Source organism: Alosa pseudoharengus, unplaced genomic scaffold, assembly GCF_046254945.1.
Source record: "Alosa pseudoharengus isolate Yale_2024_CS ecotype anadromous, Long Island Sound unplaced genomic scaffold, YU_APseudo_1.1 YU_APseudo_1.1_scf_1, whole genome shotgun sequence".
NCBI classification, from domain to species: domain Eukaryota; kingdom Metazoa; phylum Chordata; class Actinopteri; order Clupeiformes; family Clupeidae; genus Alosa; species Alosa pseudoharengus.
Genome location: NW_027468564.1, coordinates 33219332 through 33291420, shown reverse-complemented (window position 1 = coordinate 33291420; position 72089 = coordinate 33219332). Strand labels below are relative to the sequence as shown.

The 72089-nt window shown below is 42.3% G+C and overlaps 2 protein-coding genes and 1 long non-coding RNA gene across 3 annotated transcripts; 1 reads left to right on the top strand and 2 right to left on the bottom strand.

The window, feature by feature from the left end:
• The first annotated feature begins 1738 nt into the window (after nt 1-1738).
• Nucleotides 1739-6253, top strand: LOC143118412 (uncharacterized). The gene is made up of 10 exons (XM_076279473.1): nt 1739-2039; nt 2608-2832; nt 3585-3650; nt 3775-4387; nt 4482-4558; nt 4690-4876; nt 4967-5088; nt 5240-5468; nt 5683-5829; nt 5997-6253. Exons 1-10 carry the CDS (start codon nt 1968-1970, stop codon nt 6251-6253), a joined length of 1995 nt encoding a protein of 664 aa, XP_076135588.1. The 5' UTR covers nt 1739-1967.
• A 178-nt stretch (nt 6254-6431) lies between these two features.
• LOC143133915 (uncharacterized) lies at nt 6432-7830 on the bottom strand. The gene is made up of 2 exons (XR_012988569.1): nt 6923-7830; nt 6432-6722 (listed from the first exon to the last, which is right to left on the bottom strand). It is a non-coding gene; the product is annotated as an uncharacterized LOC143133915 (long non-coding RNA).
• Nucleotides 7831-41468: 33638 nt separating this feature from the next.
• LOC143125797 (microfibril-associated glycoprotein 4-like) lies at nt 41469-69780 on the bottom strand. The gene is made up of 6 exons (XM_076287547.1): nt 69650-69780; nt 69310-69372; nt 66407-66625; nt 58089-58185; nt 43801-43968; nt 41469-42245 (listed from the first exon to the last, which is right to left on the bottom strand). Exons 2-6 carry the CDS (start codon nt 69313-69315, stop codon nt 41995-41997), a joined length of 741 nt encoding a protein of 246 aa, XP_076143662.1. The 5' UTR covers nt 69316-69372; nt 69650-69780; the 3' UTR covers nt 41469-41994.
• Between the last annotated feature and the right edge of the window lie 2309 nt (nt 69781-72089).

The following is a 72089-nucleotide window of genomic DNA, read 5'->3' as shown; positions in this document are numbered from 1 at the left end:
CATTGATGGATTCGACCAGGAAAGGACGAGGGAGGTCTAACACATCACGACTGGACCAGAGCGAGGACTCTGATGATGAAATTACTACCGGAGAAGACGACGACGAAGTTTCCACCTGGTATGGAACAGCATTGGACAGGGGTCTAGCTGAGACATGAGGTCTTTGATGGGGTCTGAGTCTGACTGTTACATGCTATAATAATGTAATAATGTATTGTAATGTCTGCCTCTGCTGAAGTAAAAGAAATCTCAAACACCCAGCTCCCTGCCTAGCACCCACACACAGCATTGTACTGTACCCAGGAAAGGGTCACCCTACACCGGCCACAAGCTTGCAATGGCCTGGGCAAACACCCACACACAGCATTGTACTGTACCCAGGAAAGGGTCACCCTACACTGGCCACAAGCTTGCAATGGCCTGGGCAAACACCCACATACTAGAGATGCGCGGTTCGCGGTTACAGCCACGCACTCCGCGGTTAAACCGCTGATCGGGCGGATGACGTGAAGAAATATAATATTTTAATTAAATTCGGGCGGATGGCGGTTGAACCAATCAAATGAAAAAAAACGATGACTGATGATTCATCTCCCATGTCGCGTCTTGTTGCAGAGCCTTGGTAGTCCACTAAGCAAATCTGCAACCTATGAGCCCAGCTGACAGTATTGGAGGAGGCCTAAACATCTCGTAGATGAGACTGCCTGCTATGGGCGTGTCACTGACGTATGACTGACGTTTGAACGCCTCGGTGCATCAGTGCATATAGCAACTAAGGATGAGGTGATTTCATTGGCTGTCTACTATGGATACAGTAGTGAAGGCAGGTAGAGGTCTTGAGGTCAACTAGCAGACACATCAGTGCTTACTCCCCACCCCTTTTGAGCACATAATTACAGTAAAACACATGACATAACTTCTCACAGAAAATACCTATTGAAAAAGTAGCCTAACATTCAACTGTGTAAATATATTTTTATCCCTGAAATACTCTGAACACCTGCTACTTCCACTTGTATACAAACAAAGAAATTAAAGGAGAATTCCGGTGTGATTTTGACCTAAAGTGTTCTGAAACATGATACCGAGTGTGAACGTATGTCATATAGCTCATCTCGGCTTGTCCCCTGCACTCCGAAATCTGGCGCTAGTTAGCCAATGCTACCAAGAGGCGGTCAATGTTGGTGGCTCGGGCATCGGCATAGCCATGCAAATAAATCACTGTTTTACACCATTTACAAGGCTCAACGTATCTCCACACTTCATTGGTATACTTCCCAAGGCCCTGACATTTGAAACGAGACATTGAGAACTTTGAAAAAGCACTGGTAGTTTACTTACAAGACGATTTATACAGACAGTATCTTCAGGAAGTTTAGAGCTTGCAGCCATCTTGAATTTAGTCACGATAAGTCGAGCGACGAGCACGAATGAACAGGATATGGATCAGATTGCAAAAATAATTCCGTGGAAATGCATGGATTCCAGTTGCTGCTTAAAATATGTATTGACGATGTACATGACAACGAAGAGCACCTTACAACAAATGGCATAAACTTAGCTCAAAATGTTTTACTACTCAGTGACGTGAATCTTGCATAATGTTGTTGACGGAAGACGTGCTGTAGGCTACACGTGAAGAAGGAGGAGTGGCCGGCCGGCATGTGTGCATACTACATAGCCTACTGACTGCAGCTTCAGCTGGCATTACGAAGGATAAGAGAAAAGCAACAGAAGACAGAATGGTTCGCGCTTGTGCTTTTCCAGGTTGCGGCAAGGAGATGCTATGTTCCAGAAAGTTTTCACAGGCTACCTCTACACGAGTCAACTTGGAAGCAGTGGCTTGTTGTTTTGCAAGTCGATGTCGAGACACCTATCCATATACTGAAACAGAAGGATTACCGTGTTTGTAGTGCACATTTTGATCCAGACGACTTCATTACAACAGGCTCGACCCTCGACAACGAATGCGTCTGAAGAAATGTGCCATCCCGAAAGCGACACAACCTTCTCCGAAAGCGACACAACTTTCTCCGGAGGTATGAATTTATTTGGTTATTAGACTGTAAATTGTGTGAACCATGTTAGCATGTATAAATCGTGTGCAGCACTGAACATTGTGTTTGCAAACAATTCACGTAGCAGCTAGTTTTGTATTCCGGAAAGAGAAATGAGGCAGATTATGCTACATAATTTATTATTTAGCCCACCATCATAAATGTTGCTGGAGAGGGACGGAGGGGTGTGGTTTGTTCTGATATTTTTGATAAATACAATATAGAACTTGCCATGTAAGCTAACCTGGCTGACCGTGATTGGGGTCCGCTAAGGTGTTTGGGGGATGGGTTTGCTATGCTGCATTCAGTTGCATTGTTAGGCGTAATGGTGTAAAGTATTAGCGGGGGGTGTTGGGGAGTACATTCCTCACAGTTCGAAGTGTTAGAACTTTCCAGGTAGTTAGAGTACCTAAAAGTAGCAAGTGATGGTCAATGAACAGAGTGGGGCCACTTTGGATTGATTGCAAAACAGATGTGCTGCTGTGTGCATCTAAGTGTCCTATAAACCAATGAATAAATAAACTTATTTTGTGTGTATGTATTTTCTTAGACCAGTACCTCTGAGGACCCGGCAATGTATCCCTCTGAAATGGCTGCTGCCCCCCAGTCCACGCCTAAAAAACCCCATAGACAACTGCAACACAGGAGGTCTGATTGGTCCACTGGCCTCAGTTTTACCATTTCAAGCCCCAAACAGCCATCAGTAAGGCCACGAACTAGGCCATCAGCATCTGGACAATACACTGCACGACCTGCATCATGGCAATACCCACAGGTAAGTCACGTATTGTGTTGACAGTCAGTGTTCACATTTCACTGTAATGTCTGTAACACCTTGGTCACCATTGAAGTATCAATGTGTAATTTTTTTTATCAATTTGAAGCAAAGGACTGAAACACCCCCATCATTGTTGAGTCCCTCGAGGGAAGCCAGTGGTGTGACACAACAGCCCTCAGTAAGGCCACGAACTACTAGGCCATCATCATCTGGACAATACACTCCACGACCCGCATCATGGCAATACCCACAGGTAAGCCATGTATTGTGTTGACAGTCAGCCGCAGTTCACATGGACCATAGAATAGTCTAGAGTAGTATCTACTTTTTGGCTCCCCTTATCCAGCACTGGCCTTGGCCAAGTCCGCTGCTGGAATAATAACTCCCCCAGAAGATAACTGCAATGAGACATTCTTTGTATCCCTTCACCCCACCTGCAAACAGACTATGAACTCTATACACATACATACACACACACACACACACACACCCATGCCTTCGCCGCTTCTTACTCCTAGTCTGACAAGCGGGTCTGGAACAGCGCTGACCATGGCTGCAGGAAAGGATGGCTGATTGACTACTGGGCCACCTCCACCCCCCCTGTTGTCTTCCATGTGTTTATGTGCCTATGTTGCTGAGGCTCCCCATAGGAGCATAGTATGGGGGTGCTACTACTACTACTACTTTACACTGTAATGTCTGCAACACCTTGGTCACCACTGAATGTCATTTTTTTTATAAATTTGAAGGAAAGGACTGAAACACCCCCCTCATTGTGGAGTCCCTCGAGGGAAGCCAGTGGTGTGACACAATCAGTGAGTTGAATTTTTAATTTCATATATGGTTCTGGTGATAATGTGCTACACTGATGCTCCATTTAGAAGTAAATGTGTAATCTTTTCCAACAATGACATTATTCATCTGTCCTTTGATCAACAGGAAGATGTAGAGGAAGGAGCTGCAGGTGCTTCAGACACATCTGTGCAAGATATGAGCATTAGTTTTGGGGAAATGGATTTGGACCCTAAAGACACCAGTTTTGTGCCCCTGAGTGACACCACCTCATCCAGCCCAAGCTCTGACTCTGTCTCCAGCTCTGGCAGCACAAATGGATGGGCAGGAAGAAAGTGGCTAGTCGATGAGGCCAAGCTGATGGAGCTTTTTAGAACATGCGCTCAGTGTGGTGTGGCCATTGAGGAAAAACGAGTAGCCACACGTGCCAGCCAGATCCGAATACACTGGACGTGTTTGAAGGGACACACCGGGGAATGGGCATCATGCACTGACCAAAGGAATATGGGCCGCAACAACCTCTTGGCATGTGCTGCAACATTTTTCACCGGAGCCACCTACTCGGACATCAAAGATTGGGCAGACCTGATCAACCTGCAGCTACCAGGCAAGACTCAGTTTTACGCCATTCAATCGAAATACCTCATAATCAATCATGCATACAAGGGACAACAACAAAAAATTCTGGAGAGGATTTCTCAACTTTCTGCTTCGGGGGAAAAACTGGAAATGTGTGGTGATGCGAGGTGTGATAGCCCTGGTAAGCATTGTTATTCATCAGATTTTGGTTGACTTTCAAATATACACAATTCCTTTTTTTTTCAAAATCACAGACATGTTTGTTTTTCCAAAAGGCTACAGCTGCAAGTACAGCACCTATTCATTTCAAGATGATGCAACAAAAGAAATTCTTCATTTTGAACTTGTACAGGTAAACAAGCATAGATGCCTGTTGTTGTTATGTGAAATAAGCATACAGTTGCTGTCAAGGCAATGAGTTGGGACTATGTACATGCACATGCCCTGTGAAATAACAAACTGGTATTTTTACTATGTTATTAGGTTACAGAAGCATCGAGTTCGGTGGCAATGGAGGCAATGGGCTTTCAGAGAGGCCTAAATCACCTCCTCGATCTCGGGCTGGACATTGGGGTGATGGCGACCGACAGATCGCCATCAATAAGGAAACTAATGAGGGAAAGCTATGGCAACATTCGTCACGAATATGACCCTTGGCATGTGAACAAGAGTATGCATCATATTTACTAGATATCCACATGTGTTTGACTGGTTGTTGCTGGTGAAATGGAAGCTCATATTGTTTTTGAACTCTCCATAGGTCTCAAGAAGAAACTGGTGTCTGTCTCTAATAAAAAAAATTACAGAGAGCTTCGACCATGGCTGAGGTCTATCAGCAATCACCTATACTGGGCATGCAATTCCAGCCATGGTGATGAACAGGTAACCATGAAATTATGAATCATTATTTTATGACCCACATTAGGAAAAATATTTTAGTTAAAACATGTATAACCCAAGACCGTGTTGACACATGAACTCACAAAAGTATTCTCCATAATTTCTAAGGGTTGTATTTTATGTGGTTTTTCAGGAGTGTGTGCGACGGTGGACATCTGTTCTTCACCATATTCGTGGCATCCACAGATGGGAAGAGAATGGGCGGGAGTACCAATGTGCTCATCCACCTCTCTCAGAGGAGGATCAGGAGAAGAAAAAGTGGCTGGAACATGACTCCCCAGCTTTCCGTGCTCTCACAGAGTTGGTTGAGGAAAAAAACCTCCTGCGTGACCTGAGACAGATGGCTCTGTTCAAGCACACTGGTATGCCTTCACAGTCATTGAAATGAGTTTCTTAGAATTGCATTATCTTTGTTATTAAAAAGAGGAAGTGAACAGCTGTTTATTATCTAGTCACACTGTTATCCTTTGTAACCTCAGTCAGCATTCCTTATACATCTTAACTTTTCAACACCAGCTATTATCACTTTACATGACTGATATTGATTGATATATTTCAATTGGACATATTTTGCAGGATCTCTTGAAGTCTTTCACAACGTCACCCTGAAGTACGCACCAAAGCGGCTTCACTTTACATACGACTCGATGAGAGCCCGCACAGAATTGGCCATCATAGATCACAATATCAATATTGGAAGGGAACAAAAAACAACGATTGAGGGTAAGGAAGCGGCTTTGTCTCCAAATTTTGTGTGTTCTGAACAGTACAGTAATTAGTAGAATAAATAACTTGATTTCGGACTTATTTTACCATGGCACACATAGCTAAACAGTGTTATAGTAGCCTACATAATCAACAACTTATTTTTACTTTTGTCTGTGGGATAGGAAAACCGCAGTACAAGTACATGTACACAAAGACGACACAGCAGTGGGTGGCTAAGCCAGTGTATGAGCCCACCTCTCAGGACTTTCGAAAAGACCTGATGAAGGACGTCTTGAAGTTGAGGGAGGAGAAAAGCCTGGAACCTTGGCCCCGTCCTCCTCCTCGCCCAAGAAGGTTGTTGCAAAACATAGCACCAGTGCCGAGGCCAGACCCGTCTGAGTTGGTGGCCCAAAGGCTGTCGCGGTTCAAGCAACTCTGACTTGTAGTGACATTTCTTTTGTTCTTTTAGAGTATCGTTTTCTTTGCATTTTTTATTTATAATGTACATAGTTTATTTTTCCTTTTGTGTTTATTTCATGTTCTATGATGCTGTCTACATCTTTGTTGTTTGTCTATAAATAAATATTGTAGTTTGGAATGAAAACAAACAAAATGTGTTGATTTTATATTGTTGTTATTTCAAATGAGTATGAACAATATTATTACCCCCTCACATTGCAATACAAATAATATCAACAAAGTAACACATTTTAGTAATTGGTAACTAGATGATCCTGGAAGCGTCTTCTGCCTCCTGGAATCCATGGTATACTCCACTGGTAGAGGGGTATTTTTTTCTTATTGCTGTAACCACACAGCTTGGCAGAACTTGTCTTTCCCCTCGTCCCAGTTTCTCTCCTTGAAGCACCCACTCAAGGAAAACCCGGTAAGCCACAAGTCTGCACTGTCTGGGAGGTAGGGGGAGGGGGGAGGGTCGAGGCGATGATGGGGGAGGGAGAGGCAAGGAAAGGTGAATACACTTCGGTCAATATCATTGTCATCATATCATTATCATAATCAAGTAACTTTAGCTGCCAATTAAAACTACAAATACAGTAACTATTGGATTGATCAAAAGCAATAAAACCCAAGTGTGTAGAGTACTTACTCAGTAGATAAATGTCCATCTTGCCCCTCCGGCGTGGGTCTTCGTGTCCAGTTTAATTTTGGGACATGGAAAAAGGCTTCCAATACCCACAAGTCCAGAAGGGAAGAAAAGCCTTGCGCTAATGTCACGCAGCGTGCGTCTTGAGTGCGATGGTGCAAAAGGTCCCACTCTTTGCAACAAAAACACTCCATATCGGTAGGCATTATCTCACAGCACCGGCAGGAACACCACCATTTCCCCGTGATACGAGGCTGTGTTGTGGCTGTGCTTGCAGCTGCTTGCTCCGCACGCTGTCTCTCAATCTCTCTCCTTTCACGGCGCTCACGCAGCTCTTCCTCCGTATATTCAGGCTCAAATAAATAAGGACGCCCATCAAACTCAAATGTTTCCTCCTCGTCTTCAAAGTCTTCATAAAACTCCGTAGCTTCATCATCCGACATCCTTGCAATAGCCTAGCTAGCCCACTAACTCCAGTCAACAACTAAAGCGAGTATTCACGTGACTTATCAGCTGTAGTTTCGCTCCTGCTCGTCACTCGACTTATCGTGACTAAATTCAAGATGGCTGCAAGCTCTAAACTTCCTGAAGATACTGTCTGTATAAATCGTCTTGTAAGTAAACTACCAGTGCTTTTTCAAAGTTCTCAATGTCTCGTTTCAAATGTCAGGGCCTTGGGAAGTATACCAATGAAGTGTGGAGATACGTTGAGCCTTGTAAATGGTGTAAAACAGTGATTTATTTGCATGGCTATGCCGATGCCCGAGCCACCAACATTGACCGCCTCTTGGTAGCATTGGCTAACTAGCGCCAGATTTCGGAGTGCAGGGGACAAGCCGAGATGAGCTATATGACATACGTTCACACTCGGTATCATGTTTCAGAACACTTTAGGTCAAAATCACACCGGAATTCTCCTTTAAAGGCCTTTTAGGTTTATGAAATGGCTATTATCAATTTGGTATCATAATGTGATTTGGAGACTGGATTGACATTTCAGCAATCAGCTGTTGTAGCCAATTTCAGAGGGTTAAAAGTTCACAAATTCCAAACCCCTGTCTGGAGGTAATGAACTTCAGCCCAACCTCTTTTTGCCAACCTAACCTACAGCCAATCAGTGCATATAGCAACTGATGAGGTGATTTCATTGGCTGTCCAATCATTGGCTGTCTACTATGGATACAGTAGTGAAAGCAGGTAGAGGTCTTGAGGTCATGAGGTCAACTAGCAGACAGACACTGGTGCCTTAAACCCCACCCCTTTTGGACACAAAAAACTCACAATAGAACACATTTGTCAGTAGCAAGATGTCATCTCGGAAGAGAAGCAACATTTGGGAGCATTTTGATAAAGCAGGACATCACAAGGCAAAGTGTAGAATATGCAAAAGTATAGTGTCAGGTCATGGAGGTTCAACATCTAACTACAGAAGACATCTGCAGACCCAACATCCAACTGCTTTGCTTCAGCAAAAGCAGGATGATCAGCCTGCAGGTGAGGCTGCTCCTGCTCCAGCGGCTCCTACCTCTGGCCCAGACATAGGCCTACAGAATGCACCAGCTCGGCGACCCCAGCAGCAGTCCATCGGGGCCTATGCCCGTCGGGCATTGAGGCCAAATAGGCAGAAAAAACTGGATGAGGAGCTGTTGAAAATGATTGTCCTTGATTATCAACCATTTTCTGTAGTTGAGGACAAAGGCTTCTGAGGCTTTACTAAGGCTCTGGACTAGAGACCGACCGACCGATCGATCGGCCAGCCGATTTCGGCCGATTTTTGCTATTTTTTAATCAATCGGCATCGGCCGATTTTCTTATTTGGCCGCGCCGATTTTAAGTCAGGCACATCTGCGGGCAGCTACTTGGAACACAGCGCGAGGTTTTAAAAGAGACGGTCTATTTAGAACTAAGAAAATCTTTTCAAGAAGGAGCAAGACTGTTACAGGTAAGGCATCAATTTTTACATTCCAGTGTTCCAAAGTCGTATATTTTCTCTTATGATTTCTCTTATGGTTGTAATCTGTGATGTTGCTTCATTTACCGAAAGTGCGTTGGGAATGCGCCGGCAAGCCCCCTCAATGCTGGACCCCGTTTCTCGAAAGCATTGTTGCTAACCAGTTAGCAACTTAGTAGGTTGCCTATGGGAAATTGCATTGCAACAAAGTAAGTTGCTAACTTAGTTAGCAACGACACTGTCGAGAAACACACCCCTGGTGACCAGCGTGATGTTTCGATCTAAACTATAGTAACGGACAATCTAAGTGAAAATTTAACAAAAAGAGAACGCAAATCTAACATGTGAACGCTTTATAACACTGTCATCCCATGTCCATTCGTTTTCAACTGCATCGGAGTTGAAGAAGAAATGAAAGTTACTTAGCGTTGTGGCTACGAGTGCGTTGGGAATGCGCCGACTATGCAAGCCCCCGCCCTCAACGCTGGTGACTGCTATGTTACGATCTAAACTTAAGTAACGGACAATCTAAGTGAAATGTTAGCAAAAAGAGGACGCACAAATAACAAGTGAACGTTTTAAAACATTGTCATCCTGTGTCAATTTGTTTTCACTATGTATACGTTTGATTTGATTGCGAATTTGAGAAGTATCAAACGGATGTTCTCTAGTTCCTATTTCCGGTTTCCTGCACAGCATGCTGGGAGACGGAGTTTAATATTGTTGAAACCTAGGTCTGTGGTAAGGCACGGAAGTTCCACAGTGAAACTGTATAACCTGAACATGTATTTTGCCGTTTTGAAGTTACTATCTGAAGTTGTCACATCATGGAAGTCTTCTTGCACTCTGTTAAACATATTAAAATGAATAATTAATAGACTAACAGACTGCAAGAAGTCATACATTTGTTAATTCTTATTGTTATGAATCAATGAGTAGGCCCCTACAGTCATTTTTATAGAATAGCCTACATAATATTTCTACTATATACATAAATATATAGTGTATATATAGAACATATGTTATTTATAATGAATAAAATAAATATGTTATGGATGATAAAATCTAAATAAAATTAATATTTTTTTTCATTAACATATAGTGATATAATAACATTGAAGGCACTATTAAATGCTAACCTCGAATGTTTGTTCTGTTTGCTGTCTGATGACAGAAGGAAAACCAGCCTAGTATGGCTGAAAAGAAAAATCCAGTATGGCAGCATTTTACGGACACAGTGCCAGCTACAAATAAGGTGATCTGTGAGCTCTGTAAGGTACATGTGAGCTTGGGATCTGCAAAGGGCAAACATAAAAACACCACAAACCTCTGGAATCACCTGAGAGTACATCATCTTCAGGCTTACAATGATGCTCAGCAACAAAAAGCAGCTGCAGTGTCTACATCCACTTCCCAACCTCATCAGCCAACCGTAACAGATATGTTTGATGCCCATCGGAAATGGCAAAATTCAGACACCAGATCAAAAAAAATAGACACATTAATAACAGAAATGATTGCCACAGACAATCTGCCATTCGCTTGTGTCTCAGGTGTTGGATTCCAGAGGCTGGTGGCTGCACTGGAGCCCAGGTACAAATTAAAATCGGAGAAGGACTACCGCACAGACATGCTTGAGGGCATAGTTGAAAAAGTGGAGAAAAAAATCAAAGCAGTAATTTCAAAGGAGGCTGGCCCTTTTTTGTCCTTCACTACAGACTGTTGGTCTGGGGACACTGAGGCACTCATGAGTCTCACATGCCATTTCATTGACCCCAACTGGGACAGGAAGCAAGTCCTCTCAAATGCGAAAACAATGTCAGGCTCCCACACAGGGGAGTATATTGGTGACATGTTCATCAGTCTGCTGGAGTACTGGGACATCAGCCATGACAGGGTTGTACTTGTTCTCCGTGACAGTGGGGCAAACATGGTAAAAGGTCTCAGACTGGCGGAAATACCTGATCTCAGCTGCAGCGCACACACCCTACAGCTTGTGGTGAATGATGGCATCAACAGTCAGCGAGTAGTGCTGGACATTAATGCCAAGTTAAAGAACATCGCCAAACATTTCAACCACTCTGTTCTTGCAAATGTAACAGGGTGATACTTAAGAAAGGGCCAAGGGGCCAATCACAGTAGCCTGACTACGCCACCCTGAGGCCTAATGCATCAGGGAATCTTTAAGAGATCGTACCTCTAAACCGAGACAGCTCTTTCAGGTTCGTAATTACACCATGGAGACATGATTCCAGGAAAACAAAGGATTTATTAATACACAAACGGTTGGGCAGTGGGGATCTGAGGGTGGCAACTATGGACGTCCACACAAATATTTTACATGCAAGCATAAAGAAAAGCTCACCTGTTACACAGCAAAGGCACACCGCAAAGCGATAAGCAATACACAAAACCACACCACACGTATGCTTAGACTAGCCCCCCTCAGAGCCACCTCCCTACTAAATAAACATAAAAGTTACACAAACAGAAGGACAAGACAGGCAACACAAAAACCAAACATAAAATAACCAAAGCAAAGACAAGACAAGACAGCAGCACGACCCATGTTACCCCACCAGCATGACTGCTGCCTGACGATAGAACAGACAGGGGCTATACCAGTGGAGCCTACATTGCTACTGGCTGCTGCCCCTCTTAAGTAGCGCTCCACTGGTGCCAGATTGCTTAATTGCCTATGCCCCACCCCCTTCATTAGCACTGGAAGGTGCTATGGGGAAATAGCAGGCAGAGAAGGTCTACCTGCTACACAAAGCATAAGCTTAACAAAATTCAACAAGAACTTGGCCTACCAGAGCACAGCATCCTCCAGTCTGAACCCACTCGCTGGAACTCCACGCTTCATATGATGCAGAGAATGGTGGAGCAGAAGAGAGCTCTGAACATCTACGCTCGAGAGTATGGGAAAATTACCACTCTATCCCCTGATCAATGGGACATAGTTTCCTATTTAATTGATACATTGGAGCCTATGGAGGAAGTCACCCTTGAGGTGAGCAAGTCAGAGGCTTCCATCTCCTGCATCATTCCAAGCATTGCAGTGCTGAAGATGATTCTTCAGACAGAGGGGCCAAACACAATTGGGATCAAAACTTTGCGAGAGTCAATGCTGCAAAGCTTACAGAGAAGATTCCAAAAGATGGAGGACACACAATGTCTAGTGCTCGCAACACTCCTGGACCCTCGCTATAAGGGCCATGTCTTTTCAGAGGGCACACTTGACAAAGCAAAAAGGTGGATAAAGAAGGAGCATGCTGTTGTGTCTGAACAGCTGAAGATGGCCACGAGTGCATAAGAAAGACCACACTCGAAACAGAGAAGGGTGGAAGTTGAGGAAGTACCTGGTCCCTCCAGTGTCATTGACCAAATGTATGCTAACATCTTGGGACCTCATGGATCTCCTACTCAGGAGAGTGATGAAGACTGCCTTCTATCTGACTAGCTGCAGCACTACCTCCGGGAGCCAGTGATAAATAGGCAGACTGGTAAACCGCTAGAATGGTGGAAGCAAAATTCATCCCATCTACACCTTCTTGCACAACTAGCAAGAAAATTCCTTTGTCCACCACCTTCCTCAGTTCCCAGCGAGGGTGTTTAGTGAGATTGGGAAAATTTATGACAAGAAGAGGAGCAACCTCAAGGCCGAACAGTTGTGTTTCCTGCGTGACAACCTTCGTTTCTTGAACTGGCAGTATTGAGAAGCATAAAACATGCCTGTGAAACTGTGAAATAATTAAGCTTGAAACTTGTTTACATTATTGTTTATGTTGCTAGTATCCCCTTTGTTACTAGTGTGTTTGCAGCACTAAAATATTTTTATTTCGTATTTAATTTTATGTAGATTATATATTGAATATTTAAGACTCAGAGTTGGTATTTATTTATTTTATATTTAATTCATATGTTGATTTTTGAATGTTAAATTTTCAATAAATCGTGTGAAGTTTACAAGTGTTGTGCCTCTTACTAGTATGATTTTTAGCATGCCAATTAAGGATAATACGATAGCATGTCGGCCCAAAAAATCGGCAGGTCACATCGGCCATCGGCTGACTCAAACCGCTAAAAATCGGTATCGGCATCGGCTTTAGAAAAACCCAAATCGGTCGGTCTCTACTCTGGACCCAACTTACAACCTGCCAAACAGAAAGGCCCTATCCGGGACACAAATGCCACAGCGGTTCCAAAAGTTAAGAGGTGAGGTAGCGGCCAAAATATCTAATGTGTCAGCTGTGTGTCTGACAACAGACTGTTGGACTTCTAGGAATACAACAAGTTTCATGGCTGTCACCTGCCACTACATTGCCACCACAGTTGGACTTAGTCTCTGAGCTACAGAGAGACGCAGCGAGCCACACCACCACCCATGGTGGAGCGGTGGGAGTATTCCCCTTAAAGGGGTGGTTCAGGATTTTGGACATAAGACCTCATTTCCAAGTAAGCAAGTGTGATATTTATCAGTGGAGACCGTTTTCAACACGTTTCATCCAGTCCTTCTAATTGCAGAGTTCGCAGGTGCTAGGCTAGCGCAAGTCAACGGTATGTGCTAGCCTGCCACTAAAGACAGTCTTACCCACTCCAAAGTACACCTGAGGCAAATTCCAGACAATCGATGTAAATGTCTGTGTTGGTAGAATAGTGTGAGAAATACAACTACCCTCGCATCGCGTTGCAATAGTTATACTTTGGTCCCTGAAGTTGGTAGTAGTCATTTTGCATCTCAGCGGCGGACTGATATTACCAAGGCTACTACTAGGTATCCCCATTGGAGTGCGCTTTACTGTTTACTTTTCGGCGCAGTACTACTAACCGGAGCAAGTATAATTCCGCCGCTGCTAAGAAACTAATCCCTCAAAATGTAATGTGATCGTTGAAATGCAAGGATAGAATAACGTTAGAAATAACACTACCAAAACAGACATTTACATCGATAGTCTGGCGTTATAATTTATTTGCCTCGGGTGTACTTTGGAGTGGGTAAGACTGTTTTTAGTGGCAGGCTAGCACATACCGTTGACTTGCGCTAGCCTAGCACCTGCGAACTCTGCAATTAGAAGGACTGGATGAAAAGCTGCCGTCGGGGGCTGCATGCAGTCGACTCAACCTCTCCACGGACAGTTTTTAATGTTTATCAGAAAATAACTACTCAGTATTCTGATTGAGTATAATTTTCGGGACAATTAGGGCGGGATTCGGGACAACTGCTTGGATATCGGGACTGTCCCGAATTTTTCAGGACGTCTGGTCACCCTACGCCCAACGGCAGAGTGTGGGCATGACGGGCAGCAGAACGGGGTTGCCAGAGCTCACGCCACTTGGCCAGAATAAAGGCTCATCAAATACACATCCTTTAAGAAATTGACTGTGGCGTGTTTTCTTGATTGTGATTGTCTTTATTACATTTTAATTTTCAAAAAGACAGCGCATCATCCAGCGGAGCATCCAGTGCCATGCGCTCCACTCCATACACTGAAACTGAACAGCCAGGCGTCTGCTGGCATTTCCTGTGCTCCCACTGCCTACAGTTCTGAGTCTGTACTGTAGTTTTGGAGTCACGGCAAGAATAAGATAAATTAATAATAACCTCAAAACAAATTACTGAAGCACTCATATTTGCCTGACGGTAGATCTTTGGTCAAACTGAACAGTCAGCGTTTTAAAGGGAGGCACACAGCTGAAAACATTTGTAGAATTTATGAGAATGCTCTTGAAATATCACAATATTCAGAGCAAAGTCTCATGCATTGTGACTGATAATGCCTCCAACATGGTAAAGGCATTCACCCTCTTCCCACACTACAGTTTAGAGGACCAGGATGAGACATCTGATGTTGAAGTGGTGAACGTTGAAGAGGAGATGGTCTACGTCCCACCAAAGAGAAGCTCATGCTTTGTCCACACTCTTCAGATTGTGGTTCGTGATAACCATGGATGAGGCTGGCTCCATAAAAAAACTTACTGGCCAAGGTCCAAAAACTTGTTTCTTTTTTCCATGACGGCAGTGTCACTGGATCTAAACTAACTTTCGAAGTGGCTTCAATTCCATTGAATGTAGACATGTTGCATCATTTCTAGCTAAAGCCCTCCTTACACTGAAAGACTTTGCAAAGATTTGGAAAAGATTTTTGAAAGACTACAGTCTCAGACCCTCTCACATCTAAAGACAAGTGATAGAGTTGTTGAGTCACAGACTAGTCACAGGCTATGATTTTGCAACAACTAGGGATCATGCAGGGTCACTATTTACAAGACTGCTACTAGATTCCTTTAAATTATTTCCATCGTGCACTACATATCAACAGGAACTAATATGATAGCCTACTCATATCAAAGTAATTTTTTCGTGTTTCTGCAGCATTGTTTCATGTGTGACATCCCTAACAGATATAGAGTTGTTCTGTCACGTGGATTAGCCGACTAATAATTTATAAGAAATTAAATAACAAATAATCATATAGGCTACAGCTGTCGCCTACTTTGCCCCTTCCTGTTTGATGTTGGAGAGAGGTCACTATTGGTTTTTATATTGTTCACGTCACTATTTGCATGAGCCACGACTAAAAAGACTGCTAAAAACATATTTGATATTGTCGTAACGGCAAAATTAAAAAAGATTGACTCCGACTGACTTCAAACCGCTAAACATTCTAGTTGACAGGAGCGCGCCACGATTCTAGTACAGCTCCCGTGATTTATGTCCGACTTTGGAAATTTAGTCGCCGACTGTGAAAACAGACCAAAATCGTACAATGTAAGGACGCCAGAATACATTTTCTAAATGTAGGGGGAGCGTACCTATGTTCCCCGCTTTGTATGTGACTGGGGAACATGGAACCCTTTTTCCAGAAAATAATTATTAAAATTATTGCAACCGGGGAACATAGGACCCTTTTGGGGAAAAACGGGGAACATAGGACCTGGGGAACATAGGGATGACCCCAATGTAGGCTAAACGTGTTTTATCTGCTTCACAGATCCCTGGCAGCAGTGGCGGCCGCTGGTCTTTCAAAGAGGGAAGCTCATTTTTGGCCATTTATTTTTATGTTCTGACATTATTTTTCAATCGTTCCGCTCCGAACGGAACCGGTATATTTAACGTTTTCGTTCTTGCGTTCCACCACCAACATGTCATTCCTGAACCGGTTTGGAACGTACAATAACGTTAGTTCTTAACGTTCCGGCAGTGTTATTGGGCCTATCAAGTCTATTTGTGTGGTTGATACCTTACAATAGACCTACTTATTGGTATACCTACTTATTGGTACCCTTAATTTACACAGTAGTCTAAATGCGAAAAAATCATAAATCACAGGCAGCATCCAAAAATATTTGCGATATCCATCTCACATACCATACCAGACTGCTGCTGACTGTAGCCTATATTCTGTGATAAATATAATTTCGTATCAAAATCATTTCTGGATAAGTGGGCTAGAAACACTTTGCCTGGTTGTAAGTTTTATCCATATTCCATGGAGATCTTCAGATATAGAGGCTCGCTCAATAATATCTAACCCCGCCATAAGCGAATGTTGTATTGTCTATGTTGCTGACAAATACCCAAGTGTCTCCAACTTCCAATTCAACTCTACATTTCATTGTGCAAACATTTAAAATCCCGACTTTGAAACGACATAAGATCTGGGCACAGGCACAATTATCTTCACAGGCCTACATTACAAACATAATTTCCAAATCAATTTCACTGCGCAAGCAGCCCTAGGCCTATTTGAGATCCCAACTGAAATGGCATACGGCCTAGGCTATATTACAACAGCAAGACAAAATATACACATTTGGACCCAAGGTCCATTTATTCGTTTTTTCAGCCACAATCAAATTATTATTACAATCAAATTATGACTAGAACATATTGGTAGGCCTATCTGAAACTCAGCGCTCTGTTCAGTCACATTTTCAAAGCACAACAGTGGAACAAACTCTGCCCCACAGCCCTCGACTTGGCAGGTAGATTTGTTGAACGTTGCATTAAAACAACATGTAAAAGCCAAATTAAATTACAGTATTCAATCCGTAACAACCAAACGACATAGCCAGCTAACATTAACTGTAATCCTAGTCGGCTAGCTAATGTTGGCTAGTTAGCTAACGTCAGCTGTTAACGTTAGCTAGTGTTGAGGCTAACATTTGTTTTTCGTAGCTAGAAAATGTCTAATAGCGAGCTATATAGTGCAAATATCTGTAACCTTGTAGTGAGTTGCTAAGCTAACGTTATTATAGTGGACTCGGTTAATTTAGCTCATGTTACCTTTGTTCAATTTTGATAGAGCTCAGTGCTACTGGTTGCTTCCAAATCGCCTCTCGCCAGGGTGGTGATGGGAATTTGTTTATGAAGGGGGTGAATTTACTCATCTAATTTGCATATTATGACGTCACTGGATGGTAACCACCGTGAATTACGCACATTTCAGTAAATACTAGATGTTGAACATATTTGAGCAGTTTTACTTTCTTTTTTTGTCATTTCACCGACATAACAAATGAACAGGAATACAGTCACATGTAAACCAACAATAGTAAACTTTTACTATTACCACAAACCTTATTCTACTATACAATAAAGTAGCCTGGTCAAATCAGTTCCTATCGCGGGTGACTTTGTAGTTCTTCAGAGCCCTATTTTTACTACCCCTGCTGTCTTTACTACGTCCATTACGGACACTATCATCACCTTTACTACTGGCACCTTCAGCTACGTTGGGCAGAGGGTCGACATAAGCGTGGTATGCTTAGTGAACACTGTCGGAAAGACGCAAATGACGCACCTCCATTCACAGAGGCAGCGTGACTAGATGATCGCTCATATTCTCCAAAAGGCAGATATTCTCCTTCAGAATCAGACTAGGTAAATAACAGACCCAAGACTTCATCACATGTTAACTTTTTCTTCAACATTTGGTGTATTTCTGCTTCAATTTGTGCAAAACTATGGCCTGCATTGCTTCCGTGTTATGGAGGAAATGCACGTCTTCTTATGTGTTTCTCGTGTGTAATCGCGTGTAATACCACGTCCATTACGGACACTATCATCACTATTACCACTGGCACCTACAGCTATGTTGGGCAGAGGGTCGAAATATGCATTGTATGCTTAGTGAACACTGTCGGAAAGACGCAAATGACGCACCTCCATTCACAGACGCTCCGTGACTATCACTGCCAATAGACGATCGATCATATCCTCCAAAATGCAGATTTTATCCTTTAGAATCAGAATAGATGAATAAAAGACCCGAGACTTCATCACACGTGAATTATTTTTTCAACATTTGGTGTATTTCTGCTTCAATTTGTGCAAAACTATGGCCCGCATCGCTTCCGCGTTATGGAGGAAATGCACGTCTTCTTCGTGTGTTTCTCGCGTGTTTTTCACATGCTTCCTGAAAACTTTGAAAAAAAAGGTTGAGCTTGAATCGAAGCTCTGGGTGTCTGCCAACAAGTGGTCAAGAGTACAAATGAGATGTTACACTGTACTCGCGTCTATCGTCTGTTTTATTCAGTAATGACGCTTGTCGCAATATTGCGACATGGGCGGTTAGAGGGTTAAAGGAGAAGTTCAGTGTGATATTGACCTAAAGTGTGTTGAAACATGATACCGAGTGTGAACTTTTGTCTCATAGCTCATCTTGACTTGTCCCTTGCACTCCGAAATCTGGCGCTAGTTAGCCGATGCTACCAACAGGTTTTCGATGGGGGTGCCTCTGGCATTGTCATTTTGCATCATCTGAGGTTTTGTTGGCCAGAGGCTGTACATTCAGCACGTTTTCATGCCGGGAATAAACCATTTTGAATCAGTTTATTGCCCAAATTCCGAATATGTCAATATTCCGTTTAACCTGTTTACAAGCAAGTAGACATATTGAGCATATTCCTGTTTACGTAGCAATCAACTTTAGTCAGTGACGCAGCCTACAAATAGGCTCCCAATGTCATGACGTAAATCTCCGATGGTGGAATTCCCTGTTTTGGCTGAATAATTCAATGTCTTCAGGGTCTTCCACCTGTATTTCACTTGTTCAGGCATATGTCGATAGCCAGCCTCATTAAGGTTTTTACAAATCTTTTCAAAACGTTGCTACCATGACATTTTCTTCCGTCGATGATTGCAAGACATAAGTTTGTCTCCTCGTCTTTCCAAAAGTGTGCACGTTGTTTTGCCATGATTAGGAAAGTGTGTGGGAGACAGTTGGTTCATTTTATCCTAATTTTGTGTTAATTGGCATATGCTAGGGTGTGCAAACGGTTTACAGGTGCTGGACATATAATTAGAATATCAAAAGTTGATTTATTTACAACTAATGAAAACCCCAAATTCAGTATATCAGAAAATTTGAATATTGTGAAAAGGATCAATATTGAAGACACCTGGTGCCACACTTTAATCAACTAATTAGGTCAAAAGACCTGCAAAGACCTTTAAATGGTCTCTCAGTCTAGTTCTGTAGGCTTCACAATCATGGGGCAGACTGCTGACTTGACAGTTGTCCAAAAGACGACCATTGACACCTTGCCCAAGGAGGGCAAGACACAGAAGGTCATTGCTAAAGAGGCTGGCCGTTCACAGAGCTCTGTGTCTAAGCACATTAATAGAGAGGCAAAGGGAAGGAAAACATGTAGAAAAAAAGTGGTCCAAAGTTATGTTCTCTGATGAAAGTACATTTTGCATTTCCTTTGGAAATCAAGGTCCCAGAGTCTGGAGGAAGAGAGGAGCGGCACAGAATCCAAGTTGCTTGAAGTCCAGTGTAAAGTTTCCACAGTCAGTGATGGTTTGGGGTAACCTGACTCTCGCCAGATGAATTTTGTTCCGCCTAGCTCCACTCACATCCATCTGGGATCGGTTCCATTGAGAGTGATTTCAGCACGAGATTGTATGGTAGAGCCAATCAGGACACAGGGCGGGAGTTTCATAGATGCGACGTAGCGTAGAAGCGACTGTTCTCAGCGTCACGGGTTGGCTTCGATGTGAGTGGTTGAAGTAGCACGTCAATAGATGACGGACAAGTGGCTTATCCAATCTTATGCAAGGATTTTTTAATAAGGTCCAGCCTTCTGAAGCACCACTCCAATGGATCGATCCCAGATGGATGAGTGGAGCTAGGCGGCACGAAATTCATCTGGCGAGAGTCAGGTTAGGTTTGGGGTGCCATGTCATCTGCTGGTGTTGGTCCACTGTGTTTTCTGAGGTCCAGGGTCAACGCAGCCGACTACCAGGAAGTGGTGCTGTTTTCAACCCGCCCATGTGACCAGTCTATGGCTGGGACCTCACTCCCAGAATTTAGTAATAGTGTCCGACATCTTTCTTCTTAAAGGAACACGCCACCCAATGTCAGTAGTAATATATGTTCTTACCTTAACTTTCACGAGTTGAGTCATACCTCTCCCGTGTCCGTACGTGCACTCAAACGCTCTGGTGCGCGGCTGGACTGTGTTAGCATGTTGCTATGCTAGCGGGCTTTGACGGCAACTAAGCGTAGAAGTAATCAAAAACATCCACGTTTTACCGACTTAAATACAGTTGCACGAGTAGTTGATAGAAATGCTACGGCCACGCAACATGAAACGTGGCGATTTTCCAAGCGAATAAACCGGAGAACTACAATGTGTGGCGCAATAGCACTTGGGAGTACTTCGACCTAGCGTAGTAGTATTGTTAACACCTAATTGTAGATCCTATCCACCACAGAGTTTAGAATCCATGCTGGATCGACCCTCAGCCTCTCCCTCCCCTCTGAGCGAGAGAGAGGCACACACACTAGAGATGCGCTGATGGGCTATTATTTCAACCATAACTGCATAGCAAAACTTATCATCCATCAGCCATCCATCAACACCAAAGTTTTTTGACCAATCTTCGAAACGGCACCCGCCCACCATCCGCTGGTTGTTTTAATGTAGGGGGTGATGCAGCGCTGCTGACGTGAGGCTAGAAAGCCCTTGCCTGTTCTAGGAAGACTGATCCAATGCAGCAAATATATTAAAAGGCTAAAGTCGTACATTGGCTATGTTGTAGCCTATCCCCAGAATATCAGCAGCAAACTCAGTCTCTGTCTCGCAAAACAGTCTCCAAATAAAACGCACATCGGCATGTTGCCTATATGCCAGCTTGTGACAATATATCGTCCAAAATGCTTGATTGCATTGCATTCTCCACATTTTTAGCTACATTTTCATGTACCACATCAGCATTTTTGTTCAGTAAATCTTTTGTAAAAAGACAGAGACTGAGTTTGCTGCTGATATTCTGGGGATAGACTACAACATAGCAGCGCTGCATCACCCATATAGCCTATATATATAGGGGAGAACCGGCACAATTGTAACACTTTTTTATTTTTCCAATTCAAACTCGATTTACACAAAGACGATAGACTTGAGAGTTGTGAAATTTGACCAGAACAGAGTCGTACATGTCTACTCCATGAAAGTTGAAACAGAATTTAAAAAAGATGTTATAGTTTGTCAATAATTTAACTTAACAGCCATAAAAAAGTGCGGTACAGTTGTAACAGTAGCGTCATGAATGTAACAGTGCTAAAATCGTGAATCCTATAACATATTTTAACACAAAACAGTGCTGGGTTAAACAAAGAGCATCTGTTTTCATATAAAATCAAGAAAAAAAGTCCAAATGTATGACTGTTAAAGCTAATTTATTGCATTATTGATTAGCCATTGCAGACCATATTACGGTGTTATAGCTCACAATAACCTTTAAATATGCTTATTTTGGCCATATCCACTTGATAAAACCAGTAAATATAGTTGATAAAAACTGCTTATTTCTTACATGTCTGAAGCATTTGGTCCAACAGTGATATTTCAAGTTGCTGTGTTAACTTTAATTGGGTGATGGCGGCACAAAAATCATAATCCATAACTCGCAATGAGAATGTTCGTGCATTCGCGATAAAATCAGTTCATTTTGCCATAGAGACTGGTGTTACAACTGACCCGCACAGGTCATGTTTTTATTTTCATTTAATTGCATGTGCTGTGACTACATAAATCAAATTGGACTCATGTTAACTTGAAACAGAGGGACTGAAGATATGAATGACATGTGATTGAAGTCCACACGCTCAAATTTCACAAAGCAAACTTAAACAAACAGTTGCGGTTAAAAATAAATAAAAAATCGCGATGCTTGAATTTTGCACCTTTTTGCTTATAGTACGGTGTCTTGTGTAATTCCGCTGGATTTTCTTGTAAAAATTGATTTTTTTGCATATTTTGCTAGTATAGAGTCTAAGGAACAAGATTTTTTTTGTCTTCAAATTTTCACGATCCATTTTCACACTTAGATGACATCATCATTTATATAATGCATAATTAAGACTGGGACTACTATCACTTGGGGGTCAAATGTGAGAAAACACTGGCAAAGAGGGTATTCTGCCTAATTTTTGGGTGCTGATTCTGAATATCATATTTACTTAGCTGATTTTTTAGTTTTAAACCTGCTAATTAGCATTTGCGGCCTAAAACTGGCCTCCATAGGCAACATAGAATGGGTGAATAGGGTAAAAAATGTAACTCTTTGATATTCTTATGAAACTTTACTAGTTGATTATTTATGTAGAGACAATATTTTTTTGCATTACAAGTTTTCTGAAAATATATGTTTATGCATGTAATTTAACAATATATCATTAATTATGCGCTAATTTGCATACATTTCAATTACAGACATCTGAATATTGGATAGTTAACATTGAATGAAGTGACGTTCAGGTTTGCCTTCAGAACTTTTTCTGGATTCAGAGCCTGAAAAGAATGGCTTGTTCAGTCCTAGGTTATGCCGATTTCAGTCGTCCCTTTATCTTAGAGACGGATGCATGGATTGGAGGCAGTTCTGTCACAGGAGAAGGATGGGTTACAGCGACCAATAGCCTTTGCTAGCCGGGGCTTGCGGCCAAGTGAGAGGAACATGTCAAATTATAGTGCCATGAAACTCAAACTCCTTGCAGTCAAGTGGGCAATCACAGAAAAAAATGGCAAGTATCTCCTGGGCAACACGTTCACCATGTACACTGACAACAATCCCCTCCAATACCTGCAGTCAGCGAAACTGGGCACTCTGGATTATTGCTGGGTTTCTCAGCTTGCCCTCTTTATTTCATCAAATATCATCCTGGGACAGCTAATTGCAATGGCGATACCCTTTCTAGGTTTCCCAGAAGCCCCACTAACACTTTGCGATCTGTGTCACACGGCCTGGACGTTCCCCTGCCGCTTGCCATAGCCAACATGCAAGCCTCGAGTGCACCTATCCAAGACTCTTGGATGACAGAATCTTGTATGGTGGACACCATCCCTGGTCGAACCAAAAGAGACCTGAAAGTCCTACAAGGGACTGATCCCTGTATTTCCAGATACCTGTGGTTTTGGTGACCGGGACGACCACATACCCGTTAAGACAAGTGGAGTGAACCAAGGGAAGTCCGCAGTTGATAAAGCAGTGGTCCCAGATACAGGAAGTGGGTGGGACCTTGTACCGAGCGATCTAGGCTCCTCCTTCTAGGGATCCAGTGCTGCAGCTTTTACTGCCAAAGGTGTTGCGAGTCGAAGTGCTCACTAGCCTACACAACAACCACGGCCATCTGGGGGTGGACAGGACCACAGATTTGATATGACAGAGGTGCTACTGGCCCCAGATGTGGCATGAGGTGCAAAAGTGGTGTTCTGAGTGTGAGCACTGTGCTTGCTAAAGCAAGACAACCCATTTCTTGGGAAATATGTTAGCCACTAAGCCTTTGTAGATAATCTCCATTGACTTTACTCTCTTGGATTGAGCATAGGACAAGAGAATGTTCTGGTTATCACAAATGTTTTCTCAAAGCTTACCCAGGCCTTTCCCACCCCTGATCAGAGAGCTTCCACCGTATCTAAGATTCTAACTGAGAGATGGTTCTATGTGTATGGCGTGCCAAGGAGAATCCACTCTGATCAGGGGCGCAGCTTTGAGGGGGAGCTGTTGAAGCACCTGTGTGACACCTACATCATAACAAAGACTAGAACCGCCACTTATCCTCCAGAGGGGAATGGTCAATGTGAACGTTTCAACAGGACACTTCATGACTTGGTCAGGACCTTACCCCCTGAAAAGAAGTGTAAATGGCCCCAGTTGCTCCCTCAGCTCGTTTCGACCCACCAGGGTCATCATTAGGCCTGATAAAGACCCTGGTGGGTCGAAATGTTGCGTTATGTTTTTAGCTCAATAAATGTAGTTCTTCTGGGAGATGCAGTGTGTGGTCCTGACACTGCACCCATATTACCACCTGGCACTCTAGTCTTTCAAGTGGGCAGTGGTAGTGTAGTGGTTAAGGAGCTAGGCTAGCGTGCAGTAGCCTGAAAGTTGTCTGTTCAATTCCCGGCTTTCACTGTTGTGCCCTTGAGCAAGGCACTTAACCCCAAGTTGCTCCGGGGACAATGTGATCGATCCCTTGTAATATAGCTGACATACAGTATGTAAGTGACTTTGGTCAAGTAGTGTCTGCTAAATATAATGTACATGTAAACTCTTTTGCAAGAACCATTTTCACGGTCGCCACAAAATCCAGGATACATGGGTGTCTACCAAGTATTAAATTGTGGAGTGTCTTGATGGAATTGGCACACACTATAAGATCAGGCTGTATGGGGAAAAGGGCCCCCTTAAGACGTTCCACTCATAATACTGCCGGACCGCATTCAATCCCCTTCCACCTCCCACAGTCTGTTTCACATGAGTATTTAGCAGAAGTAAATATTCTCCCCGTCCCCTTCAGGCCTTGGCAGATAGGTATGCTACAAGGATGGTGAACTTTAAAGCCAGGTGTGTACTGTATGCAGAAAGGCTGACCTGCAGCGCTGGCGCACACGCCCACCCGTGGGTGGTGATCATATACGTAGCTTCCTCTCTGGGAGAACACAGCCGGTCATTTGATATTTTTGCCGCATGGGTGTTTGTGGTTGTTGTTGTTGGAAGAACATGGCTTTATTCTTAATTCTAAGACTTCATTGCTTCTCTCAAACGCCCGGCCTGTTGGCTGTGGATAACCCGTTGCTTTTAAAGAGAGCAAATGCACATGGTTTAGTGTCTGAGCAATGTTTTCCCTTGAGTTATTTGTTTTTTGTATTAGTTCAGGCTGTGAGAGGGCCATCCGTGGTTTGTCTGTTTGTTTGTACCTTATATTCTTTTGTTTCTTAATTTTGCCTACTGTTACTCAACTACCCATGCCTATGACCCCTAGTGGTGTACTGTGTTGCCTATTTGTACTATTATAGATTATTTCTAAGACAAATTTCTCTTAAGGTAGACAATAGAATGACATGGCAGGTCAAGGAAAGCATCAAGAAAAGCAAAGATTAAGAAATCGTTTTTTGACATGGGCAACAAGGGTGGAGGTGTTTTTACACTTTTCAGACACTCAAAGTTTGAAAACTATGGATATTGTTTTAGAACCAACAACCTTTCTACATTATCTGGGGGTTTTGTGTGCAAAAAGTGGAATTAATTGTCAAAAAATTTGAAGAAAATGTGAAAATCACTTTTCGGACTAGATATAATCGCTTATTTTAAAACATACAGGAAAAAACACTAAAGATGGATTGTGAAAATTTGAAGACAAAAAAAATCTTGTTCCTTAGACTCTATATTAGCAAAATATGCAAAAAAATCAATTTTTACATGAAAATCCAGCGGGACCCTATTTTCCAAACACAGCGTACTGTACTATTAATATCTCTGGTCGTATTTATAGTAGACCATTCATATTTGGATGGCTGTAAGATTATACATAATTACATGATATGTGTCTGTTTACGTTTCCGTAGCTACACCATATCTTGAGAATAAAACACTGTTACATTTGTACCGCTGTTACAATTGTACCAGTTCTCCCCTACATTAAAACAACCAGCGGATGGTGGGCGGGTGCCGTTTCGAAAATTGGTCAAAAAACTTTGGTGTTGATGGATGGCTGATGGATGATAAGTTTTGCTATGCAGTTATGGTTGAAATAATAGCCCATCAGCGCATCTCTAGTGTGTGTGCCTCTCTCTCGCTCAGAGGGGAGGGAGAGGCTGAGGGTCGATCCAGCATGGATTCTAAACTCTGTGGTGGATAGGATCTACAATTAGGTGTTAACAATACTACTACGCTAGGTCGAAGTACTCCCAAGTGCTATTGCGCCACACATTGTAGTTCTCCGGTTTATTCGCTTGGAAAATCGCCACGTTTCACGTTGCGTGGCCGTAGCATTTCTATCAACTACTCGTGCAACTGTATTTAAGTTTCTAAAACGTGGATGTTTTTGATTACTTCTACGCTTAGTTGCCGTCAAAGCCCGCTAGCATAGCAACATGCTAACACAGTCCAGCCGCGCACCAGAGCGTTTGAGTGCACGTACGGACACGGGAGAGGTATGACTCAACTCGTGAAAGTTAAGGTAAGAACATATATTACTACTGACATTGGGTGGCGTGTTCCTTTAAGGACACCATTTCCATCAATGTGCAGCTTTTCCCATTCTCGTAGGAGACGTTTACTCTGAGTGCTGAGATACATGGCCGGGTGACCTGATGGTTTTGTCTTAGTCATCTTGCATCTTATTACTGGCCCAATGTGTGGGTCATCTAGCTGACTCTGTCTAATTTCGGTAACAGGGAGAGGATTATATTGGTCACTGTCTGCTGAATGTTGAGCGGGGGCAACTACTGCACATGATGGGATATTTTCTTGCATTCCCACAGCCTGTACCATGGCAGCTATACAGTCAAATGACAATTCTTCCGTGCATTTCCCCATCATCTCCTCAATATCTATGAGCATTCTGGAAAGACTGTCTGCATCTATGTTCTCTTTACCTGGTCTGTATCTAATTGTAAAATTGTAGTCAGCTAGTTCAGCTACCCACCTACAACCAGTCGCATTGAGTTTTGCACTGGACATTACATATGTAAGAGGGTTATTATCACTGAACACAATGAAAGAAGGTGCATAATACAAATAGTCACGAAATTTCTCCGTCACTGACCACTTCAGAGCGAGAAACTCTAATTTTCCTGAATGAATATGGTAAGTGGTCAGCGTGCGCGATCCGTAGGCTATCACACAAAGTTTCCCCTCTTGCTTCTGGTACAACACCGCACCCAACCCTTGTCCTGAGGCATCGGTATGAAGAATAAAGGGATGTGAGAAATCTGGGAATCCAAGTATAGGAGGCTCAACCAGACAATCAATCAGTTTCTTCAAAGTTGTCTGGTGTTCATCTTTCCACAATATGGGCTGATTTGAAGGTACACCTCTGTGTTTCTTGTTGTTCTGTTTCACCTGTTGTTGTCTTAGCACCTGTTCATCCCTTGCCTCTGCCCCCTTCAACAAATTGTAGTGTGGCCTAGCAATTCTGGAGAAATCCTTGATATACTGCCGATAATAGCTGAGAAGCCCCAGAATGGAGCGCAACTGCCCAACAGTACTCGGTCTTTTTTCTTTCAGGGCCCTCACAGCAATGGTGTCAGCTGGGTCCATCTTGCTCCCCTCAGCCGACACTATTCTTCCCAGGTATCTGACTTCTCGCCTGAAGATCTCACATTTGCTGGGCTTGAGCTTGATCCCATATTGTCTTAGCTGCTGCGGCACCCTTCGGACATGTTCAACATGCTGCCCAAATGATTTACTATAGACCAAGGTGTCATCAAGGTAAGGTACACAGATCTCATCACGCAACCCTTCTAAACACTCCTCCATACATCTTTGAAAAGCATTCATTAACCCAAATGGGATCCTAACCCATTCATATAGGCCCCATGGTGTTACAAATGCCGTCAAAGGTCTGCTCTCTTTTGCCATGAAGCCTTGGTGGTAGGCTTTACCTTGGTCTAACAAGGAGAACCACGAGTTACCCCCCAAACTATCAAGGATGTCTTGGACTCTCGGGATGGGCTGACGATCTGGCTGGGTCTTCTTATTTAGTTCTCTGTAGTCTATGCAAAGACGTAGACTGCCGTCTTTTTTTCTTACACACACAACAGGTGACGCATAAGAAGATGTCAATTTTTCTATCCATCCCTGTGCAATGAGGTCATGCAGATATTCTTTCATTTCCTTATACAGTGGTTTTGGCACTGATAGGTATGACCGCACAACAGGAGCTGTATCGTTGAGAGCTATAGTCATTCTAAGACTTCCAATACATCCAATGTCGTTGTCAGACTGGGAAAATGAGGCACATTCTTCTCTTAACATCTGGTGGACAATTACTCTCTTTGACTCATCAAGGTGGGTTAAATCTACTGGGGGATCCCATTTCTCATCAATAGTCTGGTCATTCTTTGACTGGACATGGTTCACTGATACAGCTGTGGAGTGACATGACTGATCAGAAGTGGGGACTGGATACACAGATTGCACTTCATATGCCATGCCAATGAACGTTTTGCCTGGCAGTACTATGTCATGACCTGTAGGATTCTGTGCATTCACTATGATGTAAGGAGGAGCACCCTTTTTCAGTTGCACCACTGTCTCCTTGAATTCCAGCCCATCTGGCCACTGGGGATCGACATCAGGTTCAAAGACTAAAGTGGCGTCTTTCTTTGATGGGTTTGTTGAAACTTTACACTCCACTTGAATGGACATGAACTTGGGCACAATATTTTTTTCGCTGGTGGTCTTAACTGGATATTCATGAGGCTGCTCAACTCTAACAAGGTCTATGAAAGCTTGGATTTGTGATGCCTCCAGTGTAGGGAAAGCTAATTTAACTAACTCTCTCAGTTGTTCATTGCTTGTATCATTTGATAGTCCACTTTCACTGTCCTTCACAATGTGTTCAATGGCATTATAGCCAATGATAGGGTGGGACAAATTCTCCCCTTTCATCACCAGGATGGGAATGATAAAGCTACTGGCTTTCTCAGTTGACAATCCAAACGTGACCTCAACCCAACCAAGAAAGGGTATGCTCTCCCCATTGGCAGCTACTATTCGAAGTGTGTCAGGGGCCTCAATAAGCTCAGAGACAGATCTCAGTTTTACATTTGGGAGTGTTTCATTTTTCCATCTTTCATCAATAATACAAACTTGGGAGCCTGTATCCCATAATGCTTTAGTTTTAACATTATTCAAATAACAGTCAACGACACATTGTTTTCCCACCAACGCTGCAATACTTAGACTGTTCTTATCTTTTGTCTTTCGTTTCACCTCCCTACGTTTCCAAAGTTTGCATTTTTTCTTGTGCACGGCCCAGTGACTGGTCTGACAAATCTTAGAACAGTAGAAAACGTTTTGACATGGTGCACACACCCTTAGTCTATTTCCCAACCCACTTATACCACACTGCATACACTTTTGGTGGGACACTAATGCACTACAGGTTACTCCCTGTCCCGTGGGGGCAACCCTCTCTCGTTTAATGGACTGCCTCTTGAGTTTGTTCCCCTTAGTTTGCAGCCTGCAAAGTAATGTTCACTACTTCCACATGCGTAACAATGTGTACAGAATTCGTCAGTGCCACTCTGCTGGCAACTATAACATCTTCTCATACGGCCTCTGTTCGAGGGGAGAGGGTATCGCTGTGGTGCATAGCCTTGTTGGAATTGTGCAGTTCCACTCCTTCGTGCTTGGCCATTATCTTGCCAGAAGCCTGTGGGCATGTATTCAAACTGGCTAGCAGGGAGGCTGTTGTGTTGGCCAAACATGGGCAGATTTTGTGCTGATGCCGCTTGGGGCTGCTGAATTGATTCTCGTATCTAACACACTTCAGTGCTGAGGTTCTTCAACAATGCAATATCTGCTTTGATTTCTTTCAGTTCATTTAACAGGTCAGGTTTATTTTTATTTTCCGGTGTTTTCCCTCTCTTTTCAGACGACACAGGAGCATCTGAGCACTGAGCTGTGTGAACCCCTACAGACCGCTGTGGTAGCATTTCTTTCTTTTTGTTCTGTCTCTCTGTTTCAGTCATACATGCAATGTTCAATTTCTCCAACAGCACTTCATCATTGATGCCCGTTTGTTGCAGATAAGGTTTGAGGTCATTCCTTATGTTATCATTTTGCAGACCAGTAAGAACTGAATGGAGGAACATGTTCTGCACAAGCACAGGGTCATATCTGAGACTGGACTCTGCCTCTTGAGAGGCGAAAATAATCTTCTGCCTTAGATCAAGAGCACGGAAAAGAAAGTTTTGAGGAGTCTCTTTACTGTTTTGGGCCTCTGATGTAAGTTGTTTGTACAGTTCAGTCGCACCTTTTTCTTGATAGTGGGAACGAAGAATTTTCCGTAATACTGGGAGCGTTAAGTCTGCTTTCCCCTCCAAATAGCTATGCAGTTGCATACCTGGTGCAATGGCCTTGATGACGGCATGAACTCTCTCATATTCAGGGACTCTTTTGTTTAACCCAGATTCAATTTGATGGGCTAGACTAGAAAATGTAAGTTTATCCTTTTGCCCTGGCTCTCCAATCTGGCCTGATATTTTGAATTCCCTATGCCATGGGTTGACAATTGATGATTGTACAGGGTCTTGAGTGAGAATTTGTGATGGGTGACAATGGGGGTTCTGGTTGTGTGCCTGTGTTTGCTCTCTACCTCCATGTTGCTGCTGAGACTGTAATGACAACTGTAAGGCTAGCTGTAAGGCCTCAATCTGTTTTTGAAGTTTTTCCTGCTCTGATGGCTGAGCTGGTGGAATGTCTGTCTGCTGGGGCTGTGTTGGGTTGGCAAGTAATGTATCTGCAGCTTGTGTTACAGGGATCTCAGGAGACATCTGAATTTCAGCTATTTTATCTTTCATACTAAGGAAAAGGAAGGTACCCTTGTCTTCTAGTTCCCCTATTTCATCTCTATCTATGTATTCTGTGATTTGTGCAATCAAGAATGAACGACCTTTATCAAACACATTCTCTTGAGTAATACCCAGAAAATCACATAATGCCATAAGATGTTCACTAGTTAGTGAATAAAGCGAACCAACTACTTCAAGTCGCAAGTCCTCTAAAGCATCCATGTTTGTTAATAAAAGGTGATCAGTGTCACAGTGAAACAGAACGTGTACTTGGCTGGGTGGATCTTGCAGCTCTCCTGGTTAATGCTGAGTAACCTCAGATGACTCACTGTCCTCCCTGCACCGTCACTGGACTGCTGTGCTGCACTGGTCTCCCAGGTGTAATGAGCTTGAATGCAGGATAGGGTACGGCTTCGTCGAGCAGGACCTCACGCATCCAATCCCAGCAGTGCCTCCAAAATGTTGCACTCCTGAAGAGTGGGGAAATATAGGTGTATGAAATGATACACAGAACACCGTGCTGCTGTTAATCAGATCGGCTGCTGTATTAATGTTAACAAACATAGAAAAATAAAAACACAAAGTACAAACAGTGTATTACGATAATACAAATCATGCTTCCCTCCGTGCTAGCATGAGATTGTTAAACGTGACTAGCAACATTTTCCTAGTTCAAACTAAATCGTACATAGTACATAGAAAGTAACAAAAATCCCTCTTTTATGGTCACAACCATTTAGTAACACAATCAAAATCCCAACAAACATTCCTACCTGAAGAGTGGGGATATATAGGTGTATGAAATGATACACAGAACACCGTGCTGCTGTTAATCAGATCGGCTGCTGTATTAATGTTAACAAGCAGCTACTTCCTCTCTTACTTAGCAGCATATTCTCCCAACAGGTAGCGCCCTCTAGTGGTTACCAAAGAAACTATAGCAAAAGTAATCCCAGTTCAACAGTTCAAACAAGGTGTTACATAGTAATTCAAAATCTAAACAGTTCTTCCCTTTTAAACAGGTCATATAACACACTCATTTCATATAGTACATATAGTACACGCTAAACTAATAACAAAGATTGTTAAGGCGGAGCAAGATACTTCGTCGTAGTTCATGTCTATGGGCGCGAAATGGGGATCGAATCCTGTCTGCATAAAGAGGCGTGTCGATGACGTATTGATGAGCGTACGTTGCAAACCTCCAACAGCAGCGGCATAAATAACCGGCGCACACCTGATATAAAGTCGATTTTCTCCAGACTGGAATGCTCAAAAATGCTAAAAATGTACCTGAAATGTTCACAACGGTTTGAGGATCATGAAAACGTGCCCGAAATTCACATTCCTAACTCTATAGAACTAAGACCTTAGAATATGTGGTAAAATTCTGAGCTATGCCCATAGACTTCAATGGAGCAGTCGCTGCCTCTGCTCTGCATAAAGGGGGATTTTGACCCCCCCCCCTCGTGCGATCCGGGTTCCCGGAAGTGGCTCCTGATGAAGTATCTTGCTCCGCCTTAACAATCTTTGCTAATAATCACCACATTTACATGTTCTCACGTGCGACTTTTCAGGGTTCTGATTGGTTAATGTGAGCTTGAGGCTATCGTTAGACTGCCACTGTGGTTTGGCATGCTCTTTAAAAAAAAACGGTCTCGTGTACATGCAGTTTTATTTGCAAACGTAGATGGCCAGATATTCGTTTAGGAAAATACCCTGCTTCGTGTAAACGTAGTCTTACCCTTCATTAGAAAGTTGTCACACCTTCTTTTGATTGTGCTTCTTTCAGTTCCTGTGGAGCCCTGGGGGAAATTCTGATGCAGCAGATACTGCTGAATTTGTCGCACAAGCTTCGGATCCATGTTGTATTGTCTTCTATTGTTCTATTCTCTTCAAGTTTCTCACACCTCTCTACAAACTCGCCACAAATCTGAACTGTAGACAGGGTGTTTATATACACTTTGACACCTGCATACCTCGTAATTACCCAACGAGCAAAAGGCATAGGCTTTGGAAGAACCCTTCCTTACACATTAACAATTAGAAGTCATTAGGGATGCTGATGGCAAGAGGCAATAGGCATGTAACAAAATGCCGGTGTTGTAATGGCGCAAAGGATGGAGGTGGCAGGCAAAGGGTACTGTTGTATTGTGTACGAAGTTAATATAGAAGGATGCATAGGCTAACAGAAGACAGAAATAATCAGGACAAATATGCAAGGCAAGGCCAGTTTATTGATATAGTGCATGTCATACACAATAATATTTGCAATGTGCTTCACATAAATCAAAGGTTTTCAGGACCCCCCTGCTGGTCAATGAAGGCATTGCTGGTTGTCCCTGACCAGGCATTTTATGTAGTTTCAATGCTTAGGCTAATTATCAGATTATTTCTCATTCAGCAGTGGTAGGCTACTGGGGTTACTTTGTAAGTCTGAATATGTCATTGAGCTGGCTCTTCAGCACAAGAATATCATTACTTATAATTCCTTTAATGAGTACATGACCACAAACTAATTGAACTTGTACTTGAATGGTGCTCTGTCCCTGACTTAGTCCTACGTCCCACATACATAAAATAAATTAACACAGAATAGCAGGCTATATAACATAAAAAAAAAAAAAAACATTTTCATTTCTCCTTTATCCAATGATTTCCCTATTCCCTAAACACAAAGACCAAGACATAAGATACAACATAACAGTCAATACAGAGGCTTGAGTAGACAGTATTATAGGAGCAAAAACTGTAGGCCACTGTAGCCTGTTCTTGGTGGCCTAGGCTACGGTGTCATACTCCCTTAGGAAAAAGTAGGCTACTTTAGGAATCTTATAGTATTTTGGGACACAATATTATAGTAGGCTAATGTTATATGAATCTTATAGTATTTTGGGACACAGCCATAGAAGTAGGCCTACATGTAGCCTACCTAACGGCTATAAAATATTGAGGTAGCCTATTACAGAACATCAAAGAAGTAGTTCTATGTTATGTAATAGGCTACTTCTATAATATCCTTCAGATATACTATGTAGTAGTCTTAAAGTCACAAAAATACTATAAGATTCCTATAGCTTAGCAGCACAAGCATTGCAATTGAACTCAAGTGGAGTGACGAATCTGCGGTCGGGGGATCTGTTGTTGGTCACATCTGCAACAACAGGAGGTAGGCTACACTACGTCATGATAAGTCAATCAGTGATGTAACTCAGCCAGTTAACATGAAAGCCAGTTACCGTATAACACCGGCCACAGCTGAGGCTCAGATTAAGTGATTCAGCACCAGTTTCTCTCCACCCTCTCTCACACACATATACCTGCCGGGGAGTAGGCCTAAACTTCCCCGGAAAAAAAAAAACACAAAGAACACAGAGTTAGTACATCACACCACCAAATGACTGCTGACTCCGTCACCACTGCTGCCGGACGTGGGGTTCATCGAAGGAGATAAAACAGCAACGCGATCGCACTAGCAGGGCACAAACTCCCTAATTTAGGCCTAATGGCACTTACCCCGAATGATTCGTCAACCACACCGACACTGAAAGGATTGCCCACGTCCCAGCACGGCAGCCGTTGGTTCTGAACTCAGCAGTCCGCTGTCCTTCTTCCTTGTTCAACTAAACATTAGCCATTTATCCCTTCCCTCATTAACAAATGCAGCACAGGTGTGCTGCTGCATCCACCCCAACTCACAGGACTGGACCACGCCCTCATCCACAGCAACTATTGTCGTAACACACCCGCTTACACTTTGCATGTGTGGCATTCTGAGACGTTCTTTAATTCGGGACCATTATCGCTCGTTTCAATTAAAGACCTTGCAGTTGGAAATGTCATTTGCTTATTCACAGTTTAAAGACAGTCCAAAGTAGCCTGGGCTATTCGAAGTGTCCGTTTATTGCACATCTTTTTTTATGTCATTTTGAAGAGCCACTGCATACCTGTGTGTCTTGCCGTGTTGTTGCAAAATCCGCGAAGTTCACTTTATTGTTGAGGTCGAACATGTTAAGTTTTTACCCGTGTAACCTACACTGATCCAGCTTTGCCAAAGCCCTGCTTCTATCCTCACTTGTAGCTTACAGTAGCCTACAGTGGTGTGTGGGAGGGGGAGTGGCTAGCGGCGAAAGCCAATGTGCTTCTTTTACCGATATATTTAACGATATATTTTGCATTTCTTATCCAAACAACGTCAAATTTGGCACTGCACTTGCCCATAGCAAGACACCTGCCAAGTTTGAAATCAGTCTGACAAACGGTCAGCGAGATATGCGTGCCACAGACAGACAGACAGACACACAGACGCTTCTTGCTTTATAGATAGATATTTGTTATTGTGACAACCCTACCTCAAGGGTGCGGGAAGGGGGGTGCTGAGGGTGCTGCAGCACCCCCTGCTGGCAGGAGATAGATTTTCAAGATTTGTTATATATATTTTTAAATAATTACTAATTCGCTGTCTGGCATTATTTTTGTATGTGAAATGATGAGTCAAATAGCAAAAAAGGGTTATGGATTGGTTCGAATATAGGCTACTAAAAATTAACAGTTGAGATCAACGTGAACGTGAGTCAGTTAGGCTACTGTAAGAACCGTAAACATGGTTCCGAAACGTGGTTTCAGCTATGTGATAGCGATCAAGTGTGTAGGCCTGTGGTTGATATAGGCCTACATATTCTATGCGATTTACACGTTCAAAAAAGCAGGGATAAGCTGAAAGAAACTTTAATTGTGTTGTACAGTTTTGCAAAACTAATAAATTATAGCTAGTGAAATCATTTCACTAGTCGCTAAGATAGATATTATTAGGACACATTCTTGCTGTGGAGACGACACACTTTAGGCTATTCAGGAATTATTTGCGAGATCATTGCAGCCTGATTATTAGCCTATATTTAAAGCCAAACATCTCTGGTGTGGTTTTGACAATCAGAAAAGTAATTTTCCTTAGCTATACTGAAATAGGCTAATGATGTCAAGTGCGGTTCTGTGGGGTTAGGGTGGGTGCAGTGGAGTCGGAGTGCTGTCGCGGAACATTGGAATTTGTGGCTGCCCAGGACGTTTCTAAAACTTCTCTCTATCACCCGCACACCGCACTAAAATGATGTAGGCTATTTAGCAGTCAAAATCCGAAACATGTCCAGGAGGGGAGAAATCGTCGGACATCCATTATTTTTGTTATTCAGCACCCCTGGTCAAAAACAGGTTCCCGCGCGCCTGCGTAAATAGGCCTACATTAATTCACCGGCACACAGAAATTGCAATCCAGTAGATGGCGACATCCACAAATATTCCTTGACTTGCATTTGTGTTTTGACATCCACAAATAAAAAAAATCATATTTGTAACTTGTAAATTGGTTTTCACAATTGTAGATGTGTATTTGTAAATGAAATGGCATTTGTAAAACTGAAAATTGCCTTTGTGAAATCTAATTTTGCATTTGTGGATCACCAGCACACACAGTTTTCGTTTTCGCATTTGTGGATCAGCATTTGTGGATCACGTATTTTTGAGACAAACTTTGCGGCAGAGAAGCCACCCAGATCCACAAGTAGCCTGCTGACACTTTCTAATCCAGTAGATGGCAGTGTTTTTCTATGGGACTCATAACCAAAGATTCTTTGCTCATAACACACAGAGCTAGCGAACCTAGTTCTTAAATCTAACAAGTTATGCCTTTTACAACAAGCTTTTTGATGGAAAAGTGGTGTTTAATTTCCATAATCTTTGTTTAGTAAACGCATAAAACCGTCAGTTTGCAAGCGAAATCAAGAATTACGATCTTTGAGTTTGTTTATAGTTACCTAGCAACTAGTGATGGGGACGAGACCACCTATGCCGAGTCCGAGTCAAGACCGAGTCTTTGAAGGGTTGAGACCGAGTCGAGACCGAGTCTGTTGGTTTTCAAATACAGTCGAGTCCGAGTCAAGACCGAGTCTTTGAGGAAGCAAGTCCGAGTCGAGACCGAGTCGAGACCAAGACCATAAAAAAATGTCAGTTTTCATATTCACTTATTAATTCATTAATTTAATATCACCCCAGTTAATAATCAACCGTTAGGCCTACAGACTAAGCTAGATTGGGAATTGTTTAGAGGAGCAGTCTTAATGTCTTAATATGGACTATGCTGACCTACAGACTCTCACCGGCAGCAGAGCCATAGAGATAAATAAACGGCTCTGACGGCAGTATCTTTGCATTGCACCATGGGATCATTTTCAAATAATGCCGGTCAACATTGCATTTTATTATTATTGTTGTTATGTGTTGCCTGTTTTTTTATAAGAACATAAAAAAATGCGTTGCTCTCGAGGACTCGGCCTGAAATTACGAGTCCTTCTCCTCCCACTGTGGTCCGAGACTGAGTCAAGACCGAGTCTTTGAAGGAACGAGTCCGAGACGAGACCGAGAAAGCAGAAATTGGTCTCGAGACCGGACTCGAGTACTACATCACTACTAGCAACCGAGGCTTTTAAGTGTTAAAACCAAAGATTCTAGAACAGAGTTATGAACATCAGACGCTTGAGTGAAATCTCGACCTTATTAATGATTGATAGCCTATCTTATGCGCTGTGTTTAAGCAGGCCGTTAACTTATAGCCTACAGGTAGAAAAAATTAAAAATGGTGATAATATAACGTTAGCTAAGTTAGTTTGCTTGCTAGCTAGCTTATCAGTAGGCTATACAGTCTCTCAATGGGAATTTATGTGATCTATTTACCAGTGCAATAGCCTAGCTACTTCTGTCTAAATAATAGGCCTATTTACCTCTCCTTATTCAGTGTAAACTTGGAAAAAGATCAATTGGGCCTTTCACACGGTCAGTTCTTGCAGTTCATTACCGAGTAAAAAAAACGCATAAAACCGTCAGTTTGTAATGTAGGCCTACAAGAAATGTGGTAGCACAGCTGTAGCCTACGCGATTTTACTGATTCTTGAACTATCAGCGCAGTGTTGACTTGCGCGTCTTTTTTAGATGGTGAACGTAAACGAAGGAAAGCCTAATTGGACGGGCAAGACTGACAAGTAGACAGGCCTGGCCGTGGCTACGCGTATGCTTGGTAGGCAAAACTAGTGGGAAAATGTCTGTAAACAAATGTGGTAGCCAGAAAAAAGAACATAAACAGAGGATAGAAAATACAAAAAAGGAGGGAGAGAATGCAAAGAAGGTAGGCCTATGGTTCTTGGCTTCACATTCGGGCAACAGACGAGTTCGAGGATACGGTAGGACAATGATGACATTAATAGGCCTACAGTAGCCCGCTGTGGCATGGTCGCTTGCAATTGTATGGTTCATCTATATTATTTTACCTAATTGATCTGAATTGGTTGATGTTTCTCCTGGTAGCCTGTGCTCAGGCCCGTCGCTAGAAGGCAAGCAAACCAAGCAATTGCTTGGGGCCCCGAGCTGGCCAGGGGCCCCAATACAACGACTGGTTAAGAATAAAATGCAACGACAAACTGTGAGCGCCCCTTTGATAGTCAAAACAGTAAAGTGCAACGACACTGTTACCGGCAATACCGGGATCCCCCTCAAGGGGGCCCTCTCAGTAGTCGCTGACAGCAGCAAGCCAGCCAGGTTTGTGGTCTCTGCTGCTGCCGCGAAAATATAAAACCTCAGCAGTCATAATGAAGCGGAGTTATGCGTCCAGAAGCCTGAAGAGAAAGGAAGAGGATGACAAGAAAAACAAGATAGTGGTAAGTGATAAATTACACTGGATAAAATAGCTCTACTTGTCTTGTACAAATGGTGTAATGTCGCAGCAGGAAGGCTAGCCTAGCAAAAAATGTTTATGTTAACTACCTGCCTGACGGCCCATGCTGCTTGTAACAAACTAGAACAGTTAGCGCAACTTTTTTTCCCCGAACGGACGGAATATGGTCACATACTGTAATATGTTTATTAACGGGATAAGGAAGACGCAGATCTGTTCCAGAATCACTGTTTATCGTATTTAATGACATAACATTGCTATAGCTTTGTAATAGGTTTTGAAAGTGGCATAGCTTCTCTGCTATACTAACTATTCGACCGTGATAATCTATTTACCAAATGGGGGTTAGGAAAACCACACGATAAATTCCGTGCATCAAAGCAGACTGGAACTTTCATGTCTAGTAGTATTCATGCACGCCAGCTGTTTACTGTCTTTGAAGCACCAGGTGCGTCTGTCTAATTCTCAAACAGCAGAATGCTTAAATGCTATGTTAAGCTACAAGTAGGCCTAGGTCAATGTATAACATTAGCTTGGGATGTTTTTACAGTAAGCATTGGTAGTTGTGAAAGCAGCTGCATCCCTTCTAAATATCAAAATATGGAAATGCTAACATATCTTTTCTTTCTCCCTCAAGGTGCTTTGCTTACATTTCTCAGCCCTCAGGCTCTTCCTAAGGATACCTCCACTGATGAAGATAGCCTGAAAGGTTAATCTTATGTGTGCCCGCCTCTGCCTGAGCCCTTCTCTGTCCCTGTTTACCCTGTGTTGTCTGTGCCTGTCTCTGTGCCCGTCACCGTTCCCGTCACCGGTCCCGTCACCGTTCCCGCCACCGTTCCCGTCACTGTTCCCGTCACCGTGCCCCTCTCTGTCTTTGTCTGTGTCTCTGTCCCAGTCACTGTCCTAGTTACCGTCCCTGTTACTGTCCCAGTCACCATCCCAGTCACTGTCCCTGTCACTGTCTTTGTTCCTGTCCCTTCCCCTGCCCCTGTGTCTGAGTCTGTCGTGTCTGAGTCTGTCGTGTCTGAGTCTGTCATCCTGCCCCGAGTCTGTCCAGTCTTTGTCTGCTTGTTCCCTGCCCAAGTCTGCACAGTCATCTATCTGTCCTGCCTGTGTCTGCCCCGATGGTTCCTGCTCTGTCCTGAACATTTGTCCTGACCCTGCCTGCCAGTCCCTACCTGCCTGTTCCATAAATTGTGTTTTGTCCGTAATCGGCCTGGTGGAGTCTTGCACTTGGGTCCTCCTGCACAACCCTGACAGGGTCCTTGGCCACTGTTTGAAGATGGATGGCCTCATGTCTCGGGATCTGTGGCCGGTTGCACAAAGCACCTTAAGTTTTTTCCCTTAAGTATGACCCTTAAGACTTAATTTCTCCTTAGGTAAGGGATTTACTTAAGGGTGTTGCACAGAATACCTTAAAATGTTTCCTTAGTTAAGGAGAAACGATAAGGGATTTACTGCACTGAAAGGGATTTTCCGGCACGAAAATTCTATAGTTTCCACGGAGATTGTTCAACAGCTGTAGCCTACTACAGCTAACTGCCTTTGCCGCGATGTTAGTTAACCCACCGAACACAGTAAAGCTTAATGATCTTATCATTCATCTTACCTAATATTTGCGGAAATTATCCAGGTAGTAAGTAAAGCATGTTATATTATATACGTGAACTGAACAATACTAGTTGGCAAGTTAGAGATGGTCCTGACTGTCTTTAGTGCACCAACGTTTTGCCTAGCGAACCGAACCGAAGCTCATAGGCTAACAAGACATCCACATGAATTGTTAACGTTAGCCTACGTAAACCACACAATACGGCATGTTTCTGATAGGCCTAGGAAGAGGAAGCATATTAACAGAGAGGTTTTATTTTGAATTGTCAAAAGTAGTTAATAAACTTCATTTATCAGCATCAATTTGGTTAATAATATGGTTAAGGTAGAGTCAGATGTCCCTTAGGTTTTTCCCCTTAGTTAGACTACTAAGGTCGTTTGTGCAACAGTTTAAGGGATTTCTTACAAGAAAAGGACAAACCCTTAAATACTAAGGGAAAATGTTAAGGAAACCTTAAGGAGAAAACTTAAGGGTGTTTGTGCAACCGTTTTTATTTTAAGGGACCCTTAAATCAGATTTTAAGGGAAAAACTTAACTTAAGGTGCTTTGTGCAACCGGCCACTGATCACTATGAAAGTGGGGAAGGAGCGGTGGCATAACATAGTTGTGCTAGGCCCCAGCACAAGCACCCCCCTACCCCCACACAACCACCCCCTACCCCCTAGTACTGAAGTCGACACACTTCCACCAAATGAAAGAAATGATTGGAAATGAATTTACTGGAGCACATTGTGTTGCCATTAATTCAAACACCAGTGCTTTCAAGTTTAACTCTTCTTTAGCACCCATAGATGAAATACCCCTCATCTCAGTCTATTTCTCTTTGTGTTCTCAGGTCTTGTTTATCCTTAATGCTGTAAGGGATAATGTATAGAACGCCGGTAATTATCGGAACATAAGTCCCGACAGGGCGAACAGGACCCCGACACGCAGCGGAGTTACCGTTGTTACCGTTCATCGTGGCATTTGCTGAGAAACAAATAGTTCGCAACAACACACGCTGCTGAACTTGAATCAAACATTCTTTAGAACACAGCTGATCAACCGTCTGCTTTCACGTTTGAATGAAGTTCCAGTCCTTGCGTAGTGATATGAAAGACATTAATCAGAAGCACAAAACCCGTTGCCATTGACAGCGGTGATTAAATGCTTTGCCGGTGATTTATGTAGATTTAACATAGGCCCGAACGTTGGGAAGGCCCATTCATGTGAATGGAACTTTCTGCAGCACTCTGAAGAGCCGTGTAACATCTTTTAACACACCACATCCATAATACCCATCATAGGCCCGACAGTTCAGCAGGACTACAGTATGCATAAGGAATGAGTGACTACAGTGAAGGGAACAGCTAAAAATTGCATGCTAATGGCTCATCGATTTAGTAACACAATAACATCAAGTTCTAACAAGGTTTTGTCAGAAGATTACAAAATCAATCGCAAGATAACAATATATGCTTCAAATGTTTATTAAGAGTTAACACCTAGGCAATTGCATGACCACACCCATTACAGTTATTAAGGTATTTTTGTACACAGATCACCATATTTATACCACGCTGAAAAAAGAATGTCCAGTTTCCTATAGATGAATTGAGTCCCACACTCAGCTTGTCTTCTGGGGGATTTTCATTTATTTCAGTCTAGGATCAGGCTTAAAGGAGCTATGTGTTAGGGTACGATCAGCCAGGATCACAGGTAACACAGGTAAATGCCATTCCTCCGTTGACTTGCATTGCATTCAGTACAGCGGCACATGTACTGTGGTACAACGTGATATTATAAGAAAACCAGTTCAAAGGTAGCTAGATTAACAATTGTTAATTGTTAATTGTGGGTAATGGACCAGAATCCCACTTATCGCTTTATCAAACCAAAAAGATATCAGAGAGAGAGAGAGAGAGAGAGAGAGATGGAATAATCCACACACTCCTTAAGTATCACATCACTTCTAAACAAAGAGGCTCTTACACGGATTTCTAAGCCACATGCCTAATCTTCATAGTGATGAATTTCAGTGAATAATGGTACCCTTTAAAGGCGTGCCAATTCACAGAAATAGCGTAATGATCTGTAGGGCCCCACAAGTAAGCACCATTGGGATTGGAAACATGGCAATCATCATACCAGTACCCTCCAAGATATTTGCTAGCACAGTTATCATCAGAAAGGTCTTGGTCCTTGTCAAATGTACTAAATTTCTTCCCATTGTGGCGAGTCAAAGAGTCTCCTGTAAAATGAAATTAGCTATGTTATCTATGCGTACAAAACAAAACAAGAGAACATTGTAACATATTCATTTTACATCAATATATAACACTTGTAGACTGGAATGCCTACTTATATCAAATATTGTAGTCGGAAGAATGTGTATGTGAATCCCTTATCAATTTGATTGATTAGGCTGAACCAATGATTTCAAAGTTAATGCAAAGTCTACGCCCCTCACCATGCTAGCGTTGGAAATGTACCCCAGACACTTTTGCATTAAGTGAATTAGTCTGGTTCTAAAGCAACACCAAAGAACTTTTCCTCTGTCACACGCACCATTTGTTTATCCAGCACCGGCTTTGCAAATAACAATGTCCACAGACAAGGTAGAACATGTTGCATGATTTTATGAAAGTATGATGTACTGCAACATCAGATGCAAGTCAAATTTTAGTTTCTTATGCAGTGGTCTCCAAACTTTTTCTTCCGAGGGCCAGCTCACTATGCCTGGCTCTAAGAGAGGGCCAGAGACTCAGAGTATATCAGTAACCATAAATAGCTTAGTGCTGTGAACAACAGCAGTCTACCTTAGTTGAATATTCCATTACATTTAAACTAGACTATTGCAATTTAATACCATTGTTAGCTGTGTTTATATTTCCATCATGCCATATCAGTGTAAAATGTAGCTCAAATGAAATAATACTAATAAAAGACTTAAGCATTCCCAAAAGTATTAACAGGGAGTCCCAAAAGTATATTTTGAACTCTAAAATCTGTGTCTTTGCATACACAGCTCAAGTTGTGAACAAGCAATATCCTACAAATAAAAGTTCTCAAACTATGAGAGTTTTATGAAGTGGTGGCAGAAACATCTGAAATGACCACCATTCTAACTTTCACTCACCTGATGAGAACTTTGTGAACTCTGTGAACATTTAAACGAGTGAATAAAAAATATAAATAATTATACCAGAAAGTTCCAGAAATAAGACTTGAATAGAAGTTAGTTAGTTATTAACAATTAATTGATACACTTTTAGAATACTTTGAGCACTTATGCAGTCAGCATAGGCTTTTAACATTGTTTGCAGGTAGACCTACATTTCATTCCGTTTTCAATGGCAAATGCGAAACAGCGCCAAAACAACCACCAGTGGACAAAAATAGTATTACATGTGTACTGTTAAGACTTAATGAATGGGGGAAATTACGGAGGTTATAGTTTGACGATGTCGTACTCCCGTGCGGGCCGGATGCTATATACCACGGACATGTTTTGGAGGGCCACCCAAAATGAGGTGGCGAGCCGTATCCGGCCCGCGGGCCGTAGTTTGGGGACCACTGTTCTTATGTCTCATTCCATCGAGCTACAGACCCGCTACCCGATCCGGCAAACATAGTGCGGTTATAGTCGATAGAGGGCTGCGAAGCAAATGCAGAAAGTGCCGTTCACCCTGTTATGAGTTGATGAACCACTGAAACGATTTTGGAAACATTATTTTAAGGTACAAAAAACTCTTTGGTATTGCTTTAACCAGGATAATATTTAAGGTCTCATTTCCCAAACTCACCAGCGCCTCCATTGGTGAAGCCACTCACAGTCAGCTTGTATCCGTGTTCCTCTGATGCGACAGAGAAGGAGGAGTACCTGGCAAAAACCCTGTTGCCCTCAAAGTCTTCCATGTCCACTCTCAGCTCGTGTGGCTTATTTCTGGTGAGTTGGTGAAGTGACTGTAATCCTGCAAGAATTTTTTTTTTAACACTTTACTTGACAGTATCGAGATAAGAGTGACATGACATTGTCATGAACACATGACACTGTCATGACACGAACCCTAATCCTAACCTTTAACCATGACCCTGACTCTAACCCTTACCTTAACCCTAACCCCAACTCCCCCCTCCCCCTAAACAGGACTTGGGAGTTACCAGAAATCCAACACCATTACCTACCCCCCCCCCCCCCCACCCATCTATCCCACCACATTCCACGTTTATTGACCTACATAAACTGACCTTCACTATCCACACACCTGACCTCACTGATGCACTTTCTGACACTGAAGATCAACGACACCCATCCACCACTACTGATACCCCCAAGAACACACAATACCACACCACATATCACCCCACTGACCCTACACCCAATGATACCCCTCCAAGTGACACTTCCTTAGTCCCTTCACTCAACACAACTACATCTGCCCCTCCAGGAGCACACATCCTACACAGGGCAACTCTCTTAACACTACCCTACTGGATCCCCCCCACCTTATCTCCTACCCTTACACCACCCCATAGAAGACCGACCATAAGGGTGGAAGCTCAGTTCATCCACACCCACAACAGTCAGCCTTCCACCACCCAACACCTAAACAAGGTCACTACAAACACTACCCAGGCTACCCACCTGACTTACATTTCCCCACTTGAGATAACACCATCTCTCCCCCCCCCCCCAGGTCCCATCCAGGTGGGAGGGACAGACCCAGGACAGTCCAAACCGTCGAGGGTGATGATGAATAAAGGAAACCAAAGAGCTAACCAGCTTAAAACTCCTACTATGAGCCCTCCACCTCTCCTCTCTCCCCCTTTATTTTCCCACATACCACAAATGGTTTAATAATAGACTCCAGGAGTGGCACATTAGACCCACTAAACCCATACTTTTCATAGACTCCAATCTGGCCTGTATCACCCCTAATCCATACCCCAACATACAAATAGACAGTTATCCAGGTGCCACAGTCAATCACATGACTTGATTATTAGAAAAAATCTCCCCAAAGGAAGCCGTTGAGCTGTTGGTCCTGTCGGTGGGCACCAACAATATGGAACACAATGCCAAGGCCACCACCAATAAACAGTTACATAGAATGTCTAAATTGGCTACTAAGATCTTTCCAAATGCTACCATCTATGTTCCCCTTCTCAATTTCTCCACTTCTCTCCACCCACACTATAAACACAACCTCACAGAGATCAATCACTACATTGCCACTCACCTCCCCCACCTCCAACCACTCCCCACAGACCAATTTACCACTATTCATGACAACATTCACTGGCCCCCAGAAATTGATAAACGAATCCTGCACTCTTGGTGTTTGCAGCTAAATTTAACCCTCCCCAGACCCTAAACCAGGATACACCCTCACACACTTCCAATCTCACTGACTCACTACATACAGGCTCCCTTATCCTTAACCTTTCTAAATCCCTTATTCTCACCCCTCGCTTTTAAAAAAAGGTCTTTCCTTCATCCCAACACCAGCCCGTCATTAACCAAAACCTCCATTCCCTCTCCACCTATCTTTGTCGCCCTTTTGACTCTAGCCACTCCAACATTTCTTTAGAAGAAAAAAGAGCAATAACCCAACTTAGCAATAATCCCAATATCATTATTAACCCATTTACTCCTAAAATGCCTGCTAAAAACGCCTATAGAATCCTATGGCATTCTAGACTAAATAACCTTATTTCCTGAGGGTTTTCTGAAAACATACTAAAAATTGTCAACGTCTACCAAAATGTAATATCTAAGCCTCTGTAGCACCTAGAAACATGAAATAAAAAGCATGCTGCGCTACGCAGCATCCAGCGGGAGGGTCAATGTTGCGCTACGCAGCATCCAGCGGGAGGGTCAATGTTGCGTCATGCAGCATCCAGCCCGAATGGGTTAAACCAGCGGATAAAGGCTAAAAAATTGTCCTTTTAGATCAGAGGTCGTCAAATGGACCGCGGTCCGAGTCCGGACCCTGACGTGATCCTATCCGGACCCGGACCCTAATAATTTAGATTTTCACGGAAGATTTCAAAGCTGCGCTAAATGTTTCGTAGGTTAGGATAACAGCTTTACAGCTTTACAGATTTACAGCTTCAGGAACCATCATCTCGCTTGCTGCTATTCAGTCAGTGAAATCTGTGCATTTTGATAAAGTCGAGTCAGTGAGTAGGCCTAAAGTTTCTATGGTTAAGAGACTCACTGATAGCCTGACAGGGAAAACGAGCGAGGAGAGGAGACAAAACGAGAGACAATCGGATGGATATGTAAGTTAGCGGTAAGTTATTTTCAAATCATGGATTGCTCAAAGAGGAGAAAGCTAGACAGTGAGAACAGAGCTTTATATAAGGGGTCAATACCACGCAAAACTGTCACGTCCATAACGTCAACTAAATACCATAGCATTGTGTTGACATTATGGGTGTGACAGTTTTGCACGGAATTGCACTGGACCGACTCTTATACATATTCTGAGACAGGCGATTTTTAAAAGTGCCAATTTGAAGCACCTAGCGCCAATTTGAAGCTAGGCCTACCCATTCAACAGTGAACTGAGACCACAGAATATTTACGATTTCAACATTAAAAATTTAAAAATATAATTAAACTTGCTGATTGATGGGTTCAAGGAACCAGCTGTGGAATATCCATCCTTGTCTCAGCTCAAATCTTATTTTAAGTTCATGTTAAGATCTTAAAAATAGCCAAGGCTACTCCGTTTTTCTCCCCAATTACTCTATCTTGCCTTATTTCTCCTCATTTCGAATGCTACTTATTTTAATTTCACATTAAACATTAGGCCTAGGCCTACAACTAGGCTCCATCTATCCATCATCTATCCATCCAAATATATATACTGTATATATATAGCCTATACACGCATGTTAAACATTATGATGCTCTGGACCTTTGCTTGAGGAAATTTTCTGTAACTGGACCTCGCTGAAGTTTAATTGAATATCCCTGTTTTAGATACTCGACAATACCTCCTGGAAGCCAACAGCACAGGAAAAGGTTCGCAATCTGGTTCTATCACTATATACAAATCATTTCATATCCAAAAAACAATTTGATTTTCTGATTGGACCAGACCAGCCTAGACCCCGTGCCTTCTATCTCCTCCCCAAGATCCACAAGCCACATGGGACCTGGACAGTTCCCTTCAGAGTCCCTCCTGGTAGACCAATAGTCTCTGATTGCAGCTCCACAACCTATAACATCTCCTTCTTCATAGATCACTTCCTTAACCCCCTCTCCACTAAACACCCTAGCTACATTCAGGACACTTACCATTTCATACTTAAGATCCGGCCCATGGCAGTTCCCAACCATACTTACCTCTTCACCATTGATGTAGAAAGCCCTTTATACAAACATTGATTCCATCACAGGCATCCAAGCAGTACGCAACAAATTCAACCAATTTTCAGATTCCACACGCCCTGACAGCATCTTGCTTCAACTCCTGGAAATTTGCTTAACACATAATGATTTTGAATTTGATGACCGACTGTTTTTACAAATCCATGGAACTGCCATGGGCCAGAGATTCGCCCCCGCCTATGCCAACATCTTCATGAGCGACTGGGAGCAAGAGGCACTAGCCAAATGCCCCTTGAGGCCACTATTTTTCTATCGCTTCCTGGACGATATTATCGGTGCCTGGACTCATACACTCGACCAATTTACTGATTTTCTGAACATTCTTAATTCGCACCACACAACAATTATAAGTATAAATACTTTTTTGATCCTGTGAGGGAAATTTGGTCTCTGCATTTATCCCAATCCGTGAATTACACTGCACACAGTGAGGTGAAGCACACACGGCGCAGTGAGGTAGTGAGCTGCCTGCAACAACAGCGGCGCTCGGGGAACAGTGAGGGGTTAGGTGCCTTGCTCAAGGGCACTTCAGCCATGGCCTACTGGTCGGGGTTCGAACCGGCAACCCTCCGGTTACAAGTCCGAAGCGCTAACCAGTAGGTCACGGCTGCTCCTAATTCAGCTGAAAGCCACAATTGATCCTCATTCTGTAAATTTCCACAATACCACAATCTTCCTAACACCATCCACTCCAACACATAGTTCCCTCAGCACTAAAATCTTCTTCAAACCCACTGATACTAATACACTCCTACACAAAACCAGCTACCACCCCAAACATACATTCTGAGATATAATTAAATCACAAATTATTCGATTCAGAAAGTCTGAGGTATAATTAAATTACAAATTATTCGAACAGAGAGTTTGACTTGAGTCATCTGATACCACGGAGGAATATGATGCCGACCAGCTGAACCAACTGTTGAGGGCTTTTTATCCATCTGTGCGGAACAGTGCTGGCAATGGTTATTCTGTTGCGAGCTACATTTCTCTCCGTAGTGGAATAAATCGCTTTTATGCTAAATTCAACATACATCAGAACCCAGAATTTAAGTCCAGCAACAATGTTTTTAAATCTGTAATCAAAGATATTCGCAAGAGTGGCAAAGACATCAGCCAGCACCATCCTCCCATCTCAAGCACTGATCTAAAGCGAATCAGGGAATCAGAGGCCTTCTCTACGACCACAGCCATCGGCTTAGTCCGAAAGGTATGGTTTGACGTCCAGTTGCACCTTGCACGAAGAGGCAGGGAGGGTAACCGGGATCTGACCAGGGATTTGTTTACCATCAAACGGGACGAAAATGGCAAAGAGTATATCACTCTATCGTTTAATGCCGAAACGAAAAATCACAAAGACCCAAGGGACGCTATGCAACATAACTATCGCGGGTGCATTTTTTCTGAACCAGGAAACCCAAATTGCCCTGTGGCAACTTTTAAGAAATATCTTTCACATTGCCCACCTGATGCAAAGAGGTTCTACCTCCATCCTCTAAGGCAAGAACAACCTGTCCTCGACCAGCAGAAGATCTGGTATTCCAGGGAACCCATGGGGAACAATCCACTTGGATGCATGATGGCCAACATCAGCCAAGCAGCTGCATTGTCCAGACGGTACACAAATCACAGTCTGAGAAGTACTGCCGTGCAGCTGCTTTCAACAGCGGATGGATGCAACCGCGACGCGCTTGACGACAATGAGTTGTTAACAGACATGAACCAAGACATATAGCCCAGCAGCAATCTAGGGACTGTTCGTTATTTATTGAAGGGGCCACCGGAGGGATTTTGAGTGCTTCATTAAAAAGTTGCATGACCCTCTCTTGCCTGCTAGAAATTATTCAATGACCCTCCGACAGAATTGTCAAAAAAGACAAGACCTCCCCTGCCAATTGTCGCTGTCTTCCGCCCGCGCTGCTTTGCGCCACGAAGACACACTGTGATAACGTTCTTAAATCAATCTTTCCCGGGAGCTTGCATGCTACCAGTCCTTCTTTTTCAAATGTGTTGCACCTGTTTGCACAATTTCACAAATAATCATATGTGATTAATAATGTGACAAATAATCCCTGTGCACGGGGACCGAAACAATGCATGCCAACTTTTTCCGTGTTTATCACATATTTTAACTTTCCCCCCGCTGTCTTGCCGTTTTAATATTTTCCCGTAGAATATCCCATATTTTAATACTCTCATAACATTAGCCCTGCCATCGGGCCTGTCTCTGTGTTGCCCTGTTGCTACCCCCTTGCCCTTCCAACGAAACAGATGTCTTCAAATCATCGTTTTCCTTGCTTGAAGGCTGCATCGTTTTCCTTGCTTGAGTGATGTTAACCTATTTAAGTTTAACTGCGTGATTGAGAGCACGATTCATTGGCGCTTGCATTCCAAGTTGGCCTACCATAACTTACCAACTCTGCACCGTAGACCCTAAACTGGCTATTTATATTTTTCTGTGAAATAAGCAAATGTATTTGTTCAACTTTATGAAGCAGAATTACGCACTAGGCTACTTGGAACGTAACATATTTTTGTTTGCGCAGGAGAGAGAATGACAGCAATTAACAAATTGCACTTGTTGCTGTTTACCAATAAATACTATATATTTTTGCAAACAACAAAAACAGAAAGGATGGAGACAGAAAAGCTAGAGATTGGGCAGGAACAAGGTCAATTGGTAGATATGCTTGTCAAAACGTTAGGAGCTGGATGTGGATGAATGAAGCACAAGTATGCTTTACTAATGTTAAGCATGAACGCTGTTTAACTTCACATGGTATACTAAAAGTAAGCCAAAGGTACATGTAGCCTTTTTAGGGCTGTGTAAAGTTGACCAAATTACTGTAATATAGGCTGTTAGGCGTGAATAAAGTAGGCTACTTTGTTGCTACAACCCTTCCGACGTTAATGGGGACGATGTTGACATTTTCCCGTATTTTGGGTGAGAAACCCGGGGCATCTCCCTTATTTTCAATGTTCAATGTTGACAGCTATGGAACGAAAGAGAACGTAATATGGCGCCAGAAATCACATTCCCTCTAGAACCTTTGCTAGTGCCTATGTCCCTCAGTCTCCATTGAGTCTCTACGAAAGCCGCAGTGCGAGGCCTTTATCTTGCTACTCTGCAAGAAAGAAGGAAATGAGGGGTAAACGTGGTGTGCAGAGAGGGGTGCCCGAAGTGTGAAGACAGACTGAGAGCTACATGGAAAAATATGCACCTAGGCCACTTTGAAATGTTGCTGTTTTCATGATTACAAAATTTGGGTGACCCCCCCTCCTACACTAAAAAAAGTTGGGTGACCCTCCCCTCAACAAAGAATAAAATTACCCTCCCCTATTTTCCTCCTGTGGTCCATTCCATAAATACCGAACGGTCCCCTATCTAAAATAACACATACTTGAAGTACCATTCATGATATGTTGTCAAATATTGAAGTTGTGGGAAGTTTACATAATACGATGTCTTTGTCGTGGGGAAGTGTTTTTCCCCATGCATTTATTCTAGGCTACTGTCAGTGACTGCCGCGAGAGAAGCGGGTTCTGTGTAGCGTTCATTTCAGTGACTGACACGAGAGAAGAGGGGTCTGTGTTGTGTTGTGTTGCATGGCGTTAATTTATTTTCATTGGGCATGCCCTGCCGTGCCGTCCACGTGTAATGTTAGTTGTAAACAAACGGGCTACTTGGTGAGGCTTGGCCTCACAGATGCGCTCTTAGACGCGCTCGTGCCTTAGATGGCAAGAAACATCTTCACAATATAGGCCTATTAACTGGCCGCCCAATTCACGTTGGCTGGGGGGCAGGGGGGCCATCAGACATTTGTGCCCAGTTAATCCGGCTCTGCCCCCAACAAATGACACCTTCCCCCCTCTGTGACAGCTTAAAAGAAGTCGAGAGGACTCCTAACTCACAGACCTATTCACAAACCTGTTTTTGTGGCTTTTCGCCATGTTTTGAAATCCTATGCGGCTACAGGAGCTTCCAATCGTGAGGAAGCAATTTTGCATTGTAGGCATAACTAACATGCAATAACGCCACCAACAACAACCAAAACTAGGTTACTCATTGTCAACATGGAAATTAAATGTAACATTATTATCTTTTGCAAACATAGGCATAGGCATAGTAACAGATTAATTTAATAATGTTACAAAGATACTACATCAATCCGTATGTTTCATTACGCTACGAGGCTATTTGTTTTGCCTTACTCTTGATTCATTTAGACGTAATGGAGGTGTTTGGAATCATTCCTGCGTAACAATTATCAGCCAATCAAGGTGGTCACTTCAGTCAAGCTTGTGCATGAGTAATAACGTCATCCATAGCAACGAAGACTCACTCACTCTTAGTCAAAGATTCTAGAGCGCTCTGCTCCAGAATTTTTGCTCTTAGTTTAGGAGTTGTCATTTTATCTTACTAAGAGTAGGTCTGAAAGGCTTTCTGAATAACTTAATAAGAGAAACTCCTAGCTAAAATATTTGGTAACACTTTACTTGATGATTCATAGCAGCTGTCATAAACTGCACATAAAGCATTCATGACTATTTCATGAGACATGACTCAACATTCATACCAAACCTTTTATGAATGTGGAAGACAGAACAATGCCAACTTGTCAAAATAAAAGTCCAACAATTGCAAAGCAGCATTGCCGTTTTTCTCTCCAGCCTTTGTAAATATTTCATGAATATCTTATGAAGTCTACATCGAATGTCACTTTACTATACAAGTTGTGAAGTATTTATAATCACTGAATTTAACACTGGGAAGTAAACTAGCCTACATTCAGCTGACCCATATTTGTGTAACCTGAAACGGTTGGATATTCCCAGTAGCAAAAGATGAGAAATCATCTGCTAAGGTATCATAAAACAAATACATTTTTATGAAACAAAAATTATTTGCTTGACCATGTTCTGTCTTTTTGGCACTGTAGTAGCCCATTGACTCAGATGTGACGTGATCAGGTAAGAGGTTTGGAACAAAAACGGCCGGTGAGAATAAAAAAGAACAAACGGCGCGTCGGCTTTATCAGAAAGAATTTTTGAAATATGCATTCACTTGCCAAGTTAAAGATAACCTCGACCACCCACAATGTGTGATTTGCGGCGATGTTCTGGCGAATGAGAGCTTAAAACCTGTCAAAATGAAACGACATCTCAAAATACAGATGTCGGCTCAGCACCGTGGAGGAAAATATCTGTGTCGCCGTGCAGCATTCCTCCTAGAATTAACTTATGCTACTATGTTCACGGAAGCATGCCCATCCTTCCCATTGAAATTGTTAAAGATAGTAAACCAGAAAAGGGAAATAAAAAAATACTGTTATTGTTATCGCCATAAATATAATTAATGTAACGTTGTAGGCCTAATGCTGGTATGTGTTTGTTGCTTGTGTGTGCGCGCGCTACGCACATAACGCTCTGATCTGATATGGTGGCAGCCTACACTTGTTTAATCGTGATTGTTTGGTTTTCTCGGTTCTTGTTCATATGGAGTAAATAAAACAAATGACTTTGCTTTCTAGTTTTTGCTTGATTTAGTTGTTAACGTTTGAGGGGGGTATTTGAGTAAGGACTTATGGGTTTGGGGAAAGTGGGGTCGCCAGACCTCGCCATACTTTTTTGTGGGGTCGCCAGACAAAAAGTTTAAGAACCACTGGTCTAACCCATGCATAGCCCATTTACACAAAATAATGGTCGAATATTACTGATGATCATTGTTATTTAAGAACATGCAGTGCGTGTAGGGCACCAAAAAATCATCATACCGCACATTGTGGCGGGTCTGTTATTTAACCTAGGCTACTTACTGTAGGCTGCGCAAACCACATTTTTTATTTTGCCTCTGGTGTGGTACCATCCAGCTTCAAAATGGCAGCAGTCATCCCCACTCTCAAGAAGCCAGGCTCAGACCCTGACGACCCTAACAACTATCGTCCGATCTCCAACCTCCCCTTCATCAGCAAAATCCTGGAAAGAGCAGTGGCTGCCCAGCTTCAACATCACATGTCCCACCATGAGCTCTATGAACCTCTCCAATCTGGTTTCAGAACCCACCATAGCACTGAGACCGCCCTCATAAAAATCACTAATGACCTCCTGCTTGCTGCCGACAATGGCCTCATCACCATCCTCATCCTCCTTGACCTTTCTGCAGCTTTTGATACAGTTTCCCACACCATCCTCCTCCGTCGCCTCTCTGAGCTCATCGGCCTCAGTGGCACAGTACTGTCCTGGTTCCGGTCCTACCTTACAGGCCGAAAACAGTTCATCACCCTTAATGGCTCCAACTCTGATCCAGCACTCGTCAGCCATGGCGTGCCCCAGGGCTCTGTGCTTGGTCCTCTGCTGTTCACCATCTACAAGTTACCCCTGGGTTACATTATCCGTAAACATGGACTCAACTTCCACTGCTATGCCGATGACACTCAGCTTTATATCAGCACAAACCCCTCCTCCCATCTCCCACCCATACAACTTGTCAACTGTCTGCAGAAACTCAAATGATGGATGACCACAAACCTACTCAAACTCAACAGTAATAAGACAGAGCTCATGGTGGTGGCCCCTGCACCACTGCTCAGGAAAATTGGAGACCTGGCCCTGGTTGTGGATGGCTGCTCCATTTCCCCATCTACTGAGGTGTGCAACCTGGGTGTTATTCTGGACTCCACTCTCTCCTTCCGGTCTCACATCAACAATGTCACCAAGTCTGCCTTCTACCACCTCAGAAGCATCTCACGACTCCGGCCTTCACTCACTCCTTCAGTAACTGAGACACTCATCCACGCCTTCATCACCTCCCATTTGGACAACTGCAATGGTGTCCTGTCTGGACTGCCCACCAAGGCCCTTAGCAGACTCCAGTATGTCCAGAACTCAGCTTCCAGGGTTTTAACCCACACAAAGCCCTGGCAGCATATCACTCCCATTCTCCAACAGCTCCACTGGTTGCCAGTCAAGTCACGCATCGCCTACAAGATCCTCCTGCTCACCTACAAATCTCTCCATGGACTCTCACCACAATACCTCACAGATCTCCTCCACCCCTACTACACTCAGTCACGCTCCCTGCGGTCCAATGACAAGGACCTGCTGGCCACCCCCCGCACCAGGTTGCGGACTTTTGGGGGCAGGGCTTTCTCTGCCAACGCTCCCACACTCTGGAACAGTCTACCACTCCATGTCCGCTCTGCCCCGTCCCTGCCCATGTTCAAAAAGCACCTCAAAACATTTCTTTTCACCAAGTCCTTTGACCCCTAACCCCCCCCCCCTCATTGTTAAGCGACCTTGGGTACCATGAAAGGCGCTATATAAGTCCAAATTATTATTATTTTGGGCTTTATTATTTTTTGCGTTCAGTGTGGGGTATAAACAAGCTGAGAATTTAAAGGTGACGTGGGGAGCTCTTTGAAGCTTGGGATAATGTGGTAGGCCTACAGTTACTACAGTAACAGTATTTTATTTTACTTCTTATGGAATATTTTTTTTTTCACTTTTATAAAGGCTTTGTTTGAATGCTGTTGGAACAAATAGTTGTTGATTATAACTTGCAACTTTCTGTTGCTATATTCTGTGTGTTCTGGACTGCAGGTAACTTGTTAAGCCAGTGGTTCTCAAACTTTTTCTTTTATTCCCCACTTTGATCAAGGGGCATTGACTGATGATAGTGGAGATAACGTGTTATCCCGAGGCCTTTGCAAGTCAGCATCTCCAACGGTAGTCTACCCTATTAAAATATAAGTTTTCGATGTCCCAAACGGAGAGCCATACTTTATTGTTTTTAACGATCTCTATGCTACTCACCAAAATGTAGCCATGGGAACATGATGAGATATCCAACTGTCGTGTGTTAAATTATTGTGATTACGAGCCAGTGGTTTTCAAACATTATGCGTGACTCGGACATCTAACGAAATGCAACAGGCTCATATCGCCCTCGCATTCGCAAAATGAGGACATAGGCTACAGACTGCTCAGATAACAGGTGTAGCTACCTCCAGTTTTGCACGGTTTTAGTCAAGTTATAGGTCATAGTTGTAAAAGCCTCTATTGCGTAGCCTGTTAAAAACGTCGCTAGATAGTATTAAATCGCCAACATTGTTTTCTGCAGAAGCCTACCCAAGGCTACAGATTAATTCTGAACAGTTATTTCTCTACTGGCTCATTATCACACAAGACACTGTTTTGATTTGCGTAGTTGCGTTACACCCAACACTGACAATAACGTAGATGTACAGTGGCAGAGCGACGCATAGTGGCTGAAAGTGGTACTAAAATTTCACGCAGCTTCACGCCTCATAATGCGCAACTGAAGTGGCCATTTGAAAGCAACGCCCACTGTACTTATCCTGGCCTTAGTCTTATTCCCCATCCTCAGCCCTTAGTCCCTTACCTACCTATCCCCTTGAATTTAATTTCTTTTTATTCTTACATTAGCCCCAGCGCCTACCCTTAGCCTAACCCCAACCATAGCCCCCACCTAACCCCAGCCCCACAGCCTAACCCCAGCTCCAGCCCCTTAGCGTAACCTCAACCCCATAGCATAACCCCAGCCCCAGTGCATAATCCCAGCCCCTTAACCTAACCCCAGCCCTATCCCCTTAGCCCAAGCCCAACCCCTTAGCCCAACCTAGCCCCAGTCCCTTAGGCTAGCCCCAGCCCCAGCCTCTAAGTCTTACCCCAGCCCCTAAGGCTAACCCCAGCCCCTTAGCCTAACCCCAACCCCAGTCCCTTAACCCAACCCCTGCTCCCTAGCATAAGCTCAGCCCCCTATCCCAACCCCTTAACCTAAACCTAACCCCGGCCCTTAAACCCTAGCCCCTTAGCCTTAGCTCAGCCCCCTAACCTCTGATCCCCAACTCAGCACCCTTAGCCTCAACCTTTCTTAACCCTGAGCCTAAGCCTAGCCCCAACCCCCAGTTCCCCAGCCCCCTAGCTTAAGTCCAACCCTCACCTAATCCTGACCCCAACCCAAGTTCCTACCCCCACCTGGCTTTTTAGCCTCACTTCCAGTTCCCTAGCCCTTAGTTTCTTTTAATTTTATTTTCTATTATTATTATTTTATTACACAAATTATTATGTATAATTTTGATTTTAGACAGTTACCTCACTTTCCCCATCCCTAAATGGTGTGGTCAGATCCAATTGGCCAGTTTACCCAGTCACCCACTCCACAAAACTCATGTTCCCCTAATCTAATCTTAACCCTAACCCTAACTTTTTATGACAAAAACTGAATGTCACTTAATATTCATGTCATTGTTTTTATATTATTGATTGGACATTATTGTTTTATTATTGCCTTTCCCCTCATTTTCATTGCTTATTTTTATTAGGCTATTGATTGAATTGATATTATTGTTTATTATAACTATTGTCCTTATTATATTTGACCAACATTCTAATCTGTTCCCTGTTCAATTTTAAATATTATTATGTTGCTTTGTATTTATGTGTCGCTTTGGACAAAGGCGTCTGCTAAATCCATAATCATAACCATAATAACAGAATAACAGACTTGTTTACAACATGTTCATGACAGTGTCATGTCAATCTTATGTTGATACTGTCAAGTGGCAACTGGCATGGAAAAGTGCTGCCATTTTTTTCCACTGTTTGTTATGGGAGTGTCGTCACTCTGTTTTCTCTGCTGCTCTGGCTACATTTTGCCTTGGAATGGTCTGCACTCCCTAAGCCTTTTAGTTATAAAACGTCTAAATGTCATGTTTAACGGTCAGCGACACATGGAAAATTTGCTAGCTTACGTGTTCTTTTTTCCCTCAGTCATATGCGTAGACAGTAAAAGAAATGGACACAGCCACCCATATGACTTAAATAGAGATGTGAAGAAAAGTGAAGCCAATTTGAACCTGTTTCCTGTAATTAGGTGTGATTGGCAAAGGTAAAAAAAGCAGGAAAATATACGTAGTGCACACGGAGTGACCATACCATCTATAGGAATTGCGTGGGTCTCATTTTCAGGTCTGTAAATCCGTATTAATTCAGAGGAATCACACCCCTGGGTTGAAGAGGTCTCTGCACATCCTCAGGCCCAAGGAGTGACAAACATGTGATGTTAAAAAGGCCTAAACTAAATATCTTACCCATGCGTGGACTTTCCTCTGAGACTGCCTTCAAGTTGTTTATCCAGAGAATGTGGTTACTTCTCTCCTGTGCGGCGCATGCTTATAGCATCATTTTAGCATTCTTTTCGGAAAAAAGTTTATTACAGTGTTTATTAAAGTCAGCTCTGAGGTTATGACGGCAGTTGAATTTCTCTGAAAATACAAAGGCTTAAAACGCTGCAGATGTAACGTTATTTGCTAAAATGACAGAGGTCAATGGAATGCTAACTCTAAGTGGTCAACATCTGGGGGGCCATAGCAGGTACACTTTCTGAACGTTCGCTTTCCTCCGTGGTCATATCGCTGTTGCAAGCAGTAATATGCATAATAAAAGAAAGTGATAAATAAACTCTGCCCTCAGAAACGGCTGTTGGGTAGCTCCTACAAAATAGCCCAATGAGAGGCCAATCACTATGCATTGCCTGACATTCTCTCTTGTCACTTTCTTTCTCTCTCTGGGAAATTGAGCCAAGGTATTTCCTTGATGCAGTCATACATGATCACTGCATGAAACACTGCAGGCATGAGCTACACTTTGGCTTTAAGATCTTACCCAGCCAGTACTCGCCCGAGGTATTCCCAAACCCTTCCTTATACTGGTTCCAGGGCCTGTAGAAGTTCACTGAACCATCCATTCTTCTCTGAAACACCTGCAAACAGATGACATCTCAGGCAAGAGACAAGAATTGAAAGCTAACAACCTAGCAACCTAACATTTTAACCAGGGCTTTGAACCGATTTTTTTTCCCAATCGGTTCGTTCCGAACAGAAACGGAATTATAACGTTTCCGGTTATGAGTTCCACCAATAAATTGACGTTCCCGAACCGGTTAGAACAAAAAAATACTGTTCCCGGAACGGTTAATTTCGTTCCTGTCAGCTGTTTAATGCTATAGAATACGTCACATCTTTCTCATCCAGCTTAAACCAAATGTAATAATATTACAACCATTATTAAATAATAATAATTATATTATTAATAATAATAATTAAATAGGCCTACAATTATTTCAAATGTATAGTTTATTGTTAAAAGAGAAAATTTTCACACAAACGTAACAACATTATTAAGACACGTGGTTATGCCACTCGGGCAACAACAAATTCCAATTGTCGGGGGAAAGGCCATCCAGTAGGCCTACCGTAACAAGTCTTTTATTTTGTCTTGCTTAGGCCTACTTGCAATTAGGCCTGTTTCATCAGGTAGGGCCTATTGTTTATCAACAAATATAGCCTACTAATTATAGCCTGTAATAACAGTGGCTCACATTTAACAGTTCGCAAAAACTAAAAAAATGGCAATACCAACCTGGCATTTTTAAACAAACAACAAAAAAACAAAGATTTGTGACTGACATTAGGCCTAACGAGAGTAAATTGCCTTCCACGATGCAAAAAATATGCCTAACAGCCAATAATAATAAAAATAAAAGAAATCATGCAGTCACAAAAGCAGATTACTCCCCATATCTGACGTTAATTAACCAAGAAAGACGGAAGTGCAAATGGGTCAGCCTACATTCCAAACTATTTATTCAAGCGGATGAAAAGAATATCCTCCAGAATTTTGTCATTTTGTCATATTGTGTTTGGAATGAGCGTTTTAATTAACGATGGATCGTAATTTACCTCTTATTTAAGATGTGGAGTGGAGACTTTGTAATCCACCGCTCTCTCTCCATTCAGTCAGCGAATGTCTGATGTGATGTCACACAGGAAGTGAACCTCAGCCGTCATGGTAACGTGTGCAGGAAAATAATTACTTTTTTTTTTAGGTAATTAGGCAACGAAAACTTTGAGCAACGAAATAAAACCGGTATTAACCGGTTACCATTATTTTTAGTGTTCCTGTTCCAGAACATAAAAAATAATAACGTTTCCGGTTTCGTTTCTGTTCCCTGTAAAATACAAAAAGTTCCCGGTTTTTGTTTTCATTCCTTGAACCGGTTCAAAGCCCTGATTTTAACCTCTGCCAGGTGTTCTCACCTGTCTGTTACGGTTGGCATTGGCAGAGCAAGGGGGTGGCTTCGGGGGCTCAAGCCCCGAATCTTTTTTCAAAAGCCCCGAATCTTTTTTTTGTATGTTTTCAATTTCCAACGATTCTAATTTCTAATTTAACTTCCCCCCGGTTTCTCTATAAATGTTACAAAATGTAATCTACTATTACTGAGCAAATATCCCTTATTTTCAAAGCCCAATACTGACAGATAAGCCAATCTGATTTCCCACACGATCAGTTTAGGCAATGCCAGAGCCGAGATGTATCGGTTTACGTCATAAACCTGGCAGGGAAGATTAGAGCGGCGCAGTCAGTTTTCAGCAAGCTGGTAAGAAGAACTATTGTCAAGACATTAGGCAATTAGGCTACTGTACCCCGGAATACAAAAATAAACTTCAGAAAGACAGACAGCTTGTTGTACTGTATTCATAGAGTCTCAATGACCGAATCAGTAGATTTAACTGTTGTCAGTTGAGTTCGTTCAATTCATTTATTGTAGGCTAGTAGCCTAGGCAAATATGAAACGGAGATGTAACGTGGCTACACACGAGTTTTTGAACTTGCATGTTTCATGCATTTTAGGGCAAAAAATACCATGGGATTGATGTGTTCTCCATTTGAGAAACGTAATCAATTGCGGACGTGCACAGACAGCTCAGACACAAAGCGCATATAGGCCTAGGTTAGGCTACTTTCACTTTCTAGAGTGCACATTCATTACGTAAAAGATGCTTCATACCAAAACAACGATCAAACATCAAATGTGTCATGACGTGTTGTCACAAAGAATTTTGAGCCAAGGATTAAACTTAGCTTCATGTGTTCCACTGAACATTATAATGAGTGGGTACACAATGTGTGGGGCTGTGCTAAACCTGACCATAAGGCTACTTTGGCTTTGGCTTGAGTTCAAAGTAAAAATGTATTGAGACAAGGTAGCATCCCATCAGGGTTATCTCAGCATAGTATACTAGCCTTTATTATACGGCTCTTCACAATGCTAGTAGAACGCTCAATTGACTTGAATGGGATTTCCCAAAGTTCTAGCGGTAAGATATATTCATGTAATTACCGCTGCAAACATATAATTACCGCTGTCAATGGCAACGGGTTTTGTGCTTCTGATACGTCTTTCATATCACTACGCAAGGACTGGAACTTCATTCAAACGTGAAAGCAGGCTGTGTTCTAAAGAATGTTTGATTCAAGTTCAGCAGCGTGTGTTGTTGCGAACTATTTGTTTCTCAGCAAATGCCACGATGAACGGTAACAAATAGGCTACTTTATGTAGGCTAAAGTGATATCGTGGGGAGTTTATTATTTCGTTTTGGCAAGTAGCCGTATAATAAGCGGGATAATGTATAGAACGCCGGTCATTACTGTGAAAATAAGTCCCTTCAGGGCGGAACAAGACCCCTCCGCTGCGCATCAGGGTCCGGTTCGCCCTGTCGGGACTTATTTTCCCAGTAATGACCGGCGTTCTATACATTATCCCTTACATAATATACAAACAATAACTCATAAAAAAACGCTTAAGTGCATGCTGATCAGATAGGCTGCCTATAGACCCCTCTTGAAAGACCCAAAGTGCCAGTCAGATATACCGTCTCACATTTTTAAAATCTCAATGTGTCCACTAGTTTACACAGAATTCACTAGAAGTCATTATTTAAGGGGTTATTTTTCAAAAAAATCTGCCGGGGGGGCATGCCCCTGGACCCCCCTAGCCCTCCTGTGTGTGACACTGGGCTAAGCCCCCAATGTTTCAAATGTCTGGCTCCACCCCTGACGGTTGGTTGGTTGGCACATTGATAACATGATTTTTTTGTGAGCAGGACTGCAATACAAACAGTTACACTTTACTTGACAGTGTCGATATAAGAGTGACATGACACTGTCATGAACGTGTCATAAACAACTCATAAACGTTTATGACATAACGACATTCGATTTTTGTCATATTAACAAGTTAAGGTTAGGGTTAGGGTTAGAGGTTAGGGTTAGGTTTCATGTGTCATGACAGTGTCAAGTACTGTCAAGTAAAGTGTTACCCATACATACCATAGAATTTGCTGGAAACAAGCAGACCTAACTGAGACGCCTACATGCTTACATTTTCACTTTTCTGAGACATTATTTTGAGAAATGATGCTGGAAAGACAACCATACAGTATATGTTCACACATGTTTGCAATAGTTATGAAACAAATAGAATATCTTAGTTTACTGTTGATTACAATGACTCTGTGCACTAATGTTGTAAAGACCTTCTTTTTGTCTAGAAGTCACATACAATAACTGTAATAGGCTCTGTGCACTACCGTAGTGAAGAACTTCGGTTTTGTCTAAAAGTCAGCAAACCCATTTCCTGTCAATCTGTCTATGCTGTCAACAAACACCTGAAGATGAGTGCATGAGTCTTTTAAGTTTCTGAAAACCATGGGCGGCTCTAAGGAGCACTGCTGTGTTTGGCTTCAAGTCGATATAACAAAAAATTGTGCTTCCTATAAATACCAGCCTTCGTGTGCAGTGACTGCACAAAATAATGAGGGCCAGGATTTTCCGCGACTGAGCACACGTTTTGGTACAACACTTGTAGTCAGATGATTGTTGACAGCTAACAGGAAACCAGAATGCTCACTTCTAGACAACAACAGAAGTACTACTGTACTTCTGCAAACACAGTTTCAGGACTTTTTTGTGCATATCTGAATCTACTTCTTTTGTGGGTGATTGACAGTCAGAGGACATTATATCAGAGTGTCATTAGTTTGACTGCAAATTTTTTTTTTTTTTTTTAGTGTCTTTCTGAAACATTACATATTTCAAATGTCGTTTTACTGTAAGCTTAATTAAGGATTTTTATGGATGGATTTGGCAGACGCCTTTGTCCAAAGCGACAATTATTTATTTTATATTGTGTAAAATGCATAACCTGCATTTGCAATGTTATATGTTATATTGCCATTTACAATAAAGTGTTGTGCCATTATAGAAACATCACAATGTTATGTGACCGATTGCAAGCAACATCTTCAGAATCTAGTTTTTTGCCCAAACCTTTTGCATTTCTAAAGAATTCCTTTTGCAGTTGCAAGGTCAATATTTCAGAACAAAGCTACAGAAGTCTGCCACATACTACCCCGACAAAGGGAAAATCCTAACCACCCAGAGGCCAAGCTAATTATCATACAGTATTGGTTACCTCTGTAATCACTGTCTCTGTAAAATGTGTGTTGTGAGAGAATAAAATATTCATGTTTGGTCTTGAATTCATACTTGTAATGTGGGCAACAGTCTGATCATGGTTTAATTACAATTTAATGTGCCTGTGCATAGTTGTAGACTAAGAACTACACTGTAGCATAAAGTTATGATATCCACCTGGGCCACACCCCCTCAGACAACAAAGGCTCTGATGAGTCGGGGGTGGCCCAAGTGAATGATAAAAGTGGAGGCTCTGATGAGTCGGGGGTGGCCCAAGTGAATGATAAAAGTGGAGGCTCTGATGAGTCAGGGGTGGCCCAAGTGAATGATAAAAGTGGAGGCTCTGATGAGTCGGGGGTGGCCCAAGTGAATGATAAAAGTGGAGGCTCTGATTAGTCGGGGGTGGCCCAAGTGAATGATAAAAGTGGAGGCTCTTGTCCTCCTCGCTCTCTTCTCTTCACTATTGGTCTTGACTCTTGACCTCTTCTCTTAGGGCCTGTCCACACGGAGACGCTTTTTAGGTAAGAGGTTTTGCTTCGTCTTGGCCGAGCGTCCAAACGAATCCTGTAAACGCACTGCCCGAAACCGCACTTTTTTTTTAGTGGAAAAATCTGAAACCGTAGCCCGTTTGAATTCGTTTAGACAGCGAAACCGCACATCCTGCTTGCGTATCGATGATGTCATCGCCACACCTCAGCTGCCCTGGACTTGCACTTATAGTATTGCCTAACAATACTAGTTTTCATACATGACATTACCTACGATTACACTCCGTAAGATAAATATCACAACTGGAGCTGCGCAGCGCCGATAGCTTATGACTTGGTGGACTGAACACTGTTTTTCCCGGTGTTTTTTTATGCATTCTAGCTACTGTCAGTGACGCGAGAGAACTTAAGTGCGGTGTAAGTTTAGGCTACATTAATTTGTGCGTAGTGCCAGTGTCATTCATTTATTTTACATGTCTTACAACATATATACATGCATTCACAGTCGAGTGAAATCAGATATAAGCATACAAAGACGCTTAGAACTCACGTTAAGCCGATGGTAGCACACTGAATGCAAATGCGCGATTTGATGCAGGCAAACATATTGACTGTTACTAACAAAGTTTTTATAGCAATATTATAAATGTGGCGACAGAATAGCCTAGAACTTGGGTAAGCCTTGCGTTTAGTAGCCTAATTGCGGTGATAGCCAAAACTAATGTGAATCACGGACTATCCTACAACCAAAGAAAGTAAAGGTAATTAGTAGGCCTACCTGCGTTAGCCAAATAAAGGACGGGACTGCACCCTTCACAAACCGTAAAATAAAGTTTATTAGTTTTACAGTTGACTACAGTTGACAGTTCACCATCAGTCCACACAAACAATTCTGGTTTCCTTGCACTAGCCATTTCGTCGTAGCCTATTCTGTCTGTTTGTAAAGCGCAAGTTTTGGTCAATTTCTGTAAAGAAACAGTGCCACCTATAGGCCTGGGGTATGAAGTAACGTGTTGAGTCGTGTTGAGATGGATCCGTTTGGACGCAAATATTCTTGATACGGTTCCAGGGAAGACGGAGGAAAAAAAGATCAGTTTGGTACGTGTGGACTAGGCCTTAATCTTGGTCTTCTCTGGGGCTGGCCAGGCTCTGCCTGCCCTACTCCCTCTCTCTCTCTATCCCTCTTCCCCATCATTCCCTCTCTCCTATCTTTTAATATCTGGGTTTGTAAATTATTTGGTATACTGTTTTTACCTGGTGTATCTGTTATCTCTATCTTGTTAACTTGTTTACCTTGGTGAGTTGGTTAAGTTTCCTTTGATACTGTTTGCTACTTTGTTAGTTTACTTTGTTACAGTAGACTATGTGAGTTTACTTTTACATTCAATTGAAGTGATATTGATTACATTGACCATTTAAGGCCTAGTCCCTAAAATGGTAGTTTGGCTGGCTGTTATGTTGCCCTCATACCGCCTCCCATGGCTGAAACTGGTATTATGACACCTGTCGGGCTGTGGCTAGTAATTTAGCATGCTAATTCAGGTTGATATCTCTGCAGCACCATTTTTTTAATGACATCATCGCCCTTATTTCTTCTCATTCTTTTGATGCGTGTAGCTCATTTTTTGGATATTTTTACCTCAATTCTTACACATGGCACCTTTTAAGGCCTAGTGCTTAAAATTGTTAACCTGCTCACCAATCGTATATCTGTAGTTCTCGTAGTGTGCCATGCCATGCTCTTCTATAGCTGATAAACTAGTTACTTGGTAATTTAATGGTGATACAAATTATTAATTAATGGAGTCAGTTTAAACGAGTTTGTAATAATAACATTACCATTTAACTCTTCACTCTATTTGTCCACACGTGATCAACAAGAGAATGGCCCACCATACTTCTCATCCACGTGAGAAGCAGTGTGGGCCTGCTCTCTCTTTCAAGTGAGGATAGCCCGGCGTATCTCCATGTTTCCGGGGCTATTTCTCACCTTACATGGTTGAAGAGGAAGAAACAGATTGATGCCACATCTACTGTACATGAATCCAAGTATTTGTTTACTCATATTAGGTGTTGTTAGTACTGAAGTATGCAAATTAGAACAGAGCCCTTGTCCCTAAAAACAGAGTGGCAAGACATGGGAAAACCACATTATGATTAATAGGCCAAAGATCACGTGTAAAAATCATGTGTTTTTTAATGATATTGTAGTGAACTGAGCCTAGCTGGTTCATGACTGAACTCCCATAATGCTGTGCAGTGTATGTGTGTGTGTGTAATGTTGATGTTGGTTTTAGTATGAGTAATTTTGTTAACCTTGTCATGTATGTGGTATAGTCTTTCTTCATGTTGTACCTCATGTGTTTACCCCGTGTATTGTATGTGACTACCCTGTTTGTGTATTGTGCTTGTTTAATTGACCTCCTTTGTGTTGCCTGTGTAATGACGTTCGTGTGTTTTGGTGCGTAACCAATAAAACCATTCTGAGACAACTTTGCAGTATATTACAATATCTTTGCCTGAGGTTCCTAATTCAAGTCCAGTGCATAAATGAACAAGATAATCATAAAACTGTGTATTTTGAAGTTCCTATGTGACAAACTTGATGTGCATATCTTCAACCTCAAGTATGCTGCTAATGAGGAAATATAATTTATTTCCTCATTCTCCCCACTGTGGAATGTGGAAGTGCCAGTTACAAGAAATGGAATTCATATACGATATAATTTACCATGACGTCACAATAACAATATACATTCTTCCGGGTAGCAAAAGCTGGCATAGAGACAATAGGACTGATTGCTGATTGGTCAGTGAACATGCACAGGCAAACTTGCTTGTTACCTGCGTTCGCCACACAAGGAGGGTTTCATACAGTATATGGGCTGAGGCTTCAGCAATAGCCTTCACTGAAATACTATCAAATGATCAATTGTTATGACAATTTGAGCTTAACCAATCCGCTATGATGGGTCAATTAAGCAATAAGCCCCGAGAGGCCGTAGGTTACACTGATTCTACAACAGCTAAGGGGCGTTGTTAGGCACGACATGCTAGTGGATAGATTTTTTTTTAATACCAATGAAGGGGGAAATTGTCTTTATACCTGCCAACATATGGATGAGACTCAAATTTGAATAAATAAATAGACAAACAAACAAATAAATATAAACTCACAGTCCATCCTCCCTCATCTGTTGTGACAGCCCTCTCCTCGCTGTTGTGACAGCCCATGTCACAGTAAACTCCAACAGCAGAGTTAACACCATCAGGATAGATGGTGTAAACCCCACTGACCACCCCACTAGCATGCAGCGCTGCACAGTTAATGGGATAATGGAGATCACACTGGCCCAGCAAGGGCAGCAGGAGAAGTACAACTACAACATGCTGAATCTGCACAGAGAAAGGAAAGAAAAAAAGTTTGTTATATATATATATATATATATATATATATATATATATATTAGGCTGTCAATGGATTAAAACATTTAATCAAATTAATTACATACTCTGTGATCTATCTAAATTAATCGCATATATATTTTTTGCTGTGAAAGTATTTTAAATATTTAAATTCAAATGAATCATTGAATAATCAGCATTAGTGACATTAAAGTTCAACAACTCTTTTATTATTATTTTCACTCTTCAAATAATGGCCATAATAATTTATGATATGACCTAATATGCTGAGGAAATAAATTCAAAAGTGCTTCGGGAAGAAGTTTTTTTTTTCACATACAAGGCATTTCAGGTCACAGATATAAACTAGGGGACACAATGAAAGTAAATGAACACTCCCCTCAATGTTTAACACTATTTCGTTGCATTGATTTGCGACTTTAGAGTTGACGAACTTCGGTGATATGCAAATTCCTTGCTGAGGAATTTAAAAGTAAATGTTCCAATCAATAATCTAGGCAGCACATTTTCTTCTCTCTCCTTCATTTTACAATCTAATGGTTACTGACTAGAATGGCTCGGGGTCAAAGGTCATACGGAATCGATTAATCTGCTCTATTTTTTTAATCAGTTATTTTTTCTCAAATTAATTAATCGAAATGAATGTTATTTTGACAGTCCTTATATATATATATATATATATATATATATATATTATAAGGGATAATTGACGACATGGCATTCGGTTCACAGAAAGGTTCAAGGTATTACAACGACTTCGATTATATATACAGCGGGGAAAATAAGTATTGAACACGTCAACATTTTTTTCAGTAAGTATACTTCCAGTGAGGCTATTCGCATGAAATTTTCACCGGACATTAGTATTAACTTAGGTAATCCACACATATATAAAAATCCAAACATTAATGTCTAAAAGTAGTGTTATGAGTAAAAAAGTGGAATGGCACAGGGAAAAAGTATTGAACACGCTAAGATAAAGCAGTACACAAACGCAAGGAATGGCAAGGAACAAACTGGAATCTATAAGTAGTTAGAGAAATTATCCCTCCTATCTGATATAAGCTGGGTTAGTACATACTGGTGGGCTATAAAAAGGGTTTTTGTTAACAAGGTGTCACACAAGAAACATTTCATGATGGGTAAAAGCAAAGAGCTCTCCCAAGATCTTTGCAACCTTATTGTTGCCAAACATATTAATGGAACTGGTTACAGATGCATTTCAAAACTTCAGAATCATCCAGCAAGCAGTATTGGAGCCATTATTTGCAAGTGGAAGGAACATCACTACATCATCAACTGGCCATGCACAGGATCTCCTTGCATGATTTCTGACCAGGAAGTCAGAAGGATAGTCAGAAGAGTAGCCCAAGAGCCAAGGACCACTCTGAGAAAGCTCCAGAAAGATTTGGAGGCAGCAGGTACAATTGTTACAGAGAAAATCATAGGTAATGCACTCCACCGCCATGGCCTCTATGCACGCTCATCCAGCATGATTCTATTGCTGAAGAAAAACATGTCGAAGCTCGTTGAAAGTTTGCTACACAACATTTGAACAATCCTATGAAATACTGAGAGAATGTATTCTGGTTAAAAATGTAACTTTTCGGATGTCATACTACACACCATATTTGGAGGAGAAATGGCACTGTGCATCACCCTAAAAATACCCTACCAACAGTGAGGTTTGGAGGTGGTGGCATCATGGTGTGGGCTGTTTTTCATCTCATGGTACTAGCAGACTTCATACAGTTGAAGGAATGATGAATGGAGTCATTTTTTTCTGGGAGAATCTTTACATCCACCAGGATGATGAGGATGAGACATGGCTAGACCTTCCAGCAGGACAATGACCCTAACCATTCAGCAAAGGAAACTCTCAATTGGTTTCAGAGAAAGGAAATCAAGGCCCTGACTTCAATTCAATTGAACAGTTTTGGAAGTTAACTAAAGATCAGGATTTACAAGAGGGACCCCTGAAATCTTCAATATTAAAGGACTATCTGTTTAAAAGAATGGGCCAAACTCACACCAGAATACTCTGACTGATTAGTTTCATCATACAGGAAATACCTTGAAGCTGTCATTACGAATAAAGGCTTTTCCACAAAGTATTCAATGGCGTGTTCAATACTTTTTTCCTGTGTCATTCCACTTTATTGCACATAACTCTACCTATGGACTTTAATGTTTGGATTTTTTTATATGGGTGGATTATCTGAGTTAATACTAATGTCTGGTGAAAATTTCATGCAAATAGCCTCATTGGAAGTATACTTACTGAAAAAAATGTTGACGTGTTCAATACTTATTTTCCCCGCTGTATATATATATAAGGGATAATTGACGACATGGCATTCGGTTCACAGAAAGGTTCAAGGTATTACAACGACTTGACAGTGGAGGTGGTAATGCACCGCGTAAGTGCATTTCTTTCTGTGTACTGAACGCTGTGAAGTCCATTATTCCGGTTATTCCACTGTTGCCACTTGCGTTGTGTTAATTTAACATTTTAATTACTAAAACTATCTTGTTTGCAGAACTACTTCTTTCTGCCACATATTTTCTCATTTCTCAACTTGCAGGACAAACTGCCGTTACTAGTTATACTGTATATAAATATACACAAACATTATATCATTTTGAAGTCCCACCTTCATTTCCTGCAACAAAATCCACTTTTGGAGTGACAAGAAAAAGCTGACCAATGGGGGAATCTAGAATCATTCAACAGAGAATTTTTTCAGTGGAAATGATTTCACTCCACTGCTGTCTTTCTCTCAGACACACACATACAAGAGCGCACATACAGAAAGTGTTAAAAAAGACCATGTATGGTCCTGCACAAAACAAGTCACACTTAGTGCAATACGAGACAGGAATAGCATGGACTGTTGAGCTAAAACATGAACATTTTTGCAGATTTGTGTACTGCATAATTAACTCTGTAAATGAAGGAAGCACCAAAATCTCGACGTGTTAAAGCAAACTTACCAAATGACTTGCTCTCAAAACTTGTCTGTGATGAATGAAACAGAACAGGTAAATTACTGCCTTTTAACTGGAAACCTGGTATGGAAAAAACCTCCCGAACTCAAATACCTATCTGAACATGGAAATGTGCCAGTTTCCTTATAGGTAGGGTTGTCACAATAAAAAATATCTATCTATAAATCAAGAAGCGTCTGTGTGTCTGTCTGTCTGTGGCACGCATATCTCGCTGACCGTTTGTCTGATTTAGACCGTTAGACTGATTTCAAACTTGGCAGGTGTCTTGCTATGGGCATGAGTAAGTGCAGTGCCAAATTTGACGTTGTTTGGATAAGAAATGCAAAACATAGAAAACAAGATTCTGATGAACTTTAGCTTTGAAACATCGCTATTTTACTTAGCCTGCTGTAGTGAGAAAGTGGTTCGGACTGAACACTCATACTACCAGAGACATCATTTTCCAGTCCAAACAGGATGGGGGTTTTGGTGTTCCAAACGTGGAGTGGATATATAATGCAACAAGACTGTCACACCTCCTTAAAATGCTGAACAATAATGACAACACCGTCAGGGAGCTTGCTAGATCATCTCTGTTCTTGGACATGAAACGACGCAAAGTCCCCCTGGCAAGAGAAGGTGAGCCAAGCTTCCTGGGCTTCAAAAGAAAATCAAACTCTAAAATGGAGACACACTGTGCTGGTTTTGGGGTCTGGTCAGATTGGCCTGACCTCAACGACCTTTGCGTAAGAGTCAGAGTATCCTTGGACTGGGTGAAACCTGACACAGAAACCATAATCGTTTCTGAGGATTTAATAACTGACAGTTTAACCTCAGTAAGGGCTACTGTTGTGGATACAGGACATCATCTATCACCTGACAATGCACGAAGGTACCTTGTAAAGCTACAACAACAGCGACAGCAACAACACTGGACTGGTTTAAAACTACAGGGAAAGCTTGCTTGCCTTCCTACTGCAGATCATGCTGTCTCTCCCTCAATATTCAAAAACTCTGCAGTTGATGAAGACATAGTGACTTTTGCAGCCAAAGCCAGATTACAAGTTCTTCCAACTAGACTCAATCTTTCTCTTTGGTACCCTAACACATTATCTTCCCACTGTTTGCACCATGATAGTCAGATAATTATTGAATCCCTGTCTCATGTTCTGAATGGCTGCTATGTGTATAAGGGAATGTACATTGCCAGACATGACAGAATTGTTGACTTACTAGTTGAACACATAATTCCATATGCTTCACCATGCAAAATCTACAATAATGTATGCGTCTCACCATGTTCAAACTCTGTAATAGTGGAAATAATGTGTTTTCAAATGTTGCTGCAAAAAAGCCAGATATTGTTGTTGTTGATGAGGACAGCAGAGAAGTAACCATTCTTGAAGTAGGCTGTGCATTTGACTACAGTCTAGAGGATGCCTACCTTACAAAGCTTTTAAAGTATCAGCCACTCAGAGACATTGTTGTACAGCTTGGGTACAAATGTAAGATGTTGGTGTATATATTTGGAAGCCTAGGTAATGTCCACAGACTGCTAGTCAGATGATTGCAGATTGCTGGTCTCTCTGACAAGAGCAAAGGCTCTAGCAAAATTCTGCTCAATTTCTGTGATAATTGGCAGTCGCCACATAGGCATAGGCTACTGGGTTTACAATGCTGGTATCTAAGATTGTTTGTGTTCAATGAAATCTATTGTAAAATGTGAACACAAATAAAGGTATTAAAATGTGTATGTATGTGTGTGCGCATGTATGTGTGTGTGTGTGTGTGTGTGTGTGTGTGTGTGTGCGCGCACACATGTGTGTGTGTGTGTGCTCAGTCAGTTCTGTATCCATATGGTTATTTCAGTGTAGTGTAGCACACTCAACCAGGTGACAAACACACTATTTTATGGGAGTGACAGATATTTGAAATATCTGCTGCAAGTGAGAAGACTCCACTCAACAGTAGTAGGCCTCTCCACAACATACAGAATAGTATCACAATCACACAAAGTAATAGAATGCCAACATCATTGGTCAAACATCTCAGACAGCAAGCTGATCTAATATAGCCACTAGGGGGCAGCAAAGGATTTCTATGATGGCAAAATATGTGTGTGTGTTTCAGACATCCCAACCTGCAAAAAGTCATTTCAGGGAGGTATCACAAATGATCTGTGATCAAATGCATTCCATAAATTCTAATGTTATGTCATAAATACAATATGCCTATGGTTAATGTTTGTATGCATCTAATCTAGGCCTATCTTATGTTCAATAAAATTGGCTTGGACCACCTGTTTTTTTTCTGTGCCCAACCATTTGAACATTTCTGGCTATGCCACTGGTGCTCAGGCACACATGCACCACTCTCTCTCTCCCATGTCGTGTGCACGCTACACTCAGATGCACACACGCGATTTGAAGTCTCGGTCTCGCATGCA

Excerpts from the sequence above, each read along its gene's own strand:
- LOC143118412 (XM_076279473.1), top strand. The coding sequence starts at position 1,968 with ATGCGTCTGAAGAAATGTGCCATCCCGAAAGCGACACAACCTTCTCCG. Across the intron at positions 2,040-2,607 it reads CGACACAACTTTCTCCGGAG|ACCAGTACCTCTGAGGACCC; the intron begins GTATGAATTTAT and ends GTATTTTCTTAG. Across the intron at positions 5,469-5,682 it reads GGCTCTGTTCAAGCACACTG|GATCTCTTGAAGTCTTTCAC; the intron begins GTATGCCTTCAC and ends CATATTTTGCAG.
- LOC143125797 (XM_076287547.1), bottom strand. Across the intron at positions 58,186-66,406 it reads CAGATGAGGGAGGATGGACT|GTGTTTCAGAGAAGAATGGA; the intron begins GTGAGTTTATAT and ends ATCTGTTTGCAG. Across the intron at positions 42,246-43,800 it reads CTTCACCAATGGAGGCGCTG|GAGACTCTTTGACTCGCCAC; the intron begins GTGAGTTTGGGA and ends TTCATTTTACAG.